The sequence below is a fragment of the Rosa rugosa genome, chromosome 2 (assembly GCF_958449725.1).
Source record: "Rosa rugosa chromosome 2, drRosRugo1.1, whole genome shotgun sequence".
In the NCBI taxonomy this organism is placed as follows: Eukaryota; Viridiplantae; Streptophyta; class Magnoliopsida; order Rosales; family Rosaceae; genus Rosa; species Rosa rugosa.
In genome coordinates, this window is record NC_084821.1 from 33566062 (window position 1) to 33638150 (window position 72089).

The 72089-nt window shown below is 39.0% G+C and overlaps 3 protein-coding genes across 3 annotated transcripts in view; all 3 read left to right on the forward strand.

Moving 5' to 3' along the window:
- Positions 1-29259: 29259 nt before the first annotated feature.
- On the forward strand, positions 29260-39802 carry LOC133732385 (kinesin-like protein KIN-12E). Its single transcript, XM_062159930.1, has 22 exons — positions 29260-29605; positions 29859-30014; positions 30112-30195; positions 30420-30539; positions 31125-31238; positions 31482-31574; positions 32119-32208; positions 32333-32403; positions 32755-32829; positions 32983-33070; positions 33546-33604; positions 33851-33914; positions 34158-34223; positions 35080-35235; positions 35343-35447; positions 35707-35942; positions 36263-36332; positions 36428-36484; positions 36575-36643; positions 36938-36997; positions 37084-37163; positions 37408-39802. The coding sequence occupies exons 1-22, from the start codon at positions 29345-29347 to the stop codon at positions 39596-39598; spliced, it is 4365 nt and encodes a 1454-aa protein (XP_062015914.1). The 5' UTR covers positions 29260-29344; the 3' UTR covers positions 39599-39802.
- A 2581-nt stretch (positions 39803-42383) lies between these two features.
- Positions 42384-50078, forward strand: LOC133732166 (outer envelope protein 61). Its single transcript, XM_062159655.1, has 11 exons — positions 42384-42785; positions 43009-43239; positions 43897-43953; positions 44055-44183; positions 44464-44541; positions 44825-44895; positions 45598-45647; positions 45753-45951; positions 46828-47521; positions 48222-48365; positions 49539-50078. Exons 1-11 carry the CDS (start codon positions 42684-42686, stop codon positions 49683-49685), a joined length of 1902 nt encoding a protein of 633 aa, XP_062015639.1. The 5' UTR covers positions 42384-42683; the 3' UTR covers positions 49686-50078.
- An 18169-nt stretch (positions 50079-68247) lies between these two features.
- The window catches only part of LOC133732170 (E3 ubiquitin-protein ligase RHF2A), a 6330-nt gene continuing 2488 nt past the window's right edge, over positions 68248-72089 (forward strand). Inside the window, exons 1-8 of the mRNA XM_062159656.1 lie at positions 68248-68416; positions 68977-69120; positions 69198-69244; positions 70746-70808; positions 70905-71013; positions 71122-71510; positions 71621-71728; positions 71866-72089. The exon at positions 71866-72089 is cut by the window's right edge and continues 133 nt beyond it. Coding sequence (XP_062015640.1) covers positions 68411-68416; positions 68977-69120; positions 69198-69244; positions 70746-70808; positions 70905-71013; positions 71122-71510; positions 71621-71728; positions 71866-72089 — 1090 coding nt within the window. The 5' untranslated portion in view covers positions 68248-68410. The remainder of the gene's footprint in view (positions 68417-68976; positions 69121-69197; positions 69245-70745; positions 70809-70904; positions 71014-71121; positions 71511-71620; positions 71729-71865) is intronic.

Genomic DNA, 72089 nt, shown 5'->3' on the forward strand with positions numbered 1-72089 from the left:
GGCCTTGCGGCCCAAGGGGATTACATGAGTGTAATGGAGTCATGTTGAAGTGGGAGGAGGGTTCCCTTTTATAGTTAAGGGAACCCCTCTCATTTACATTTTCTTAGATGGGATGACTAAAATCACTATTCTAGTCTAGAAAGGCATGCTGTGAAGGCAACTTGGCAAGGCCGGGAAGGTGGCTTCCCGGCGACGTATTTGCCACTTCCGGATACCGTAGCGTAGCTTGAACATAGGGCTACGGGATGCATGTCTCGGTTGGGCCTCACCATGGCTTGTGGGTATCCCAAAGAGGGTATTACTTATGCTTGGTGATGTAGCAAATAGCCTTGCTAGTAGAGGTATCAACAAGTCCCCGAAGTCTCTAAGTAAGAGGAGCTTCTTGGTTGGGGAGTTATAATCATGAAGTCATCAAGCATAAGTAACCGGGTGGCATGGTGCCCCTACAAGTCCCCGAACTCCGTAATCAAGAAGGAACTCGTTAACCTGCACAACAAAGACAAAAAACACGCATATGGAGAATGCTTGTTGTATTGAGCAACGTATGTGAGTTGCATTGATATGCATTGACATATATAAATGTATGAGGTGCATGATACATATTGATGTATACATGTGCAGGGCGCCGAGTTTGATCTATTATGACGTATAAACTCGAGTACGCATGTGGTTGTGTGAACATATGAATTGCATATGATAAATGTGTGATGCGCGCAAGAAAAACGAACGAGGTCAAGTTGACGGGGTTACGCTCGTGAGGTGTAAGTTGCATGAGTGCCACGAAGGCAAGCGTTTGTCAGTTCGTGAGCGATGAATACGCGAACGCTTGTGTTTGTTTGGTTTTCGCTCATATTAATGGAATGCGAAAAGAATTCGATTTGTTGCAAGCGACAAATGGTAGAAGAATTCCATATTCCATTAATGTGTAGTATGTCGAGGAGACATGAGTGTAAAGCTTGGGAATGCCGGAAGGCAAGAGCGTGAGAGCTCGGGGGTGCCAGGAAGGCATGAGCGGAAAATTCGGGGTTGCCAGGAAGGCATGAACGGGAAGCTCGTGGGTTGCCGGGAAGGCATGAGCGGGAAGCTCGTGGGTTGCCGGGAAGGCATGAGCGGGAAGCTCGAGGGTTGCCGGGAAGGCATGAGCGGGAAGCTCGTGGGTTGCCGGGAAGGCATGAGCGGGAAGCTCGAGTGTTGCCGGGAAGGCATGAGCGGGAAGCTCGAGGGTTGCCGGGAAGGCATGAGCGGGAAGCTCGAGGGTTGCCGGGAAGGCATGAGCGGGAAGCTCGAGGGTTGCCGGGAAGGCATGAGCGGGAAGCTCGAGGGTTGCCGGGAAGGCATGAGCGGGAAGCTCGAGGGTTGCCGGGAAGGCATGAGCGGGAAGCTCGAGGGTTGCCGGGAAGGCATGAGCGGGAGCTCGTGGGTTGTCGGGAAGGCATGAGCGGGAGCTCGTAGGTTGCCGGGAAGGCATGAGCGGAAAGCTCGTAGGTTGCCGGGAAGGCATGAGCGGAAAGCTCGATGGTTGCCGGGAAGGCATGAGCGGAAAGCTCGGGGTTGCCGGGAAGGCGTGAGCGGGAAGCTCGAGGGTTGCCGGGAAGGCATGAGCGGGAAGCTCGAGGGTGAGCGGAAGCTCGTGGTTGCCGCGAAGGCCTAAGCGGAAGCTCGGGGGTGCCGCGAAGGCGTGAGTGGAAAGCTCGTGGATGCCGCGAAGGCGTGAGTAGAAGCTCGTGAGCGGGAAGCTCGGGGGTGAGAGAAAGATAGTGGATGCCGCGAAGGCGTGAGCGGGAAGCTCGGGGATGAGCGAATGCTCGGGGGTGCCACGAAGGCGTGAGCGGTAAGCTCGGGGTTGCCGCGAAGGCGTGAGCGGTAAGCTCAGAGTTGCCGCGAAGGCGTGAGTGGAAGCTAGATGGGTTTCGCGAAGGCATGAGCGGGAAGCTCGGGGGTGAGCGGAAGCTCGTGGATGCCGCGAAGGCATGAGTGGGAAGCTCGGGGGTGAGCGGAAGCTCGTGGATGCCGCGAAGGCGTGAGCGGGAAGGTCGGGGGTGCCGCAAAGGCGTGAGCGGTAAGCTCGTGAGCGGAAGCTCAGGGGTGCCGCGAAGGCGTGAGCGGTAAGCTCGGGGTTGCCGCGAAGGCGTGAGCGGAAGCTCGTGAGCGGGAAGCTTGATGGTGCCACGAAGGCATGAGCGGAAGCTCGTGGGTGGCGGAAGCTCGTGGGTGCCGCGAAGACATGAGCGGGAAGCTCGAAGGTGCCACGAAGGCGTGAGCGGAAGCTTATGGGTGCCGCGAAGGCATGAGCGGGAAGCTCAGGGGGTGCCGCGAAGGTGTGAGTGTGAAACTCGAAGTTGCCGCTGAGGCGAGAGTGTGAAAACTCGAAGTTGCCGCTGAGGCGAGAGCGTGAAAACTCGAAGTTGCCGCTGAGGCGAGAGCGTGAAAGCTCGGCAGTGCCGCTGAGGCATTAATGGGTAGCTCGCAAGTAATGCCCTGAGGCATGAGCATAACCGTTGCTAATTATGCTGGGCTGTATGTACAAGTCCCCGAAATCCCCAGTGAAGGAGGGTTTTCTTGCGGGGTTTATACCAAAGCGTAGCTTTGTGCTGTATAACGAGCATAATTAGTGCAAGTGCGTCGTCCATCTAGAATTGGTCGGAGCGAACGTTGATGCCCTTTCAGGTGGGCCCCTGCTAGGCCCTCCAAGAAGTCTCTGACTCCTGGCTATAGACCTCTGTATGGTCGGAAATTTTTTTGATGAAGGGAGTTGCATATAAGCAGTGGGCGTTAGGTAGCGAACCTAATCTTTGATACCCAAGCGTCGGGGGTTAACTGCAGGATCAATGGCTGCCGTGGGCTGCGTTAACCGGTCCCTTTGTTCTTTCCCGAAGGAGAAAAGCTTGACTGCAATGCCGAGTAGCGGTCATGGTCATTATGAGGCGTTGCCTTACCGCTTGGCGGTTGGTCGTGGACCATAGACTCGTGGAGTCTTTAGACCGTTTAGGTCTTCTTCCCGTGGGGAGGGATTTACAAAATATGGTGGCCAAGAGGCTAGACAAAATATTTTTCATATAGTGTACATGTAAATCTTGCTAATTGTATGAACAACAAATAAGCATGGCATAGTTTTTCTAAACGTCACATGTTTATTTAATTTTGCAACTAAATAGAAGCATGGCATATGTGTATAGCATGTACTTGTAGTAAAGTCGCTAATAACATTTTGTAGGCATGCTTAAGGGTCATGGAGACATGTATAAACATGGCAATAGCTCTAATTGCAAGAGCGTAAGAGATAAGATATAGTGACTTATCTTATGCCAAGCATGACGGTCCATTGCTTTGGCGGATAAAGTGTTCGGATAATGCACGTCAACTCGTAGTTGAGGTTGAATGCTCCATAGAAATAATTGAATTTCCTTAGAACAAAATAGGTGATTAATATGTGGATTTGTAAAATCGACACCAATAGGTAATATATGTACTTTGATAAGATATTAAGCCAAGTATATAAGCGAAGTAGTGGATAACAAATGACATACTTGATTGTGTGCTCTAATATGAATTTCACAAAGTGACAATGAAATGTTGAAGAAATATTTTCAATAAATCATGTATATATTAGGCATCGGAGCCTATATAGAGAAGTATACACAAGTAATCACTTTACGTATATAGATGCACACATTAAACTAGATGGACTAGATTGGGTGTGAACTAAAGTTTGTTGCCGTTTTGAAGTCAAGATATGCAATTCTAATGCGGAGAAGCATGTTTGAGACAAGGTACTTGAGCATAGCATATGATCCCTTAGGCGTTTGATTACTATAAGCATGTGGTCAGTAGGCATATATATATATATATATTCATAAAGTGTACGTGATTGTCTAGCTGCTACCGATGCTTAGTTGCCATCATAATTGAATATTTGAAACAAGCAAATAAGTGCAGCAAGCTAGCTTGTATACGAGATTCCGTTGATAAGTATATGCATGCAATCAACTATTGTGGTGGTGATATCATGCATATAAGGCGCACTTAAATTAGTTACACGTGTGCCGTAGATATGCACAAGCAAAGAAGCATTTGGAGTCTAGCAGATCATGCATGTATTTGGAACATAAGTAATATTCTAGTGGTTATCTCCTTTGCATGTGCGCAGTATACTATAAGTCTATAATAGATGCCTGGCCATGCTAACCCATGTCATATATGTCGAGATGGGAGAACGCCACCGAGTGCCTAGAGCACTTTTGAAAATATCATTTATGTTTTTGATAAGTTGGGTGCAGACACAAGTATGAATGCACAGTTAGTCAACGAACACGTATATATTTGAATGGCGAAGACTTCAGAAGATAACCATGATTTCATAGAGAAGAAGACTTAGCTTTTCATAAATCAGGGATATAGCAGCGCTCGAAGGCAGCAGAAAATCCAAGGTGGATGTCTGATCGTGTATGAAAGCATAGTGAGGACCGAGGACTGTTGGGTGCAGAGAGTAAATCTGGGAAGCGTGCTGAGTACATCTCTGGATGTATTTGAAAACCGCTGATGAGGTGATCAAGTTTAGCGCCGCTGCAAGTTGAGCTTCGCTTTATAGAGCATTTGTGCACCAAAGACTTCGGCAGTGTGTTGAAGGGCATGAAGATAGCGGTAGGTGGAGCCGTGAACAGCAGATCAGCGGAGCTATGGTGACCATGGCGGTTGGCGGAGTTTGTGAACAGCGGGTCAGCTGAATCATGACCAGCGGTGGCGCTAGCGGTGCTGTGTTCAGCGGTTGGTAGAGCACCCAGGTTTGGTGGTGGCTCGAGCCGGAGAAGGCTCCTAGCGGGGGGATCTTAGGCGGATGGCCAGCGGATTAGTGGAGGTGGTGGCCATCGGAGGAAGGTTTTGCTAGCGGTAGCCTTGGCCAGCTGCGGTGGTTGGCTGAGAAAGCTTTGCCGGCGGTAGCTTTGGCTAGCGGAGGTGGTTGGCGGTGAGTTGGCCATAGTTGGAGGTGGAGCTTTGGCCAGCAGAGGATAGCCGGCGGTGATGATGGTCAGCGGAGGTGCTGGGTTACCGCTGGCCGGGCTAGCAGGCGGAGTTGTTGTTGGGCGGGTTGGCTAGCCGCTGGTGTTGGAGGAGCGCCATTGGTGGTGGTGTCCAGCGGAGATGGTGGCAGCGGAGCACTCGACAGAGCTGGGCGGAGCGGAGCCGCTGGCTGGGCCTCTGGTGATGGGCCTATGGAGCGGAGCACTCGACGGAGCTGGGCGGAGCGGAGGTCTGCTAGCGCTGGGCTGGGATGTGTGTTAGGCTGACCACGAGCGCGGAGGCTGTGCGTGGCTAGCCTTCGCTAGAGGGAGAGCTTTGTTCAGCGGAGGATGGAACGAAGAATGAGGGTGGCCAAAGGAGATCTCTGGGTGTCCAGAGAGAATTGGCACCAAATTTTTTTTTTTTAGTGGGCGTTGACCACTTTTGACCAGCGTTGACCAACATTGATCAGCGTTGACCAGCCTTGTTCGAGCATTGACCACTCCTAATCGGCGTTGACCAGTCCTGATGGGCGTTGACCAAGCCCTAATTTGATGTTTACCGAAGTTCATGGTACATGACGAAGCCTTTGTGTTGGCTTCCCACAGACGGCGTCAATGTTAATGTTTAGATCCGTGGGGATCTTATTAACGTAAAAGAGAGAGAGAGAGAGAGAGAGAACGACACAAGAAGTATAGTGGTTCGTCTCCCACCTTAGCGGGAGACTACGTCCACTTGAATGTTTAACTATGTGTGTTGGGCCTTGCGGCCCAAGGGGATTACATGAGTGTAATGGAGTCATGTTGAAGTGGGAGGAGGGTTCCCTTTTATAGGTAAGGGAACCCCTCTCATTTACATTTTCTTAGATGTGGGATGACTAAAATCACTATTCTAGTCTAGAAAGGCATGTTGTGAAGGCAACTTAGCAAGGCCAGGAAGGTGGCTTCCCGGCGACGTATTTGCCACTTCCGGATACCGTAGCGTAGTTTGAACATAGGGCTACGGGATGCATGTCTCGGTTGGGCCTCACCATAGCTTGTGGGTGTCCCAAAGAGGGTGTTACTTATGCTTGGTGTTGTAGCAAATAGTCTTGCTAGTAGAGGTATCAACAGTATACACTTTGTAATGTAATATGTGACTTTAAAGAACGAGTCGGTATTGACATTGGTGAGCTTAGTTTGTTTTGTTGCTTGGTTTAAATGAAAAATTTTGTAAGTGTCTTCTTGTGTTTGTTGGGTTTTCGCGTTTCGGATTTGAATTCTTTTATTCAAAATTCGGGGCGTGACACCCTATTCCACATCAAACCCCACAACAGTTACAATAAGTCTAAATCTACTTAAATTACAAATTTATACAAAAGGTTGGTTATCAGAGCAATTCTAATCCACAAGATATATAAGGAAATAAAAATAAAAATAAAGGTAAAAATATGCGGAATGTTATAAATATTATATATATGTGGCTGTCCACTGTAAATACTCATTAGTTATGTCCTTATGATGTAAACACTACTCTTATATAAAGGGGTCTAATGAGAATGAAACAAACACTTCTACCTCCTCCATATTCTGTTTCTCGCTTCTATCTCTATATTTTTCTCTAGTTTATAACACGTTATCAGCACGAATTTGCTCTTATTTTTCTTCTTCTTCTTCTTTGAACTCCATGATGATCCGCAAGCCTTATGGTGCAACATAGTTGCTTATGTCCAAGGCTAATGATCTATGAGTTTTTCTTCTTTCTCTCCTAGATGAATATCAATTTTCTTTATGCGATCATTTACATGTATTTTTATGTATCTTTTATATAATATAATTGTTGAAAATTTATATTTCATATTTGACAATGAGAACTACATGTTCCATTGCTCAAGACTCGAGTCCTCTGACCGAGTAGTCTTAGAACCTATGGTTCTATAGACATCACACGAATGTTTTTCTCGTGTGTTCCCTATGGGATTCATTGTTCATATTTATGAACATTTTGAAACTCTGTTTCGTACATGATTTTTATATCATTTTTCATAGAACATATTGTTCTAATAATTATGGATCCTGATATATCCTGATATAATTATAGAAAGATGACGCATCTCACAAAATTGGACTTTGATCCTCTTAAAATTTCTGGCAAGAACTATTTGATGCTGAAATTCACCTTATGGCTAAAAACCTTGGAAATGCCATCAAAGTTGACAATAAGTCATCTGTGCAAGATCCCGCCAAGCCTATGATTTTCTTGCGTTATCATCTTGATAAGATCCTAAAAGATGATTACCTTACAGTGAAAGATCCACTTGAGATTTGGCAAGCATTGGCTGATCGATTTGCTCACCAGAAAACCATTGTTCTATCTAGAGCACGATATGAATGGACGTATTTTTGCGCCTTCAGAACTTTAAATCTGTCACTGATTTTCAATTCCACTATACATATGATTACCTCCCAACTAAAGTTATGTGGAGAATCTGTTAGTGAAGATAACAATGGAAAACATATTGATTACATGATTAGCGGCGGTTTTTCTTGACACCGATAAATTTTAAGCCTATGTTTAGGCGCTTTTTTTGTCTCTATTTATTTTGTTTAGTCATTTTAAGCCTATGTTTTGGCACCGATTAAACGTAATTATGTTTCATTATCTTTATCTGTTTAATCATATTTATTATGTTTAAATTACCTTTATTACAATTCTTTCATAACTGAATTTGTCATGAGTATTTGTTGCAAGAGCTACAATTATCATGATAACGTTTTCAATTACCATTATCTGGTAGTTATTGTTATTAATAACTCATTTTATTACTATTCTCCGGTAATTATTGTTGTAAATAGCTCATTTTATTATCATTATTTGATTCTTATCATAGTTATTTATATTAATGTCTTATGATTATTTTTGTCATATCTACCTCATATGATTATGTCGTTTGTGAAAAAATAACAAAATTATTTTCTATCGCTGGGACTTGAACCCAGGTTTTTTTGGATGCGATCGAATCAAATATCCTAACCAACTAGACTACAACAAATTTATGATTATTTTGTTATAATGTTATATTAATGCATATTTCAATTACTGACTCTAAATGAATCTGCCTCTATTTTGACATATGGTACTCACATATTGGTATCAAAAATATTAATTATATTTCCTACAGAATCGAGGAATGTATTTTTCATGAGTTTGACGACTTCAATTTGATCTCCTCTTATTATCTTATCTAATAATTTGATATAAAATTGTCAATTTATAATGAGATCGAAACTACATGTTTCTTGATTCAATTTCATGAGGACTTAAAATTCCTCCGCTGATTGTTATACAATCAAATAGATCGAAACCTCTTGTTTCTTGATCTCCAATTATGTTAGGACCTTTGTCCCTTCTCTTTATGAGTACATGTGAACCTCTGTTCACTCCACTCTTAGAACATGCTTCTAATTGTGAAGACTCAAACCAAATGTTTTGAGTATGAGGGCTATGATCCCTAAATCTATTATTTATTGGAGGATATGCTTATACTCATATGGACTACTGTCCCAGACTCAAATTTGAGTATATAATTTTGACATTTGTTTTCAGTGTCAAACAATAATATGAACCACGTGTTCATTAATAAATTCAATTTGAACCATGAATGTTCATGATAAATATAATGACAAACATAGTTGTCTTGCACGCATATAATACAACTATGGGCATGATCCATTGCAATTGTTGATAATTTTTCACAATTGATGCTTCAAAAAGCTAAGGTAACAATCATCTCAAGAGCTGCAGATCTTGATTGATGACTCCAACTAAGCTCGTATTATGTTACCTATGTGGAATACCATTGCATATATTTGGTGATGAAATTTTCACCTAAATTAAGTTGTATTGATCAACTATAAGTATACTACTGTATACTGTATCATGAATTAAAATTTCATTGAGCCAAATAAAATTATTTTGGCGTGACTAATGTGTCATTACTATGTCATGTAGACTCATCTACATACATATTCTACATTATTGTATAATACAACAATAATTGCAAACTTTCCTAACGAGGATATTATAATTTATCGCATATCTGCGAGTTGTCACTTTAATAAGACAATTCTCCCGTCATTAGGGGGATCAATATTATGAAAAACGATACAAATTGGTGTGTGATATTTGTCCACCATATCTTATCATTATCTTAAGAAAAATTCTCAATCAATTATGAGAAATTGAGAAAGTGACACTTATTAACGACAAGTTTTTGACCTAAAAATTGGTTTGGGCTCGCCACCCACCAATGGATTTACAATCCAAATTTTTTGCACACATATTTTGCGAATGGTCAAACTAGATGGTCTTCCCGCCGTTAGGGGGAGGAAACACTATTGTAACGGCGTGCATTATGTGGGATATATCCACCAAGTCCAATGTTTTAATCGCCCTGTAAAGGAAGATTATACAAGCCCTATAACGCTCTTCATGAGGTTATACAAAGATCCACATTCTTTAATTAATTTTTCCTTGAGAGACAACAAATGCCCTAAAAGAGGCATGGGTACCTGATATGAATAAGCTTTTATAGCTAATGCATGCATATATTTTGAATGTGTGATAGATCTCTAATCGATTATCATTGATGATATCTCATCTGTAGTAGCTACTAAATATCATCAAGGGCTGTTTACTACCACGTTTCATTGTATCGACAAATTATACTATTGGCCAAATTGGAAAGAGACAATTCCAATGAATTTAAATATTGTAAACGTGATGATATACTTGGACTTTATCTACCCTAAAAATTACAAAGGGTGTACTAAAGTGAATTGAAATCACTATTGGGCTTATCATTCTTCTCCAAGCGATAACTTTTCTATAAGTACAGTGTTACATATAGCTATTATATTGACGAGAGGCTTATAGCAGGTTGTCATGATTATTATGAAGATCTTAAAGGCAAATTGCTAAAAGCAAATCCCCAAATCCTATGTGTCATTATAAGCATATTGCTTAACCAAATCCTTAATGGATTCATATTGCCAAAGGCAAGTCCATGAATGAGTGAAAGAGCTTAAAGCTCACTCATGGAATCAAAAGTCTAAAGCTCATACATACTCATTCAATTATGGTCAAAGTGACTTATTGCCTCAATGAGTACTATGACAAGACTAAGAAATCGAATTCGAATCATGCTCACAATGTTGCAACATATTCTAACTTCCACAAAGTTATGAATAGGGGGAGCATTCAAAATTATGTTACCTAGGACATATGCGCGTTGCACTCTTTTTCTCCTTCGACCAGGGTTGTTTTTATCTCACTGGGTTTTTGTTACCTGGCAAAGTTTTTGACGAGACAACATTAAGCGCGTCCAACACCATATCATTTAGTGGTGGACATCCAAGGGGGAGTGTTATAAATATTATATATATGTGGCTGTCCACTGTAAATACTCATTAGTTATGTCCTTATGATGTAAACACTACTCTTATATAAAGGGGGCTAATGAGAATGAAACAAACACTTCTACCTCCTCCATATTCTGTTTCTCGCTTCTATCTCTATATTTTTCTCTAGTTTATAACACGGAAGATATAGATGATGACTATGCCTCGACTCCAAGTACGCCTGACCTTAACTAACCTAGTCTGCAAACTGGGCATTTGAAACCGAATTACTCATGAAAAAGTATTTGAGAAAACGTTGGTGTGAGTGGACAAAAATAAATTCTCAAATTAACTGAAACAAGATAAACCTTAAATATTTTCCCGTTTATTTCTTTTAAAATGTCAATGCAGGCAAACCAGAACCGGCCCTGAGGGTTGCTGCCTGAGGCAGCAGTCTCAGGCCACTGGTTTCCGGGGGCCTCGGAGAAATTTAATTATGTATATATGTTATATATAGTATATATATTTTCTTTGCTATCATGGACACAAACTGATGTGTTGCTCGAGCGGCAAGCTGTGTGTCTCTTTCTGAACCAACCAATGTTCAAACCTCGTAGACGTATTCTCTTTTCACTTTTCTTTTTTTAACCTTTTCTATATAAAAACAGACAATTAATAATTGTCTTTTCCTTTTTCATATCAATAATTCATTTCTTTCTCCATATAAAAATCTTTTCCTTATGAAAACTGATTTTTTTTTCTTATCCTTTTTCATATGAAAACAGACAATTAATTCATTTCCTTTTCCTTTTTCATATAAATAACTCATTCATTTGACCAAAAATCCTAGCCTATATATTAATTATTTTAACTACTTTTTATATTTCAGAAATTTATATACGAATCAACATTCATATATTTTTGTTTTGTTATTAATTCTACACAAAATTTTGTACTGCGTTTTGGCGATACACACACACACATGACTACATGAGGGGCCACATTTTATTTCTTCGCCTCAGGCTGTTAGAGTCTCAGGACCAGCCCTGATGCAAACGTTTATAAAACTTTCTTGAAATTGAATTTCGTAAAACACGGACCAATCCCGCTGGTCAAACAAAAAATTTAAAACAAGGGAAAAGAGAAACCACCTTACAATGAGCCTCCTAGGCTATGTACTCCCTTTACTCCTATAGTATCATCAAGCCACTAAGACGGAGCAGATACAAGGCTGCGATGAGCCTAGCACTATGGCAAGCTGTTCACCGCACCACGAAGGCGGACAATCATCAAGCTAGCAAGCAATGTGTGTGTGTGTGTGTGTGTGTGTGTGTGTGTGTGTGAGCATAGTAATCGTATAGTGAAGAAATCCGAAAACTTAAGATAATCATTCTTTATAAATCATAAATGCAAATAAGTTCTAGAATGGGAGAAAATGAATGAAATAGCATTATGTAATATAAGATAATTGAATACTCAAAAACATAAATCTCGCATTATGTAATAGCAATGGGAGAAAAGGGAATACGAGTACGGTTCCCAACTGCACTCGGGAAATTAATGAAAACAACAAGATCAATATCATACTCAACCAATGCGATTAAGTAACTCACTCGTTATTATTACATGCAAGATAAACAAAAGGAAATCATAAATAACATCGAAAATCCTATTTTCGGAAATTCTTTTGGAAAACTCATAAAATGACGAACATTATAATTCTTAAATCTAGAAATCGCCTCGGAAAACAACTCATCGAAATCGTCGTAAAACCAATCCGAAAAACATAAGCAAGCTCATAAATAGCAATATGATTCAAAGCAAAGTAATGCATGCATTAATTGAAAACAAAGTTCACTCAAAATATATGGCTAAGTCTGCTGTCAAACCGAACTCTCCTCATGTGGGGGATGCTCAGTCCGGTACAAAACGACGCTCATCAATAATAATTCAAAGTTGAGAACTAAAATTACATAAATAAAACCGAACTTAAAGTCGTCTTCCCGAAAACCTAAAATTTTGAATTCCCCTCATATTCAGTCCAAACTTCACCAACATCATTATTTCATCATTTCTAGCGTTCCAAAATGGAAATGAAGGAAATCCAATGGTCAAACTTTCATAAATCAACACTCAAAACTCAGAATTTCAGAAATCTCTGATCGATATCAAACCTTTACCAAAATCTACTAAATTTCACAAAGACCTACAAGACATCAAGCTTAGATAACAAGTGGCTGCGTGTGGCCCCACGTGCTGCTAACAATCAAACACTGGTGCCAAACGAATCATAATGTTGCACCCCACGAGGTAGGATACCACGACACCGTGACTCTAAGCCAACGAGAAGTCGTCACGCCATGAAGACATTTGTTGGTGGGCCCACTTGCTAAGCGTGCGGGTTTGCGCTCATGCGGAGGCTCTGAGTCGTCCCCATATAAGATGGATAATGATCCCGGAAGGAATAGCGTGCGATTGTACACATGGACGAGTGCGATGTGTCCAAGTCAAGTCGATTTGACAGGTGGCCTAGACCCCAGCCATCCTCGACACTTATAAAAGGGGATTTCACCCCTATTCTCGGGGTATTGATAATTTTCTCATTCTCATCACTATCAAAGATGACTTCCTCTTTTCTTTCAACTAACTAAAGTTTTGGAGGAGCGAAGTCCAATTAACTCTGGACTTTCACTTTACAATTTCTCTCTTTGTTTATAGAACTCAACGAACGCGAAGCTCAGCAAATGAGATCACCGAGGTACTCATTAGCTCAGCCATCCTCAGCAAAATCACTCTCTAACATTTAGCGTCGTCTGTGGGAATCTGAGCGAAAAGCTTAAGCTCTCCATGGCTGACGGGAAAATCATCTCCCACATTCTCCTTCTCGAGCCAGACAATTAGACGCCAAACATTCAACGGGGACTCTTCTTAACTCTTGAAGACTAGACGATTCATCCAAATCCACTAGTGTCTAAAGGGAGCAAGTCACTGGAAGCCTTATCTACTGATCTGGCTCACAGGGTGGTGCGAATGAAAGAGGATATATAGTGACTGCTTGCGAAAAAGGAGGAGGCTAATGACTGCTATAACGACCTTTTGGACAAGTAGAAGGGGTGCTCAATCCGCTCACAGAACCCAATCACAAAATTCGCCGTCCTAGCAACTAGTACACCTTGACTACTCACTCAACTCAAAAAGAGCTCAAGGATAAGGGGGATGTTCCACCATTGAAGCGAGCAGAGAATGTCGAGCAAGTCGATAACTCAGAACACATCACTCGATCACAGCGACAATGACCGTCACGCGACATTGCAGTCAAGTTTTCTCATTTGGGAGGAGTAAGGGACATGTCAACAACGCCCATGGTATCCATTGATCAGGATGTTGACCCCTGACACTTGGGTACCAAATATTAGGTTCGCCACCTAACACCCGTTGTGCTAGCGCAGATCTCCTCATCAAACAATTGTCCGACCACTCAGAGGCCTTTCTTAGTCGAGGAGTGGGAGACTCCTTGAGGGGCCTAACATGGGCCCACCCAAAAGGGCATGACTCATTTGCTCAAAACAAATCCATGGTTGACAACGCACTAACCCTAATTATTCTCGATAGACTAGTAGAAGTCATGATTCAATGCTAAGAAACTCCCCAACCAAGAAAGCCCTCCTTGACTGTGAACTTAGGGGACTTGTACATACATGAGCATTACCAAGCATAATTGGCTAGGCCTTGAGGCCGACTTCAAGCCACCTCTACACATTGTAATGCCGGCAGAGGTGTAACCTTCTGAAACACCAACATGTAGGCCGTCACCTGAGCTCAGGCTCAAGCCGAGATCACCCTTGACACACCGCGTCAAGAGAGCCTTATTGAGGCATCAGAAGGCACAGACTGATCCCTATCAGTCCCACATCGGAAACTCAATGGAGTTCACTCTCCCTTCCACCTATAAAAGGTCCACTACTCTCTCCTCATTGATTATGCATTAATTACTTACCTAACGTCATTCTGTCAACATAAATACATTAACTAAATTAGGCATCCGAGGAGCGAAGTCTGCCAACCACGATCTCCCTCTTGACAGGTGACGCTGACAACCTATGCTATATCATCAGAAACTCTGAACCCACGTCTGCGTTACAAGGTCGGACTACCGTTAAGATCTTGAGCATTAACAGACACTGCGTTCCTCTTTCTCATAGAAAGTGATTGGTTCCCAAGTAGTTTTGCTTATCTTCAGGGATCTGTCATAGCGGATGTTGAAAATTTGATCATATCGCTTTCTTGCTCGATCTGACATGTTGCTGATTAGAGTACCTCCGTCAATTGTGTTGATACAACACATGGGCTCGATGTTAGACACCACAAGTTTTACATGACTTCCCTTGTATTGCTCCAACTTGCCTTCTTATAGAGGGATTCTATTACGGTTTTTAAGGCGTTACAATCATTTGTGTTATGGTCGCTATCTTCATGGTACTTACACCATTTACCTGTATGTCGCGGCTTGCCAACTCTTGGATACTTTCTTAGTGGTGAAGGAGGAATTTTATCCTTGCACTGATCATAGATCTCTTCGTATGAGGCCGTCAGAACTGCGAAAACCTTATACCATGCTAGAGCTGTCATTGGCTTGTTGTTGCAGTTGTCGCACGATCATTATGGAAAGAGCGCTTATCCTTGTTATGGTGGTAATGTTGGTCCCTTTAAAGCTTGTCTTGGTAATTCCTTTGTTGTCAATCTCGCTTCTTGTCATTTGGTTGTGTGGTGGTAGTGTTTGGCTAATTATTGGAGGTGGGTTGGTGAGAGGAGGAAGGCTGGATGTTCTTGTCTGGGGTTTATGGTGGTGGTGGAGTGGCACCATAAGTTCTGTACTCTGCCTGTGCATGCAGAACTGCCTCACTCATGACATGGTCATGAGTTGCATTTGGACACAATTATAATTCAGATGATACAGGAAGTGGTTCCTTAGGAGTCCTTACTTGAAGGCGGAAAGCGCCATTGGCTTGTGAAAATCCCTCATCTTAATGTTGCCATTCGCCACCTTGTAACGAACATGCGTAAGGATTCATCAGGACCACGTTGAATTATGAACGGCTAGCTGGAGTTGTGGTGTCCCTCCATCATGAGGATGAATGTGACAAGAAAGCATTTGGCAGAGCTACGAATTAGTAAATATGTTACGACCCATATCTCAATCTACCGGTTTACTAGTCATTTGGACGGTAAACGACAATTACTTTCACCTTTTACTTTGTTTCAATACTTTTAGTGGCCCTAAAAGTTGACTTTTTGTTCGGATTAGTTTTTGAGAAAATTTTCTTCACGAAAGTCATAGAGGACGTTAAACCAAGTCCGTGCTTATGTGATACGCAAAAATCGGAGTTCGTATGCGAAAGTTATAGCCGAAAAACTAAAGTTACTGTTTATGGTAATTTGATTTTAAAAGGAAAGTTACTGTGGAAGGTTTTCATTTCTGGAAACCTACCCACTCAGTAACTCTCTCTCTCTCTCTCCCCTCTCCCCCGAGCTCTCTCTCTCCCTCCCTTCGGCCTCTCTAGTTTTTCAGCTGTTTCTTCGCCGTCCGGCCATCAATCGACGCGACACCTGAGTTCATAGGACCACCTCCTCCTCCCGCACATGCTCATAGTTGTGGTTCACGGCGATTGGCTAGAAAACTACAGATTGAAGCCAAATATGATCACTGTAGCAGGTTGACATTTCCGATGATTTCTTCCGATTCCGGCCACCATCTTCGACGAAATTGACCATTCTGGAAAGCCCATCCTCCACTGGTGAATCCCTACAAGTTTCATCATCCAATTTGAGTTGTGGAAGGAGAATCGAAGGATTGAAGATTTCACTATTCAAAATCGTGTTCTTACAATTTTGCTCCAATTCCGGCCAACCAAGGTATTTTCAGACTTTGTGATAGTTGAGAAAAGTGTTGGGCTTGTTGAGATGCACTTGCAGGTGAAATTTGGTGGCCCAGTTTAATGTTGGCCGACGGCGCGTGGAGGTGCGTAGGGCAGAGTTATATCTCCTGTTTTTAGCTAGTTAAACCATATAATTGTTGTAGAACTTGTAAATGTGATTTTGGTGGAAATCGGAGAGGTTTGTTATGGATTAGGAATTTCCAAAGTTTGGAGTTTCAGATGTCAATTTATGGGAATCTGACTTTCGGATTTCTCTTGTTTCCACTATGGAATACTGAATTGACAGATTTATATTAGTGGTGAAGTTTGGGATGAATCTGAGAAGAAGTGGAGATGTTGGGTTACGAGGGGTTTTCGGGTTTCGTTTTAGATTCATACTTAAGTGTCGAATTGTTGTTTACGGAGTACAATTTTGTATAGGATGAGGTAGCGACCCATCGCTCGAGGAGGATTCCTACGCTTGGTCACGTTAGTTGTATACTGTGAGTGGACTTTTGTTTTAAATAATGATGCATGCATTTATTCTAGAATCATTGACTCTTTTATTTATCGTTTTGTTTATCGAGCATATTGAATGTTTTTAGACATTATTTTGTTTTGGAATATAATTTGGCTTTGTTTGGTTTTTCACCATAATTTGTGGATATGAGTTTGCCATGCTCGATTTTGGATTTATGATTTACGTTGATTTTTCGACGAATTATTTTCCGAGGTGATTTCCTGGGAGGCTCCGACCCGAGTCTGGGAGACTCCATGTTGTATGTTGATGTTACCTTCCCCATATCCTTCTGTTACTTGACTAGTGAGACTAGTCCGATCTTGTTAACCAGCGGGGCTGGTCTTATATATTTTGAGTATCGGATTTTCTTTTTCTCATTATTTGATTTTGTGACTAGCTTTGGGCTCAGTGTTCTAAAACTCAGCCGCCTAAGCGCGGGGTGGTGGGTGACCGCTGCGAGTAACAGCAACTCAGTGAGGTAGGCGGCCGATTAGTTGGCCGGGGTGGGTGATTAGTCGGCCTAGGCGGACGATCTTCATCTTCACTTCTCTTTGCGTTGCACATGAGAGACATGGAAATTAGATAATAAGAACACAGAGATATACACGTTTATAACCAGACATGAGAGAGAGTGCATCATTTCTGGTGCTACTATTGAGAAAGAAGCCATATATGCAGAGAATTGAGAAACATAAGAAATCGAAATTCAAGAATCAAGATTTTTGATCCAAGATCCAAACTTGGATAAAACTTAAAAGAAGAGGGGATTTTTTACTTTCATAAATAAAAGATGCTGAGATGCCACCCTTTTGCATTGAAGAAATTAGAAAGCAGATCTGGATTTTAAGATGAAGAAGATCGGAGGCTTGGTGCGAGAGAGAGAGAGAGAGAGTAAAGCGACTCGGTTTTCTCTTTTAGAAAATTAAGGCACGATTTGCAAAAATGGTGGAAAAACAAAAGTTTTTTAATTCTATAGATGTAAGATGCAATAGCTACAAGATCATATTTCTTGCCACCAAGACGTTTTGCAACATTGGTGAAAATAATTGACTAAGTCAAAGGTGGGGTGATGAATATACTTAGATATTATTACGGTTTTTGTCAATCATGCCAAGCAATCCTCGCTTTACCAATGTTTTTAGAGTATCTCAACTATTTTGAGTATCAATCAATTTTATTATTTATTCTTTTCATTTTTATATATCCTTATTTATATAATTATGATACAAAATAAATTAAAAATTAAAAAAATTAAAACTGCCTAGGCGTTTGGGCACTAGTCTCCTGGCCACCGCCAGACTAGCGCCTAACGATTTTTCGAACCTCGGCGGGGCTAGTCGGTTTTTTTGAGTTGAGCTTCAATCGGATTATGTTTGTCAAAATGTTGCATGCATCGGGTTTTTGAAGGAAATAAATGTGGGAAAGTATAAAATCCTTTTTTATTCAATTACTTATTTTTGTCCACTCACGCTAACGTATTTATGTTTTTCCCCCTGGGCCCTTCGACTTCAAATGCCCAATCTGCAGAATAATTGATTCTATTCGGCATAGTAGGATTCGGGGCATAGCATATGCTACTGTTGTTTTCATATTGTAGGTTAATTATTGAACCTACTTGTATTTTGAATTCTTTTTCTTTTAGACTGCTCTGATAACTTGTGACACAATTGTTTTAAAGTTTGGAAGTTACATTTGTGTATTTGGAATATACTGTATTTTGGTTTTCAGTTATTTATTATGGAGTGGTTGTGATTTAGGGAGTAGGGTGACTCCAGGAGATTAAGGATGGTTTACTAGAAGTGTGAATGTGTTTCTATAGGTTAGGTAGTCCATTTTTAGGGGTGACTCTACTGATTTTTCGATAGAGTTATTCCTTAGGTGGGCCTCACAGGGCCACCTTGGGTTTCAGGGTGAAATCTAGGGCGGGTCCTGTCATAATAGAACTTGGTGGACATTAAAAGAATCAGCTCATTGCCTCACCATCTAGCATTTCGTTGAACAGGTGGAACAGAGTTGTATCATCAAAACCTTTGTTGTTGGTTACCTTCTTGAAGGTATTCATGTGGTCGAAGGGGTCCTTCAGACCGATATATTGGGCGATCTTTAGAGTTTTGTCATAGGCTGGCCTGACAGTTTGCAAGATTCTAACAGTGAATAGGCCAGGATGTGTAGCGAACAGTGGGCTGGTGAGTGGCGCTAGGGCGCTTGTTTCTGCGCGGAGCAGCCTTTCTTCTAACTCCCGTAACTTGTAGGGGATCAAGGTGGTGGCGTCAATGGTGGGTTTGGGATATGCCTGATTGGTAATGGGGGTTGGTTGTTGACGCGACAGTGCTTGGTAAACCATCGCCCTCGGTTGGCTCACGCTGAAGGAGATGTCGAGTGGGTGTGAACGTGTAACGTCCCGTATCTCAATTTACCAGTTTACTAGTCATTTGGACGGTAAATGACAACTACTTTCACTTTGTACCTTGTTTCAATACTTTTAGTGGACCAAAAAGTTGACTTTTTGTTCCAGTCAGTTTTTCAGAAAATTTTCTTCACGAAAGTCGTAGAGGACATTAAACCGAGTCCGTGGATATGTGATACGCTTAAATCAGAGTTCGTATGTGAAAGTTATAGCCAAAAAACTAAAGTTACTATTTGGGATAAATTTGTATATAAAGGGAAAGTTACTATGGTAGGTTTCCATTTCCAGAAACCCACCATGGCAACTCTATCTCTCTCTCTCTCTCCTCCCCCGCGCGCGCTCTCTCTCTCCAGCTCTCTTTCGTTTTTATGTCGATTCACCTCTATCCGGCCACCAATCAGCATGCCACCGGTCTTGTTTGAACTGCCTCCTCCTCCTCCACAAGCCTATAGCAGTGGGTCATGGTATTTTGGCTGGAGAAGAGAGAATTGAAGCCTAGAAGATTATTGTAGCATATTGAGGTTTTCCAGTGATTTCTCCAGATTCCGGCAACCATCGACGACAAAACCGGTCCCAATCAAAAACCCATCCATCAATGATGAATCCCTCCAAGTTTCTTGAAGCAAATCGGAATGTGGAGAACGAATCAAGGATTTGAAGATTTCACTATGCAACCGGCCCTATTTCCGGTCAAACTCGATTTCCAGCAATTCAAGGTATTTTTGGGCTTTGTTGCAGTTGAGAAAGTTGTTTGGATTGTTGAGATGATCTTGCTGCTGGAATTTGGTGGCCCAATTCGGAGTTGGCCGGCAGCACGTGGGCGGTGCATGGAGGTGCGTAAGGTCGGTTCTGGTTTTCTATTTTGGGCTAGTTAAATTAGTTGTGAGTTGTAGAACTTGTAGGTATGAATTTGGTGAAAATTGGAGAAGTTTGTTATCGATTATGAATTTTCGAAGTTTGGAGTTTCGAATGTCGATTTATGGGAATCCGACCTACGCATTTCCCTTGTTTCCGCTATGGAATACTTAAATCAATGGATTGATATTAATGGTGAAGTTTGGGTTGAATCTGGAGAGAAATGGAGATATTGGTTTGTGAGGGGTTTTCGGGTTTCGTTTTAGATTCGTATTTAATTGTCGAATTGTTGTTTACGAAATACAATTTTGTACAGGACGAGGTACCGACACATCGCTCAACGAGGATCCTTACGCTTGGCCACGTTAGCTGTATACTGTGAGTGGACCTTTGATTTAAATGATGCAAGCAAATATTTTCTGAATTATTGATTTATTCATTTATCGTTTCAATTATTGAGCATATATTTTAGTTTCAGATTATAACTTGATTTCAAAAATGAATTGGTTTCGGATTATAATTTGGTTTATTGATTGGATTTCCATCATGATTTTCGGATTTGGATTTATGATTTATGATGATTTTCGACGAGTTATTTTCCGATATGATTTCCAGAATTAAGTATGTTTTTATTCGTCGATTTTGAGATTTCTGGAAGATTTTCGAAAATGAGATTTTCGATGGAATTATATCTATCTATTATTTCTCGCTTATTAGTTTATGGATTCGAGAATATCTTGGCTTGTGGGACACGTTGTTGATTCATGTGATTTCTCATGAGATTTTTCGAGTACGGTTCCTAACCGTACTCGTGCCTTATTGCAAGATTTTGGGGAAGCTTTACTTGTTTTCGGTTTTCTATTGTTCTTCACCATATCTGGGTCAATTTATTTAGTTCTCCTCCTCACGTGGGTGTAGTCAAGCTTATTAGTACTCCTCCCTGCTTACTATGTGTTTGTGGGTGAGTTGAGCATAGAGATTGGGAGGCTCCCTTCATTGCATGGTGATATTATATTCCCCCTATACCCTACTGTTACTTGACTAGCAGGGCTAGTCCGATTTTAGTTTAACCAGCGGGGCTAGACATATGTTCTTGAGTATCAGAGTTTCAATCTTTTATCTGGTTTTGCATGAGCTAAACATCATTAGGATTGTTTTCCTTAATTGTTGCATGCATCAGATTTTTAAAGGAATAAACGTGGGAATGTCTAAATGTGATGCCCCGGAAATTCGTTATTATTTCCGAGGATTTTCCAGAATCTAATTTGTGGTTATTGGACGGTTTCGTGGCTCGTAGATGGAGCGGAAGTGTTTCGGATGAATTTTTATTCGGAAAATAAGAATTTAGGGGTGGCGCAAAGGTTGACTTTTGATACGTTGAGATTCTCCGAAAACTTCCTTCACGAAAGTTGTAGAGCGCGTCGATACGAGTTCGTGGACATGTGGTACGCGTCAATCGGAGTTCGTATGAGAAAGTTATGGCTATTGGAAGAAGTTTCCATTTTAGTATAAATAGGGAATTTCCGGAAATATTTTCATAATTTCATATTTCCATTTCCAGAAGGTTTCCTTTCTCTCTCTTCTCTCTCGGCTGCTACCCTCAGAATCGAAGAAACCCGTTTGACCCGACCCGACCCGGCTTTTCTGGCGAACTGTGGCGGTCTCCGGCGACGAAACTTTCCAGATAGGATCGTCTCCTCCATCTGGTCGTCCCTGTGGTGTCCTCTAGCACCGATTCTCGGTGGTGGCGGCGGTAGAAGACGGCGCAGTTGAGTGTTTTCAGACCCGATCGGTTCTCCGATCTCCGACGTTGGCGGGGCTTCAAGCTGGGCTTGGGGAGCTCAGAGCAGCCTCCTTGTGCGATCTGTGGTGGTTGTTTGGAAGAATTCACGTGAAAACTCAGTTTGGATTACTGTTCATGGCTTGTGAGGTAGTTTTCGATCCCTTACGGTTGTTTTCTGACTTCGAGCTAGTTATGAGATTTTACAAGCATGCTTAGATGAAGAACTTTGATGTTGGGAGTTTTGTGAAATATTGAGTTTTGGCCGGCTGTGGTGGCGTTCCGGCGGTGTTCCGGCCATGTATGGGATTGTTTCTGGTATTATATGTCTTCTACTCGTCGATACGAGCGTTTTGATATATAATACGCATATTTTGGAGTTCGTATGAAATTGTTATGATTTTTACGATTTCATACCGGTTGATTTATTCGATCCGTGAGGATCCGAGCGTCCGATCGACTTGTGGTTGGGACGTATCGATCGTGGATGTATTCCGGAGACTTTGGGAGGTCTCGGATGTGGTTTTGCCTCGATTGGCGCCACTTTGGGGATTTTAGTTCAAAACAGGGGTTTTGAACTTAAATCGTTTGTGAATCGTTGCTAAGTTGAAACCGTATGTGATTAGGTACTTGGGAAGTATTCTTGGACGGTTGTTTTGTGGTTTGGCTGCTTTGTTCTGTATTGAAGACGTTGCGGGAGTTTTAAGGTGAGTAATCTCACAAGGTTCAATTATGAACGGATTTAATTTGTTGATTTTGATTTGCTTTCGAAATGAACTATAGATGATATTAGTGACATTTCTGAGTGGATGACTATGTGTGTACATATATATATATATATATATATATATATATATATATATATATATATATATATATATATATACATATGTATTCATGTTTTGGTGGGTTGCGGATTTATGAAAACAATATGCATGAATTGGTGCGTTTTATTGTTTTGGGTTGTGGCTTTTCGGAAAACAAATGGTGGGAAATGGTATTTCTATTGTTTTGAAAAGTGTTTGAGGAATTGAGAGTCACGGGTTGTGATTTCTCCTTTTGGGTTGATTTAATATTTTGATCCGACGACCGGTGGTCTGAGGATGTGAGAGTCACAGGTTGTGATTTCTCCTTTTGATTTGATTTGACATTTGGGGTCCGGTGCGACTCGTTTAATATTTTGATCTGAGGGTCAGGTTGGCCTAAAGATCCGGGGTTGCAGGTTGCTTCCTCAGGCAATGTATATCGTAAGTTTGAACCTTGGCCGAGGTGACAAGTTACGATATATTCAGTTAGAGCTCTAGTCTGTCTGCCATGGTACCTCATGGATCTAAGTAGGTTACTTACAATTACTGGGTACGTATGTGTTTTGTCCAGGTTGGACTGATTTGGTGTGTTTTGTCCAGGTTGGACTGACTTAACGTGTTTTGTCCAGGTTGGACTGATTTGATGTGTTTTGTCCAGGTTGGACTGATTTGGCGTGTTTTGTCCAGGTTGGACTGATTTAATGTGTTTTGTCCAGGTTGGACTAAAGGAATCATATGCTATTTGTTAGGTTAACAATAGGTATGATTGATGTGCGTATGTGTTTGTCCAGGTTGGACCGTTTTGATGTGTTTTATCCAGGTTGGATCGATTTATCATAATTGAATTGTTAGGTTAACGATTTATATGATTTTGCCACTGTGTGACTTTTGTGATTTCCTTTTGGGAAAAGAGTATTGTTTTGGGAAGCATGGTATGTTTTCCTTATTCTCGAGTCGAAAGGTTTTCCTCATGTTTGGTGTGAGTTGTGCGGGCTTTTATCCCGTGATTTGGTGTGAGTTGTTTTTGAGTTACTCATACGGGCTTGCAAAAGCTTACCGGGTTTGTTGTGTGACAACCCGGTGCACTATTCAAACGGTGTAGGGGTTAATCCTGCAGGTCAGGGAAATCGTGGCTGAAGCTGAGGTAGCTTGTTGGTAGCAGAACTGGTAGGAAGCAATTTTGATTTGGCTTTGCCATTTTTATGACTTCCGCTTTGTAGTAAACTTTGAGGAGCTTTTACATTTTATCTTGTTGTTGACAATTTAATTCGTAAGCTTATGTAATATATGACTCTGTGGGCGGGTCAATATTGACATAGTGGGTTCAGAGCATCAATATGTTTATTGTGTAAAGGGAAAAAGTTTTCCAGGTATTTGGTATTGATGGCTGAACGTTCACGCATGTATAATTATGGGATTATATATCGATTTTTACTTATGTTAAAAATCAGGGGCGTGACACTAAAATCCCTTTTCTTTACAATTACTTATTTTTTTCTCCGCTCACGCTAACGTTTTTATGTGCTTTCCTCCTGGGCTCTTCAGTTTCAAATGCCCAGTTGCAGAGTAGCTAGTTCGGCATGGTAGGATTCGGGGCATAGCATCTGCTGCTGTTGTATTCCTTATTGTAAGTTACTTGTTAAACCTACTTGTATCTTAAATTATTTTCCTCTTTTAGATTGCTCTGATAACCTGTGGGACAATTGTTGTAAAGTTTGGGAATTTTATTTGTGTATTTGGAATATGTTGTATTTCAGATTTCAGTTGCTTACTGTGGAGTTGTTGTGATTTGGGGAGCAGGGTGGCTCCAGGAGAATAAGGATGGTTTATTATAAGTGTGAATGTGTTTTCTACAGGTTTTGGGTAGTCCACTTTTAGGGGTGACTTTGCAGAATTTTAGGTAGAGTTATTCCTAAGGTGGGCCCCACAAGGCCACCTCGGATTTCAGGGTGAAATTTGGGGTAGGTCCTGTCAGAACAGTTGTGTAGACCCCAGTCCCCCTAACTAAGGAGGGTTGAGCGACACGCCCATGTGCAGCACTTGAGTTGTTGGTGTCGGTCTTACCCTAGTTCTGATGTTTGCATTAGGCCTCGCACTTTGCTACTGTGCGCTTAGTGCTATGTTGATGCTGCCTCCCAACGTCTTCTTCAACTCATCGAATTTTGACAACAACTCCGTCACGTGGTTAAGAGCTGCTGCCTTTTCTTTTCACTCCTCTACCATGGCCAGCTCAAGCTTGGTGGCTACTGCCCAGGTTGTCCTCCACCACAGAGTGGAGTAAGGGATTATCTGGAGTGACAACTTGGAGTTGACCATCAATGTTAGCTGGGGTATCAAACGCCAGTGCACTCGCTATGAGCGCTGAAGGATTGATGGGTTGAGGGTTGGCGGGCTTTTTCGAATGATTGACTACTCTTTCCTCATTGCCATTTATCATGGTAGTCTTTAGCTCAAGGTTCCCACAGACTGGGCCAATGTTAATGCTCAAGATTCAGGGGTTAGCCTGATCTTGTGAACGCGGACGGGGGTTCGGAGGTCTCGGTTGATTTGGTGAAGGTAAGCGTCCGAATTACCTGTCAAGTAATATAAACTGATGTCGAGAGGAAGACAGCGGTTGGAGGTCTTCACTCCTCCGATGCCTAAGCTAGTCAATGTATTTATGTTGACAGAATGACGTTAGGTAAGTTATTAATGCGTAGTGAATGAGGAGAGAGGAGTGAACCTTTTATAGGTGGAAGGGAGAGTGAACTTCATTTGGTCTCTGACGTAGAATTGATAGGGATCAGTATGTGTCTTCTAATGACTCTGTGAGGCTGTCTTGAAATGGCGTGTGGCGGTGCGTCGAGGATGATCTCGGCCCCTGAGCCTGAACTCAGGAAATAGTCGCCTGCTGGTGTTCCCAGTGGTTACACCTATGGAGAGGTTCGAACATGTAGAGGTGACCTCGAATCCTAGCTAATTATGCTTGACAATGTTGTGCATGTACATGATATATTTAATTTAGGACTAATTTCAGTTTACCCCCCTGAGGTTAGGGGTCGTCATCATGTTAGTCCCTCTAATTTCAATTTAATCATGTTAGTCCCTGTACTCTCAAATTTCATCATCCGTGTCCAATTTGGACCGTTAAGTCTGACTTTTGAGGGCTAAAATGGTCATTTCAAGACCAAAAAAAAAAACTAAAAAAAAAAAAAGATTTTTTTTCTTTTTTTCGTTTTTTTTTTTGCATTTTTTTTCTGTTTTTTTTTTTTTGCATTTTTTTTTCTTGTTTTTTTTTTCTTCGCTTATTATTATTATTATTTTTTTATAATTTTGTCTTCAACCTATACACCACAAGTTATAATAGGTTTATAAAAACAAAAAAAAAATACTCTAGGTGGTTAAAAAGCTGCTCGCTGGTCTACGATATTTGTGATATATCTCCGATAAAGCGAAAAATTTTAGGATATATCTGTAAAATATATTTATAAAATATAATAGGTTTATAAAGTGAAGAATAATAGGATATATCCCCAACAAAGTGAAGAAATATCTGTAAAATATGATTAAAAAAATAAATACAGATATTTCTTCACTTTATTGGGGATATATCCTAAAATTCTTCGCTTTATCGGAGATATACCACAAGTTATAATAGGTTTATAAAAACAAAAACAAAAAATACTCTAGGTGTTTCTTTTTTATTTTTTTATTTTTTATTTTTATAAATTTTTTCTTCAACCTATACACCACAAGTTATAATAGGTTTATAAAAAAAAAAAAAAAAAAAACTCTAGGTGGTTAAAAAGTCGCTCGCTGGTCTACGATATTTGTGATATATCTCCGATAAAGTGAAAAATTTTAGGATATATTTGTAAAATATATCTATAAAATATAATAGGTTTATAAAGTGAAGAATAATAGGATATATCCCCAATAAAGTGAAGAAATATTTGTAAAATATGATTAAAAAAATAAATACAGATATTTCTTCACTTTATTGGGGATATATCCTAAAATTCTTCGCTCGCTGGTCTACGATATTTGTGGAACATCTCCGATAAAGCGAAGAATTTTAGGATATATCCCCAATAAAGTGAAGAAATATCTGTATTTATTTTTTTAATCATATTTTATAGATATTTCTTCACTTTATTGAGGATATCTTAAAATTCTTCACTTTATAAACCTATTATATTTTACAGATATATCCTAAAATTTTTCGCTTTATCGGAGATATATCACAAATATCGTAGACCAGCGAGCGGCTTTTTAACTACCTATAGTATTTTTTTTTTGTTTTTATAAACCTATTATAACTTGTGGTGTATAGGTTGAAGACAAAATTATAAAAAAATAATAATAATAATAAGCGAAGAAAAAGAAAATAAAAACAAGAAAATAAAAAAAATGCAAAAAAAAAAAACGAAAAAAAAATAAAATTTAGTTTTTTTTTTGTCTTGAAATGACCATTGTAGCCCTCAAAAGTCAGACTTAACGGTCCAAATTGGACGGAATAGTAGAAATTGGACACGGATGATGAAATTTGAGAGTATAGGGACTAACATGATTAAATTGAAACTAGAGGGACTAACATGATGACGACCCCTAACCTCAGGGGGGTAAACTGAAATTAGTCCTTTAATTTAAGTGTCTATTTGTGGGTTGGTATTTTTGTGCAATCAGTGTGTAAATGGTCATTGTCTATTGTAGCCTATTGTAGGTCATTGTCTATCGATATACTTCTGAACTTCTAAAGTAGGCCAAAAAAATTTCCTTTAAATCGACACCAGTTGGACAAGGAATGTGTAGTAAATCACTAAACTCTTAATGATCAGTTTCATCTTAAAACTTCGTAACTGAGCATAAAGTTGTAAGCACATCTATGTATGTATGCATGAGAATATTACCAATGATTATGAGAATTTTGCAAATAAAAGGTAAACACATCTATGGAAACAAAACGATCAAGTTTAATAGTGATAGGTTTTTTTTTACTTTCTTTTTTATTGCAATTGCCTGATAGTTCCTAGTGGAAAAGAACTTGGGTTTTTGTCCATTTACCCCATTTCTAAGGATTTTTTTCCCACTAACCCCATTAAGTTTTTTAATTCCCTCTTACCCAATACACTCTAAGGGAGTCTTCCCTAATACCCCATTAAGATTTTTTTTTTGTGTTTTAAAATTTTTTTAATACCATTTTACCCCTCACCTCTTTGTTACTTAGAGAGAGAGAGAGAGAGAAAATGGAAGAGAGAGAAACCATAGGAGACTTCGCCGGAGCCGGTCACCGGTCGCCGGATTCTGGCCAACTTTCGCCGGATTCCGGTCACCGGCTGCCGCCCACCGGATTTTTCTGAAAACCTCTATTCCCCTCCAATAGAGGGGCAATAGACGTCTATTGCCCCCTAATAGAACTTTCGGTAGCCGGAATGGGAACTAATCTTTCTAATATTAGACAAATAAAACTTTGATTAAAGAAAAAAAAGAGGTAACTACATCAATTCAAAACATATATTGCCCCCCAATAGACATTCAAAATTTCTTTTCTTTCCTTCTGTCCCGTTACTTAAAAAAAAAAAAAAAAAATCTGATTTGGGCACCTAGGTTCAAGAGCTGCGTTTCTCGCCGGTGGTCCGACCGGAGCTTCGACCAGAGAGGTAGCTTCGAGCGGAGCTAACAGGGACGGACCCAATCTTCTTCTTCTCCCTTCTTCCACGGTTGCAGACCGACTTCTTCCACTGTTGCAGACCGGAACCTAACTTCTTCGTCGTCGTAAAATTAAACCCATTCAACAAAACCTTCAAATCACAGTGGCAACTCCAATCAAATACTGAACCCATTCAATGAGTTATTGGACAGATCGGTGAAGTCAACACACTCGAGCACATTGCTGGAGCAATTTACCGGAGCTGCTTTATCTCGAGGCGCCGCTTGTTCAGATCGAAGTGACCCAACGCTCACTGCAACATCGAATCGAGCGAGGAGAAGCCTTCGTCGGTAGTGACAGCGGAATCGAGCGAAGAAGAGGAATCGAAGACAAGCCTCCGATGGCCGCGGCGACGCGTTTGTCGTCGAAGTGGAAACTGGACAAGTATGCCGAGGAGTCCAGATATGGCTTCATTCGGGTTTGAGACCCGAGTCTGAGAAGAAAGCAGCTCGATCTCAGAAACTACAGTCCATAAACGTCGCCGGAGCTAACAGGGACGACGAGAGAGAGAGAGAAGAAGAGGTCGTGATTCTGCAGAGGGAGAGAGAGAGAGAGAGATGTTGAGTGGCATGATAGTAGTTGTTTAATAAGGTTAAGGGCAGAATAGTCATTTTAGTTTAAATTGGGTTAGTGAGAACAAAAATCTGTTGCTGGGGTAAGTGGGATCATTTTGGATCATTTTGGTGCTTTGAATCAAGGACCCAAGGAACTTTGATACGGACCATTACCTCGCATAGCCATCCCACTACGAATTCATCATTAAAAAAAAAAAAAAGGCGGGCCCTTCAAAAAAATAAAAATTTTTAAATCCAAATTCAAACGGTCCAGTACTTTAAACAGACGTCATCACAACCGTTGATTCAAATCACCATCCACCGTACGATTTCCATATTTCCCTTCCCCCTCCTCTCTGTACCCAAATTCAAAATACACTTGCACTCCCACCTCTCTCTCCCTTCCATCTCCACATTTCGCCCTGATCTCCTTCCATTCGAAATGCCTTTCATTTCAGACACGGCGAGCGCCCTCAAGAGCCGGTTCGGGTTCCACGACCACTCTTCCGACCCGGTCCGGAGCACTCCGGATCTTCACAAATCCGCCGCCAAAGGGAGTTTCTCGGCGCTGAGGAGCATCGGCGACTGGGACGACGACCACGACGACGACGATGACGGGAAAGTCAGCACCGCTACGACGTCGTCCAGCCAGAGCTTCGAGTTCCGCGAAGACCCCTCGTTCTGGAAAGATCACAACGTCCAGGTAGTTAGAGAAATTGCTTTTGTGCCTTTTCAGATGCGGATTGAATTGGTGTCGGGATTTTTGGAAGGCTTCTGTTGTTGAAGTTTTCAAGTCAGATTTGTATGGGATTTGATGTTGTTTTTGAGCTTTCTAGTGGTTTTTTGTTTCTTTAGGGTTTTGAATTAGGGTGGAAGAAGTGGTACTGTTGGATTTTGATTTTGGATATGAGCTGTTGGGGTTAATGTATCGTGTGCTTTGGTGAAAATTTGCTCAGGTTATTATTCGGGTTCGTCCGCTTAGTAGCACTGAAATATCTGTGCAAGGCTATGGCAAATGCGTTCGTCAAGATAGCTGTCAGACGGTTACTTGGACCGGGCATCCAGAGTCCCGGTTTACATTTGACATTGTTGCAGATGAGAATGTTACGCAGGTATATTTTCTTATTAAGGCTGTGTGGTTTCTTTTGTTGATTTTCTTTGTATTGGCAGCGTGGGACTTACTTCAGCATTGTCATGTAATATATACAGGAGCAGTTATTCAAAGTGGCAGGATTGCCGATGGTGGACAACTGCATGATAGGCTACAATAGTTGCATGTTTGCTTATGGCCAAGTGAGTTTCCCCGTAACATTCTGCTATTTTTCTCTATGTGCTTTTTTTTTTTTTTTTGCGTGATTAAAGTCTGTGAAGGGATATGGAGGATGGTAGGTATGTGTAGGCACAATGAATTGACAATTGTGCTGGTTGCAAACTTGCAAGGGATTGGGCAAGCAAATGTCTCTGTTACTGTATCTTGCTTGTGGTTGTTTTCCCTTGACTTGATTGTTTCTGTGCAGACCGGAAGTGGGAAGACCCACACAATGCTTGGAGATATTGAGGGAGGTACACGAAGACACAGTGTCAACTGTGGGATGACGCCTAGAGTCTTTGAGTACTTATTCTCAAGAATTCAAAAGGTGAGTGATATCTTAGGGTATGACGAAAATACATAGAAGAATTTGTTGTATGATCACTTAACTACAAAATCTCAAGAGGTAAAGAAGATGGTCTTGAAGGTTCATAATTATATTAGAACCAATGTTATAATTAGCTCGAGGTAGTGATGCACAACATTCTGTGTACTTGAGAGGCGATTTTTGAGGGGTTGATACCTAACGTTTCTTCAAAACTTCCTTCAACTGAATTGTTTAAATTTCTACGGAAAACCATTTTGCATTTCAATATATGGGTATGTGGAATGGGACAATCGTGTCAGATTTATTTTTTTAGTTCCTTTGTTACCACTGATATTGATACGAGCTTCAAACTCAACATTCAAATCAAAATTAGTCTTAGTTCCGAGTAATCAAATCATCGGATCCACATAACACAAAAAAACCGTCATCCTTGAATGAGACATAGTTCCAAGTGTTGGTTTGGCTACATGAATCCTTGTGCAACATTTAGTTCTGCTCAAGTTGAATGTGAATCACATAGATTATTATCATTGCTTACTATTTTTAACAAGCTACTAATGCAAGTTTTATTGGTTAATTTTACAGGAAAAAGAGGCAGGCAGAGATGAAAAGCTAAAGTTCATATGTAAATGCTCATTTTTAGAAATATACAACGAACATATTCTGGATCTTTTGGACCCGTCATCTAACAACTTGCAGGTATGGGTCGCTTACTCTTGAGTTTTGAAAGTTTTATGTAAAAACTTTTCTGATTGTCTAAGTACACTTACAGGACTAATGCAAATCTTTTTCTATTTTCATACGACAGATCCTTATATTTTTTTCTTTCTGTTTCTACATTAATATTAAAAGTAAATTACAAATTTTAAACATATCCTTTTATACAGTTTCGTTTTTGTTGCATTTTTATGCCTTGTTGTGAATATCTTGAGTATATTGCAGATAAGAGAAGACATAAAGAAAGGGGTTTACGTGGAAAATCTCAAGGAGGTTGAAGTTACAAGTGCTCGAGATGTTATCCAACAACTTATTCAAGTACATAAGATCTCCACTCATGCTCTTTATCATTTCAACTTCAAATTTCTTTATTAGCCAGAGCTCATTAGTTATGCTTAATCCAAGCCTTGTATGTATTCTGTTGCCTAAGTGCTGGTTGTAATTACTACAGAAGTAAGGTCAAACATAAGTAACAGAATATATACAAGGTTTTTAATGCTCACTGTTAACTCAGAATTTGTTAGACAGCTCCCTTAGTTGTGATCATAGCGTTGTATGCACTCTGTTAACCTTCATTGGACTAATTAGAGGCTAAATGTAAGCACTAAATTGTATACAATGCTTTGTCTAAGGCACAAGTAAGGAGGCTGTCTAACAGTTTGTACTAGCAATCAATAGTTTAATGTTTTGAAATCATCCCGTGAATCTTAAAAGTTTGGTTTTGGAATGTGATAAAAGCTTTTTTTTTTTTTTTAGCTCCTGCTTACTTTGAGTAGTTCTTTTGCTGCAATAGAAAACATTTTAGAATTTCCTATAGTAATTAAGAATTTCGCATTTCCCACCAAACTTTATTATGTTTCAGGGTGCAGCTAACAGAAAGGTAGCTGCTACTAATATGAATCGTGCCAGTAGTCGGTCCCATAGTGTATTCACGTGCATCATCGAAAGTAAAGTAAGTTCGTTCTGTTCTTTGTTTTCATTTCTGTAAAATTTGTAACAGATCTTGTATTGTTGTTCTTCTTACCGTTTACGTGTGGTAGTTCATATTGAAATTTTACCTGATGGTTTGTCAACAGAGAGAATGCCAAGGAGTAACTCACCATCGGTTTGCTCGGCTTAATCTTGTTGACTTAGCAGGATCTGAAAGGTAAAGTGTTGTAAAGAAGATCATGTGAATTTTCAATTCTATTTAAGTATTTATGAGGAAAGGGGTAGGTTGAAAACTGAAGGAAGATACATAGGGCGTTCCATATCCTCTGCGTCTTTAGGAATAGATGGTAAAATGCAAGGTAAAGGAAATGAAATGATGGTAAAATTTGGCCGGCATCCCAAAACTTGTGCAGTAATAAGCTAGTTTCCATTTATTTCATTGCACTTTTTGAAATAAATGAAGATTTATTCTCGTGGCAGTTTGCCTCTCGATTTCTATGCTGTGCTATGAGTATCCAAAACTAGGAAAATATTCATTGTTGTTTAGTTATCTATCTCTTTACGGCAGGCAGAAGAGTTCTGGTGCTGAAGGTGAACGGTTGAAGGAAGCTACTAATATCAACAAGTCTCTTTCAACGTTGGGGTATATTTCCTGTACTATTTCTCTTTTGCTTTTTTTGGTTAGGAAAATTTCGCGAACTATTTTTTTTTCTTTTTTATATTTTCTATCTTCCTTGATCTATAAGTGATAGATTAATCATCCATTCACTCATTGAAATGATTTATATATTTGCAGACTTGTGATTATGAATCTAGTAAATATGTCCAATGGGAAGTCACTCCATGTTCCGTACCGGGATTCAAAGCTAACATTTTTGCTTCAGGTAGTTTGTTCTACTATTTCGAATGCTATCAAATTCAGTTAGTCTTTTCTTTATAGAGGATGAATATTTTGTATTACATGATACATAAAGTAAGTTCATGTACATGGATATGAAATGACTGTCTATTGCAAGAAATTATTGTTTGATAAGTTCAGGTAAGCAAACACTATGGATGTGGACCTTGTAAGCCTTGTTGTTTAAGCTATAGGAATTATTATTTCTTTTTCCAAAAATTAGTTTTTTATCAGTATCGTCATAGTAAAAAAGTAGTTGCACGTCTATTTGAAAGTGTTTGCACTTGAGCTTTTGCTATAAGAATTTTATTCCATTTCAAGGATTAAGTGAAGTTGTTTACTTTAATGAGAATTAATTAAATAAAATATCAAGTCCAACAGTTTCTTGCTAGCTGTGCTTTCATGATTTGGAAACTGAATTTTTTGTGTAATCCCAAAATTCCATTTTGTTTTCTTTTCAGGATTCTCTCGGTGGGAATTCCAAGACAATTATAATAGCAAATATCAGTCCTTCTAGCTGGTTAGTAATTCTCCTTTTCCTTACACTTCATACCTCTATGATCTGTTTTAGCATGTGTTTACGCATCATAAACTTTTTTATATTTTGGACTGCAGTTCCTAAAGGCCATTGGGTTTTAGTCTATCTTGTTATATGTTATTTTCTCCTTAAGAGTGATTATTGTTGTCTCTGGATTTAGAGCAAATGGATTTTAGTTTCATATATCGTCTTCTATGATTATTTAACATTTTTTGTGGGTATTTGCAGTTGTTCATTGGAGACATTGAGCACTTTGAAGTTTGCACAACGTGCTAAATTCATTAAGAACAATGTATGCTATTTTTCTTTGTTTGTGTTCTGCATGCAGATTTCTGTTGCATATATTTTGTTGTTTTGTCATACAAAACAGTTGGCTTCAACTTATGGTATATATTGTATGGACAAAGCATATTCAAATTGGCTCCATTTAATATTATCTTTCCATTCCTTTTAGTGTATGTTATATAAGTTTTCTCTTGACTGAGCTGTTACGGGACAGCAGTATGACTGATATTAATAATTGTGTGATCTTCAGGCAATTGTGAACGAGGATGCATCTGGAGATGTTATTGCGATGAGAGTGCAAATTCATCAGCTTAAGGTTGCATGCTTAATCTTATCTCTCTGTGTGTGTGAGGAGTACCTCACTGCCAGTATATTGTGTGCTATAGATTTCTGACTATTAGCCCTTATGCTTGGATATTTTTCTGGAAGATTATGCACTGATTCACTCCTTAGAGCATCTCCAATGATACTCATTATTTTTCTGTTAAACTTTAACAAAAGTGGATACAAAGTTAACTTCTGTCGCTCCAACCATGCTCATAGTTTAGGGAGCTATAAACTTTTTTATTCTTTTTAAAATTTAATATTTGGCCAAGAAAAAAAAAAAAAAAAAACTGTATCCTTTACACATATTCTAGGAGTTTCTGGGAGCCACTGGCTCTCTAATTACATGTAGGAACTCCTTGTGGTTTGCTATTTTAGGAGCATGATTGGAGTAGATTATCTTAACATCTCCATAAATTCTAATTTCTAGTTTGTTTTCGGGCCCCATTGGGAGATGCTCTTATGTATTGTAATGGTAACTTTGATATATTTGACTTGACAAACATCGTATTAGAAATTGTCAACTACTGATCAACTTATCAACTATGAAGTTATATGGAGTACTCCTGTCAGTTTTATAGTTTACTACCAAGATTTTTTTATTTGGTGATTTTTCATTATTGCTGATCTGGATAAGGAAAAGAATTAGTTGCCGAGAACTCCAGAGTATATTGCAGCATCAGTGTTTAGTGAAATGAATTTTATTGTCAGACTACTGTAATTATGACTTTATTAGTTCTTTTCTAATGAAGTTCAATCACCACTTTCTGAGTCAGACCAGTGTGCATAGTGTTAATTTTCTTGTGATTTACATTCTATCTTATGCATATCCTCGTATTCATTTCCAGAAAGAAGTATCCCACTTACGAGGCCTTGTGGGTGGAGGCATTGAAAATCAGGACAATGAAACTTTGGCTGTAAGCTTTCCAGGATCTCCTGGATCTTTTAAGTGGGATGGACATGGATCCTTTAGTCCACTTGCTTCTGGTAAAAGAATATCTCAGGTATGATCCATTCTTATCTCTGGCATGGTCCATTTTACCACAGGAGTTGAAAGTATATCTCTGTGAAAGTTGGTTACTAACCAAGTTTATTACATTTTGTTTTCCAGAAAAAGGACTATGAAGTTGCTCTTGTTGGGGCTTTCAGGAGGGAAAAGGATAAAGACACTGCACTGCAGGCGTTGGCTTCTGAATGCCAGGCAGCTATGAAGCTAGTATGTATCAAAAGATTATCATTTACCATCATTGTATAGTGACTTAGATATGTCCTATTTTCAAGTTATGCATATGCTGCAGATTTCCTTGGTCATCACGACATGATTTCTCTATCAACCAAGATCCCTAATTCCATGCCCAAACTTAGTTTTGATATTACCCTTAGACATGATATTATTTTCTTGAGTGTTTGTTTGATCTAATTATTGAAAAATTTGGAAATTACTCATCAATAATTCCTTGTGTTTGGTGAATTAGGCCAAACAAAGAGAAGATGAAATACAGGGCCTGAAGATGAGGCTTCGATTTCGAGAGGCTGGCATAAAAAGGTTGGAAGTGGTAGCCAGTGGAAAGATCTCTGCTGAGACACACTTATTAACGGAAAAGGAGGAACATTTGAAGGAAATAGAGGTATTGCGTTCTCAGGTTGATCGAAGCCAAGAAGTGACTAGATTTGCTATGGAAAATTTGCGGCTAAAGGAAGAAATCAGAAGGTATGTATTTGTACTTATGCCACTTGAGTCCTTTTTTCTTTTTTGTTATTTATTATTATTTATAATTCTGTTCCTTCTCAAACTGAAGATACTAGTAGTGAATGTCATAAGGTTTGAGGCCCTAATCATGATTTTTAATGGTTTCTGATTTTGACATAAAAATTATCAAGGATAAATACGTGCTTCTTGATTCCATCTGCAAGGACCTAAAACGGTTTTCAGAAACACTCATTGTTTCCATGAAGTTTCATTTCTTCATTGAAACTTTCCCCAAAGTTTAAGAAGTTCTGAGATTTTTTTATTTAAATTTCAAACCACAGGTTAAAGTCATTTTATGAAGAAGGTGAGCGGGAGATAATGAATGAACAAATAATGGTGCTACAGAACAAGGTAAAGCACTTACATAATATAAAAGCCTCGACTCAAAATGAATGCTTCTTTCACTTTTCTGTGGATCTCAGTATGCTTTCCGTTATAACATGCAGTTGCTAGAAGCTCTCGATTGGAAACTTATGCATGAATCAGAGCCCTCCATGATTCAGGTATTTTATGCATGGTTTTAAATTCTGAAGGTGAATTATTTGAGAGAAATTTATATTAATTCAATTCTTTATGAATTGTCTATACAATAGAATACAAATCCAGATGTGCCCATGGAAGCTCAGCATGATGATGATGATGATTTTCTGAACTCCAAACAGGTGATTTCCAGGTTCACTATTTCTCTATAAACATTTTCCAATCATGCTAGCCTCTTATTCCTTATTGCATTGCCCCCTTTTTGCTTTTCTACATTCACATGTTTCATTAAGTAATGTTAGTCGTAGTAGTCATTGTAAGAATAACTGTTTCAACCAGAAAGTATAGCTAGTGTCCATGTTTTTTTTTTTTTTTTTTCCTGAGTTTTATTTATTTATTTCTTTATTCGTTTACTGATTTATATATATATATATATATTTTTTTTTTATATTTTAACTATAACATTGTTTACACAGGAGAAAGCATTCCATTGGCAATCTTCAATCAATGAGGAGAATGAATTTCTCCGTATGCAGGTAAATATGTAAATCCCCTCCTCAGTTGAACTTCATTTTTCCTTGATAGAAGAGGCTTTCTTATGTAATCTAACTTGTTAATACAGGCCATTCAAAACCAATCAGAAATTGATACGCTTCATAGACAGCTTGAAGTCTGCCTTGAAGAGAAAGGGAATTTGGAAAGGTAAATCATTTGGTTTTCACTCTATCCCAAAAAAATCTTAACATTCTGAAGTTATGGTGGCTCAATACATAAAGTAAAATTCATTAGCCAGTCCTACTGAGGGTGGTTGTTTTGTATCTATTAGACGTCTCGTACTTTACATATATTTGTGCTTCACTTCTTTTTCTATATGTTTTTTCCTATGATGTAATGAGTTCGGGTTTTTGATCTATTACCAGTGACCTAATATTACTTATCTCTGTAGGAATGTCAATGATTTGATGACAAAACTTGAAGAAGAGACATCTAGAGCCCTGAAAGAAAACACAAATCAAGTTGAGCTTCCTTCCTTGTTATCGGATGTGCCCATCATTAATTTCAGTGATCAAATGGAGCTAAAAACAATGGTTGACGCAATTGCTGCTGCAAGTCAGAGAGAGGCTGAGGCTCATGAGACAGCGATAACCCTGTCTAAAGAGAATGATGAACTGCGAAAGAAGCTTAAGGTTTTGATTGAAGATAATAATAAGCTCATTGAATTATATGAAGGGGCCACTTCAGAGAGTAGCTACAGAAATTTAAATAAGTCTGAAAGTACTCATGATGGCACTGAAACTCACAGTAATGGTGGTTTTGTTGAACTTGCTAAAGCAACGGAGCTTAAGAACTTGAAGCATCAGCTTGTGGAAATGCATGAAGAAAATGAAAAACTTTTGGGTTTATATGAAAGAGCCATGCAGGAGAGGGATGAATTCAAAAGAGTGCTTTCTTCCTGTGGACAGAAAAGAGTAGATGATAAAGTACTTGAATCCCCAGAGAAGCTTGTTGAAGTTGATGGAGGGAAACACATAAGTGCATCTCCTACGGCTGTTGAGGGGAGGAATTTTATTATTGAAGATGGTATTCCTGGTTCTGATGGAGGAGAAAGTCCTCAGTTTGGGAAACCTACATGTCAAGGAGCACTCTCAATTCAGGAATCTGGTCTGTCCGGATTCACTGCACAAGATGGACATCATACATCTGATGAAGTGAAAATGTGTACTGAAGAAAGTAGTGGCTCAAGATTCGTTGTGCATGATACTGAAATAAATTTAGGAAATGAGGTTGATGTGGGAATTAAGTCTGGCATGGTGATGGAGACACCATATCTCACTACTGTCAAGAATACTGAAGCAACAACCTATACTGAAAGATTCATGATGCATGATGCTGGAACTCAGTCTGACATGGAAATGGAGACACCAAATTTCACTACTGTCAATAATACTGAAGCGGAAGTTGATATTGGAACTCAGTCTGATATGAAGCTGGAGACACCATCTCTTACTACGGCAAAGCTTTCAGAGGATCTAAATTTGGTCAGAAAGAAACTGGAAAGAGCAGATGAACAACTTGTAGATTCTGCCCAAACTGTTGCTGCATTTTCTTCCGTTGAGAAAGTAATACTAGAGGTTGGCACACTCTCAAGAGAAATTGATGTAATGGAAGATGAAATTCAGGTCAAGCAGCAGCAATTGGAATCCTATAAGCTTCTCGCTTCAAAAAAAGAAGAAGAAAGGACTCTAATTGACAAAAAGTTGTCAGCTCTCAAATACTCCTTGTCCAACTTCTCTTCATCAGTACTTTACTTTGAGCAACGAGAAGCTCGGGCAAGAGCAAAGGCAACTGCTTCATCATCTTATCTGGGCCAAAAGAAAGGGGAATTCATCTGTCTACAAGCGGAGAAGGATGAAATATCTGCTGCACAGAGAAAAATGCAAGAATCTGAAGTTGAATTAAAGAACATCCTTTCATGCTTGAAGTCAAAACTGGAGGAAGAAATTCAAAAACAACAGACTGATCAGGTTCTCTTTGCAATAGATAATGTCGAAAGGATAGATACCTCTCAGAAAAATTGGCAGTTGGGAGGTAAAGCTACTGAGTTACTGAAGTCCGAGGAAGAGAAAACCAAGCTGCAGACCGAGATGAAGCTATCTCAAGAAAAACTTGGTGCTTTAAGAAAGGAACTTGAGGAGTTGAACAGGAAATCTGAAAAGGTAGAAAGTAAGATGTTGGCTGTTCAGGTGGAGATACAGAAAGGTTTGAGGTCTGTGGAAGAGACAGAACTTCACCTTCAGGGTGTAATTAAGGAGAAGGAGATGCTGTTGGAAGTAAGAGATAATGGAAAGAGTGAAATCGAAAGTCTGATACTTGAGTACCAGCAGCATTGGTTTGAATCAGATTTGAAGGAGGGAGAGATGGAGATTTTGGAGGAGGAGTTGCAGATTGAGTTAAAGAAGATGGATGACCTTCGTATATCAAGGGCTCTAGCAGCTGAGAAGACAAACCAGTTCTTGGACGCGAGATCTAATACATGTTTCTTATCAGAAAAGATGGAAGTAGAGCTTCAAAGTGTTAGGGAATATGTTCTAGAGGCCAAGTCATTGCTAGGGGAGGAAAATTCAACCGTCAGTTGAATCCTTTATCAACTGTCACCACAATTTACTGTATTTCCACAAGAGAGGAAGCTTCGATTAGACTCCCCAACTGTGTAATTAGCAATTCACTTCTCTCTCCTGCTTTCTATGAACCAACATTGCAACTGTTCCATTGGTTTTAATCACTTTTTCCCCTGTTGAGTAGAAAGTAGCATCATATTCAACTGGACTTGATGTTTGTGATATGTTAATCTGATTTGTCAACAATGGGTATATGACATTATCACCCATTGTTGACATCAGAATAGTACTCTCATTTCTTATTCACTGTCTTTACTAAAACAAAAACCAAATGATGGTTGGCTCACGAGTCTCCAGCAAGCCAAGACGCAAAACTAGAGGTTGTACCGTTGTACACTGTACTGTAGTATTCTCCTGGCCAAACTAGGAAAAACCATTGATGATTACACTCGCTCCTATACTCGGTAGTATAATTGTTAGGAACTTTATGCTTGATGGCAGTGGCGAGATACCCTCACTCTCATTTTCTTTTATTTATCGGACAAAATTGGATAAAATGTTAATAATAATAAAATAATAAATCAACATTTCTATCTCTTTTGAAGCTGGACTGCTTGACCTTGGCTTTGAATTGTTGGAAGTGACTAGCAAAGAAGCAAAAAGATGAAATTACTTCAAGATGATGGGTTTGTGGTAGCGGTACATAAAATTTGGATGACGTTTATGAATTGAGTTTTTGGTTATACATTTTCTTAGTTATACCTCCCGTTTACATTTTTAGCTTCTAAATTACATGCTCTGTCATTCCAAAAAAACGAGAAAAAAAAAAGAAAGAGAAAAAAAAAACGGACCAACCCATAAAAGTAAATGTAACTGATAAACTAATGAGTTTGATACTCTGCGGTCACTTGTCAAAGGCAACATAAAAATTTTCATCAACGTTTTTTTATTTTTTAAATTCATCCTTAAAATAATTGCACAATAATAATAAAAAATAAATCAAACAAGTTCACTACAATATAGATGTTGTGGATGGAGATGGATTTCTTTGATCTATTTGGAGTCTGGCCAGCGACAATGATTTGGAATGGTTTGGAGTGGTGGCTTGGCAACTTTGGCATGCGAAAAACAATAGGGTACATGGTAATATGGCTGTCGGGGCAGAGAAGTTGGTTGAGAAAGCTTACTGTTGGTGGGAAGGCTATTTAAAGATTGGAATGGTAGATGATGTTGCATTGGCAGGAGATCATTGTAGGGTGGGGTTGGCTACTTTGAGATCGAAAAGGTGGCATAAGCCTAGACAAGGAGTAGTTAAGATGAGTAAAAAGAAGATGCATTGAACAAACTAATTCAAAAGACTACTATGAATGAATTCATTGTCAAAAGACTATACTTCTTGATGTAGTCTTTTGACAATGAATGAATTCTTCTTTTGATAAAATAATAATAATAATAATAATAAATAAATAAAAAAGTTCACTACAATAAGCTCCTCAAAAATTCAAAATACAAGAAAATCATTTGAAAGCACCTCATCAATTCAAGTAAAACCAAAGCTAGAACATGTATTACAGAAAACAATGCATTAAGAGCAAAGTGACTCCTCCGGTCATCGACCATCTCTGAGGAGTCACTTCATGAGTTTGCCTCGGATGTTACTGTATAGAACATCTCTTGATAGTTGCCCCGGTGTATAGGGACACTTCTTTAGATCTGGTTGGGCCTTCATCAAGTGGAACATTTCAAGCCCTAACAGTGCATAGGGTTCCGTTTCCAAAATAAGACAAAGGCTTTTCGTGTTATTCATTGCACTTATAATTGATAGTTTGGGCTTTGAAGTTCCTCTCCCTTGATTTTTCAAGCTCAAGTTCCAACACCTTCGGAAGCCCCTCTCGAGAACCTAAAATGATTGGCTCTAAAGGTTACTAGCCACTTTTTCAGCTCTTTAAGGTGGTGGAAACGCCATCTATTGTTGTGTGAGAAGGAAAGTATAAACGGGTAAGACTTTTGACAATAGGTTACAAGCCACAAAGTCTAATTCGATTCTCCTATAAATTCCTATGAGAATGCAGCTGCATCAGATCTCATGTCTCATTTCGAGCTGAAAACAACTAATGGACCCTCCAACTTTACCTACTAATGATTAGCATCATGGCCGGCCCTTGGGTGTTAGAAACAAACCAAAAGCACCTACGATTGTTGGAACCGAAGGAGAGTCATTGAGTAGGCAACTAGATTTAATTTTTCTAGTCACTTTCTCTGATTTTTAGCTAAGGAACCAAAATCCTACATTCAGGTGGAGATGAGAGTTAGGACAAGGAGTTGGTCAGCTACCAACTTGGTTTGGCTGCAATTGTGGTCACCCAAGTTTGATTTTTCACTAACACCAAGCGCTTTTAGTGCTTATGGAGTTTGGTTAGTAGGACTCAAGTAATCCTAAACCCTAAAAATTAGACTCAACTTATTGAATCCCTATCGTTTCTACAAGCATAGATTAATGTGTTGCACAAGTTGCAGCCTTGGAAGATAGGTTCATCAGTTCATGTGAGTGATGTGACCAAGGTTTGTGTTCTTTCTTCTCTAACTTTGAAATAACTCGACAGCGCAGAGAATAAAAACAGATCGAAAATTGGATTTATTTTTTATTTTTTTCGGCTAATAATAATAAAAACAAAAAAAAAAAAAATCCCGAAAACTTTTAACCACGTCCAAATGTGCGTGATGACGCGGCAGAGACCGCTTCAAAGTGATGCGTTTTTCATGAAATAAAGCTTTAAAACCCGGGGGAATATAGTAATTACGCAGGCGAGCCCGAATATTCGGCAGTTCTACGACACTTCGTTTTCCAATTCATTCATTCCGAACCAGAAACAAAGAAAGAGAAGAAGAAGAAGAAGAAGAAGAAGAAAGTCTTTCTTACTTTTATTTATTTCAGATTTGGTGGGCGACCGGAGCTCCGACTTTCCTTGGTATCGAGACCCTTATTTTGTTGTCTTCCTCTCTCCCTATTTAACTCCCGGAACCCTTTTTCCCTCTACCCAAAATTCTCGAATCCGTCTCGGTTGTTAGCGATCAAAGACCGCCAGTTGCTTGGCAAGTCAAAATGTTCAACGGGATGAATATGATGGATCCAGAATTGATGAAACTCGCTCAGGAGCAGATGAGTCGGATGTCGCCGGCCGATTTCGCCAGGATGCAACAACAGGTCTCTTCTTTATTGTTTTCCTGATCGCGTTTCGGTTTTATTTTTCTCAATTGATCATGACCTGTGAATTCCGTTCAAAATCGTCTAAACTTTTTTTGTACGGGTTGGTTATTTGAGTATTCTCTGGTCAATTGGTGTGTGAAAGTGTGAGAATTGCAGTACTTGAGCTTTGGGCATTGCTCAGTTTTAAGTGTTTGTAATGTGTTTTTGAATGGCATTGCAGATGATGGCTAATCCAGAGTTGATGAAGATGGCATCAGAGAGCATGAAGAACATGAGGCCTGAAGATTTGAAAATGGCTGCCGAGCAATTGAAGCACACGCGCCCGGAAGAGATTGCTGAGATTGGGGATAAGATGGCTAGTGCGTCGCCTGAAGAGATAGCAGCTATGCATGCACGTGTTGATGCCCAATTCAGTTACAAATTGAATGCAGCTCAGATGCTCAAGAATCAGGTAAATGCTTCTTCTTCTTCTTCTTCTTCGATTCTCCCTTTTTAATTTCTTCAGGAATGAGTGAATTCCTTGTCTGAGTGCTACATTATGGTTGGGAAGGAGTGGGCTGTATGTTTGCTTATGTTAGGGTCAAGGTTTAAAAAGTTGCTGTTATTTAAATGTACAGTTTCCATAAAAACAGCACAAGGCATAATGTAAGATAAACAAAGGAGGTTTTATTGTACGCTTTTTATTTTAAATACGTCGCTAGGCATATCAAATTCTCCTGGTTTAAATCCAAGTGGACCACCGGAACAGGAATTAACCCACTTTAAAGACCTCGGTTAGGGAACCACTGCAAGTGGCCTAGTGGTTCTTGCCTAGTTGGGTGTGCTCCATAACCTAGGTTCGAACCCCGAAGCTGTCAAAGTGGCCAGGCACTGTGCTGCAATGCACAGTTGGAGCATTTCACATGCGCCGAAGGGGTTTATCTTGGGCCTAGGAAGCCTTTGGGTTCCCCTTGACAAAGTCAAAAAAAAAAGACCTCTGTTAGGGTTGGTCTGGAAAGTCTAGATGGATAAACATTTTGTTCCGTCTTTTAGGTTGCTCATGTTTTTTACTTGTGTGTTAATATGTTATGTCTTCTCATCTTTATCCTTTTGTGTATCAAATCTTCAGGGAAATGCACTTCACAGCCAGGGAAAGTTCAACGATGCCTTGCAGAAATACGTACTTGTAAGTGTAATTATAATAATCTTTTGTTCTTTTTTTTCTTTTTCCTTTTTATAGCTAAAGTATCATCTCTCTAACTAGTTATATTCTGTCTAAAATCTCAGGCAAAGACAAACTTGAACGGCCTTCCATCCTCTAAAGGAAGATCACTTCTGATGGCATGCTCACTCAACTTAATGTCATGTTACTTGAAAACAAGGCAGTATGATGAATGTATAAAAGAAGGTTCTGAGGTATATGAGGAAACCATTAGTGTCTTTCGACTTGAATATTGCTATTTGATAATTAGGTGTCATTTATGATATTTATGTATAAAACTATAAATATATTAAGGGAATCATATCTTGTAGGAAGTTAACTTAATGCTTCTCCATGTTATCCTATGCTAATGTAGTAACCTGCGCGTGCTCACACACATATTAACTGACATTGATCTTCATTATTAGTTCATTCTCTCCTTGCTTGCAAGCTCCTAAGTTTGTCTACCTTAACCATTATATTTTATTACTTCAGGTACTGGCATATGATGCACAGAATGTGAAAGCTCTCTATCGGAGAGGTCAAGCATATAAAGAATTGGGTCAATTGGAAGTGAGTGTGTTTATATATATGTGTTGTTTCTTAGCAGATGTTGCTGAATTATCTTTTGATACTTTTTTGGTCTTGGAATTCTATTAACACTTCCAAAATGCGGTGGACCGTCCCTTTAATGAAAATGATTAAATATTCACTTTGGAGTGTAGATTAGATAGACTTTTCGGAGTGTTAATAACAAGTTATTTCGGATTTCATATTATCTCTGTCCTTTCAAAAAAAAAAAAAAAAATCTCTGTATCTCTTGCAATTATATAATGCTAATTTTTGCATCTCTTAGGATGCTGTCTCTGACCTGAGCACCGCACATGAAGTTTCCCCTGATGATGAAACTATTGCAGATGTTCTAAGGTAAAGTACCACTGTTTTCTTTTTCTTTAGATAGAGGAGTCATCGTGTATCTTCTAAATGTACTTAACTATTGTTCATATATATTTGCTATATGAGGCATAGTTACAACAAGCTGACTTAAGTATAGGATTGTTTGAGCGGTGACCCATTTCAATTTATTGTTCAATACTTGGATGGAGGTTTGTGACTGCAACCATGAATTCCCAAACTGGATGAAGGTGGGATTCAGCAGTAGGCTCACTTATCATTTCGATACACTTTACCTCTAGCACCTCTCTGTATATTGCCAAAAAGTGCCTACTGACGTATTTGTCCATATGGTTTAGAGCCTGGTAGATATAATTATTTTTCTTATTGATTATTTATTCATGCTCTATTCTTAACTTATTTCTACCTATCGTTTGCTATATTTTAGATATTAAGATCAAATTTTACAAATGAGGGCTTAGTACGACTGGTCGGACCTTTGGTTAATTCCCTTGTGGTCCGGGGTTTGAACACCCTCATGGTTCCTACCTAGAGGGGGCCCTAGTTTTGAGCCCATCACAGTGTCTGAGGGATGGGTAAAAAAAAAAAAATGAATTAAGATTACTGATCGATGTTGACTCCCTTCTTTTCAGCCTTTGTTAGAATCTGGTTGTAAGTTGTCGCACAAATGACAGGTGATTATTTTGATATTCTAAATGATCATTGTTGTCACAGGGATGCTAAGGAGAAATTGGGTACGGAGGGCAGTGTGTCTGCACCAAGAAGTATGTTGTTTTTCATCCTTTTATGTTATCTCCGAATTTTCAGAAAAAAAAAATGCATTAGATTTGAAATCTTTGGTAGAATATTGAATGTGGTTTATATTATAGGACTGGTAATTGAAGAAATAACTGAAGAAGTCGAGACTGTCTCTGCTGCCAACCATAAAAGCTCATCTACAGAGTATTCTATGGCAAAACCACAGGAAACGAGAGACATTCCCAAGACTCAAATTGCAGCCGACTCTGAGGTTCTGTCAAACAACTCAGAGCATTTGCAGGCTTTAAAAAATGACCCAGCAACTCTCAGGTTTGTGTTGGTTATTAAGGATTGATTTTAATTGATTTGCTCACGTCCTTTTTTTTTTTTTTCATTTGCTACAAATTTAGAAATCTTAAAACTTGGACTTTTAAGTTTTAAATGCGAAAAAGAAAAAAGGAATTATACGGAGTCTAGTGGTAGTCAAATGTGACAAACTTTCTTCGTAGATTTGTTTACACCACAGATGTGTTTTGCATCCTGTATTCTGTGCACATGCTTATGCATGTACGTGTTCATGCGCATCTGAGAGAGGAGGTGGGATGTGAAGTTGAGATAAGTTTGGTTTGATTTGCTTTAGGGTTTAGGAATGATGTTGTACAGAAATTAAATTATGTACTTGGACTTTTTATGGATAAATCCATTAAAGAAGATGCTTTTACTTGATGTCTGACAAGATAAGAATTAAGCCTATGCAACAATATGAAGTGCATTCAAGTTTATTTGGTACAGTACCCAGCCGGGACTATCTGTGTCAGCAATTTTGCTTACTGAACTAAATTCCACTTAAGATGTTTGACATATGGAAACATAATATTGATGAATTTATTAATGTACTTTTTAATTTTGTTTTCATGAAAGCTCTTATGCTCTAGTCATGCATCTTTTGAATTCTCTACCCCTCTGTTAATATAATACTGGCGACTGAACCTGCATTTTCCGCGGTGAAGTTAGTGGGTAGTGGCCTTCTGCTTTCTGTTTATATCATACACATTTATCACTTTGTATATTTGTTGACTAGTTTTGGTATATTTTGTTGTAAAGGGTATTTGGGAATCATATTTTGGTGAAGCCAGTGACCCCAAAAGAGGACCTGGCTATATAGATGAATTCATATAACATTATGCCTTTCTGCGTGGTTTACAGATCATTCCAGAATTTTATCTCAAATGCTGATCCGGATACTCTTGCTGCTTTAAGTTCTGGAAAATCCGAGGAGGTTCCTGCTGACATGGTTAAGACTGCCTCAAGCATGATCAGCAAAATGTCTTCGGAAGAACTGAAAAGAATGATTGAATTGACATCCTCATTTGAGGGAGATAATCCATTACTCAAGAAAGGTTCACCAAATCTGTCACCAGATATGTTTAAAACTGCATCTGATATGATGAATAAAATGCCACCGGAGGAACTTCAGAAAATGTTTGAAATGGCTTCAAAAGGGAAGGGCTTATCTTCAACACCAGCATCTAACTTGGACAATTTTAAACCTGGATCAGTTCCACCAAATTTGTCTCCGGATATGCTTAAAACTGCATCTGATATGATGAGCAAAATGCCCCCCGAAGAGCTTCAGAAAATGTTTGAAATGGCATCTTCTATGACAGGGAGAGACTTATCTCCAACACCAGCATCATTCAATGCTAACAGGCAAAGTTCATCGAGGTATTCAGAAAGCCGTGAAAACTCTGCTGTGAATGTGGCTCGTGATGAAGGTGAAAGTAGCTCTCATGGAATATTGCCAAATGTGAGAAGTACTCCTCAATCGAGCTTCCCTGCCTCTGCTGTTGATTTTCAAGAACAAATGAGAAACCAAATGAAAGATCCTGCAATGCGGCAGGTTTGTTCAATTTTTGCACCAAAATATGAGTCATTTTTATTGTTGATTTATATGTCAAATCATTATACTTTATTTTGCATGTCCTTTCCTTTCAAAGTTTTCATGCATGATCTTTTGATTTTCTTCCCGTTATTAACGTCTTCTTGTTAGAAATAGGGCATATACTATAGTTATCTCTGTAAAAATTACAACCTGAACTATAGAAGATCATAAACATCAGTAAACAATCAAGAAGGATACTCTTTGTAGGCAGTTCAATTAAATTTAAAATAAATATCACTAAATATGCTTTAGCCATGTCACTGGAGCTTGAAATTACTATAATTCTCTGTGTGCAATTTTTATATGGACCTTTTGTGCCCACACCACTTTTTCCAGCAGCAGCTATAAAATTTATGTGGTCCGAAATTGGACAAAGTGGATAATAAATTGTCAAAAGTGAAAGCACTAATTGTGCATATCCAGAAACAGTTCATAAGAGTTTGAATTAATATTCTTCAGAATATTGTGGGCACTGATTTTTAATTTCAAATTGTATATACATAACATCCTGATGCTATTGTTTTAGATCTCCTCCATTACTCCATATTCGTGTTTTTACTAGAAGAGAATTTGTACCTCAACTTTTGATCAATAATGGATTGATGCATGCTCATACATACCACCTCTTTTGCTTTAACTTTGTTGTATTTTCTGGCAGATGATGTCGTCAATGATGAAGAATTTGAGTCCAGACATGATGGCAAACATGAGTGAGCAATTTGGTTTGAATCTTTCTCGGGAAGATGCGGAAAAAGCTCATCAAGCAATGTCTTCTTTGTCACCAGAGTCCTTGGACAAAATGGTAACTTTCTACCCAATTGATTGACTCTAGGCTTCAATATGTTTGTTTCCTGTATACTTGTGAAGTTTGATAAAAGTCTCAATGTTCAACTATTCTTATTAGATCTTTATTATAGGATGTCACTTAATTCATAATTTGCAAGACTAGTTATGTTATTTTGGTAGATTGTAGTAATATACATAGACCTTTATTGCTATAGTTCTGAATCAGATTATTATCGTCGCCTCTCCCTCTTGGAGAAAAAAAAAAAAGGAAAAAGAATAGAGAACAGAAATCTTACGAAATGATCAGGAAAGTGACTGTATGCTGTTTTTTGGCCTTTTTTGTGGTCTCTGAATAAGATTGCATATTCTTAGTGACTCAGTTTTGTGATGTCGATTTGATTGGTCTGTGCCTTTTTTTAATTTTTTTTTTGGGAGAAGGAAGGCCTATGCTCTTTTTAGAACAAGATCTTTCTCTAAGGGGGTTTTGTATCGTTGTATTGGCCTGTGCGGCTGTTATAACAAGATCTTCCTTTTATGGGTCAAATAATTTCTGGTCTGTTTCTTGGTTGAGTATCAGTTATATTCCTTTGTTATTAAATTGGATTTTGGTCACTATGTTTCAAGTATTTTCGGTTTTGGTAACTGCTGCCAAATTACATTATTGCCATTAAAAATGGCACTGTAACCTCACGTGTAGGACCCTTTTCACTTTGCACTTGACCAATAATTGCTAGAATTGAGTAGAGCTTCTTCATGTGCGACTCATGTTGTGATTTCAACGGTAACTGAGATTTGGCATTATCTTTCAAGATTAAGAACACAGTGACTAAAAAGGCCATACTGGTAACACAGGAACTAAAATAGAAATAAAACCATTACGTAAGAACCAAAGTAGATGCTACCTGTTCCTCAAATGTCTAGACTCGGTACCGGTAAGTGGTTGACACAAAGCACCTAGGATGGTGGCCGGTGTGGGAATAAGTCCTAGTGCTTTATAAATATGAGCATGCACAAGCTTAGACTAGTTTATTCAATCTGTAAGAGAAATTCTATTTGAAAGCTTTCTGAGCTCTTGCCCCAGATTGTAGGGAAGACATTTTCATTTTATCTTTATCTCGGCATTTTTCTGATATTACTCCATCCTTTCTTGCAAATATGAATTTTTCTCTTGTATGACTTCTTGTTGCAGATGCAATGGATGGATAGGATTCAAAGAGGAGTGGAAGGTGCAAGGAAGACAAAGAATTGGCTGCTAGGGAAATCCGGTCTGGTGTTGGCAATAGTAATACTCATTCTAGCAGTAATCCTTCATCGCTTGGGCTACATTGGTGGTTAGATTGTGATTATGCTTATGGTCATGAAAGATCCAGTTAAAGTCCAAACCTCTAGCTAAGTCTTGTCAAAAGCAAATATGTCCCTGGAAATGGCGCAGAGGAAAGGAAGAAAAAGAATTTGGACAGAGGGGGAGGGTGAAGATGATACCCTCGATCTCTTTTTGTACCTAGGTCGCTAGTTCTAGCAATTTTTTTATTTTTTTTCAAGACTTTTTGTAGTTGGGATACTGTAAAAAGAACATGCATTTGCAAGATAATTTTCATTACCGTGGTTGTGGGATTCAATTCCATATAGCTTGTGATAATGAACAATAATTTGTATCCTACTGGTTGATAAGTTGGGTCAAAACAGCCGTGTGGGAAACATAAGCAATATAGCATTATTATAGCTGATCTGAACTGGTGATGGAATTTTTTTACTATTGTTTCTAGTGTTACCCGGTACTTTCCTTTGATGTTACCATTCGAAGCTTTCCCTCAAATGGTAAACATTGTCTAGTCTAACCGGACTAAGTCTGGTCTACCCAATATTCTAGAAATTTGGTGGCGGTCAATTATCTGATTCATTCGGTGGAGGGACAACCTAGGTTGTGGAAGTGTTCGGTCACTCCTTTCCCTTTCAAAAAAAAAAAAAAGTGTTCGGTCACTAATGACAATCTCAAAGAAAATGATAAAAATAAAAAAACTAGTAAAGTGAGCTAATTTATGTGTGGCTTTACGGTAGATCTCAAATAATCGCTACAATCATCCACAACGTGACCAATCCTAATATGCACATCCATGTTCGTACATATAGCTGGGACAATTGAAGCACAATTGCAATTGCTTTCAACTATTCTACATCCATCTTAGCATAATCTTTGCCAGAGTTGTAGCCTGTTGGTTTAATGCTGTGGAGATCTCTAGTTCAATCCTCACTACCATCATAAGATGGCTGGACAGGGAAAAAAAAAAGACTGCAGCCCGAATGGCAAGGACTAAATTATAGACCAGGCTGACCAGCCATGCATGCTTCAGCTTCAGCTTCAGCTTCATCTTCAGTGTGGCTTGCGTAGCCAAGCATAGGATATATGGCGTGCCAAATTAAGGTGCGACACAACTCCCTAGCTCATGTAAGTACAAGGTTTTGGCATTCCTAGTACAAAACCAAGAGTCATAGGTCTGCTAGGGTTATCAAGTGTAAACGGGAAGTGATATATGTTCATGCAATGCTTCAGCGGACTCTTCAAAGTACTTCGGGTAAGAGCATGTGCATTTGCATTTCATAAAGGTCATGTAAGCATATGCATACTGGGATTGCAATCTGTTCTGCAATTCCTGTCTGGTCAGGTCATCGGATTTTGTTCCGTCTATGTCATCTTTTGTGCGCATTCATTAGTTGAGTCTTAAAAGGATATTTCTTATGACTGATTGTCTAGTTAAGTGTATCATCTCAAATTGAGATAAAATCAGTATCAAAAAAAAAATATATTTGAGATAAAATCTCCTCATGGTTATTGCATATCTTTTTAAGGAAATCACTTTCCTATTAGGAGTCAATTATGTTTTGGAGTCTTTATTGTCCAAGGTTTTAGGGGGAGTCTGGACAATATATACAGCGAGAAAATGCATTCATTTTGTGACCTTCTGAGCGAATAGAATTGCTGCATCCATTGAGTCAAGTGTTTTTCATTTGTTTGTGAGAAACCTTGTGCTTCAAATTCGAGTCTATGAACTACTTGTTCCATGCTCAAGTAGATCATTGAGTCAAACACATTCATCATTCATTACATTCTTCACATCAAAGTACTCTCGAGGTCAGTTGGAGTCGTTGATGTGCATGCAAGGTTAAAGGTTGAGGCCAGTACCTATCAATCAGTGAAGATAGTTCAAAGGTGGTGAAGATCTACGAGGACATGATCAGACAATCTACTAGGTGTGTCTAGTAAGTTAGCCGAGGTCAGAGCTATTCATTATTTGTAAAGAACTCGTATCTTTCCGTTTAGTGAATTGATTTTTCACCAGGGTCTTAGAAAGTTAAGGCCCCGCAACTGTTTCCTCATTTGGAGGTTTTTACCGCGCAAACAATTTTGGTCTCTTGGTTGCTGTGTGTTTGTGTTTATCGTTCGTTTTCATTTATTATCTCACTGATGTATTGAGATTCATATATTGTTTCAATCTTTAGCATTTTGAATTAAAGAAAAGTTGTGGTTTCGGTGGAAACAGCCTATTTTAGGCGTATTTGTTTCATCATAGTATTTTCAGCTCATCTCTCATAATTACAATAATTAATAACTTCCCTTTCCGACGTTAGCCCGGAAGGCCCCTTCCTCATTAGTTTCCAGTCGGCATTTACTTTTTCTCAATGGCCTTCTCTTCCCTGTTTCTGCCCGAAACTGTAACCGCCGGTAATCTTTAACCCAGTCAGCCATGTTTTAGAGGATGAACACTTCCGCCCTGCCAAAACACGGTAACAAGTTGAGATGGGGTCCCTTATATACGCAGGTACGTGAATGGCCAGGAAAAACTGATCTTTACCAATCATACGAGTTTCTGGAAACCTTTTGGTCCTATCGCGTTGCGAGAGGAGTCAAACACCTAATAAATCAATTTTATTATTGCATAATTAATTTGTTCGTGGAATTCACAACCATAGTTTGGTGCCTAAAAGGGTGCACCTAAATAGACCACCATTTATATATATTATATATATATACTTGTCATATTGCCTTGACAATTATGATGATCGAAGACATGAAAGGTACATCTCAACTACTAGTGTCTTGCCGTGTTGCTGGTAAAAGTATAATTACTTGGACTATTGCCTTAAAAAAAAAAAAAAAAACAAATTCATTATTATTTTTGTTCTCTCTGTATAAAATTTTCATGGTTTCGTCCCTTCGTGTTTGTTTGTTTTGTATTTTTGTGCCTAAATTAGCCTCTCTATCTCTATGGCAAAAACATGAATTGAATATGTGTTGCAATAATTTAGAGGGAGAAAGGAAGAGAGTCCTTGATGACCAAAATCGAACTGCTCAATAATTTTACATCACTGTACTTGTCTCGCCTAATTAAACCCTAAACTCTCCACAAAGTACGAATTTTCCGACCCCTACGATGAATTTTACTAAACTGCCCCAAATTAAAATTCTCTAGCGTGTCCACGTGTATGAATTCTATTGCCCGACACGTATTCCACTCCTTTTCAGTGTCGTCTTCTCCCTCCTTCCCCCCTCCTCCTCTCTCTGGACTCTTCATGCCGCAGCAGACCATATATATTTGTATGTATCTCTCGACCCATATTCCAACTCAATCCTATATATATTAAATTTGAATCCTATATATATATATATATATATATATATATATATTCTCAGAGCCCAGCAGAGAGAGAGAGAGATAGAGAGAGCCCCATTGATTCGTTCTTTCCTAACCGTCAACCCCGTCCGTTTCGGTTCTATACACCTGTAATCTCTATCTCTATCTCTCTCTCTCTCTCATACAAAACCCATTCCTTCCTTTCGGTTTTCGGTTTTGGGTTTGGGTTCACCTTCTTTCTTTCTTTCTGGGAAAAAGTTTTCCCCATGAAACAGGATGACGATGAATCCAATCAATTCCAATCATCTCCATCCTCCTCCTCCTCCTCCCCCACTCTCTCCATTCTACACCTCTGATTTCCATTCCCATTTCCAATCTCAATCGAGCTAATAATCTCTCTGTGTGTGTGTTTGTCTGTCTCGTCCATATTTGACTCGGGCCGTGATGACCGGGAAAGCTCTGCTGGAATCGCCACCCACAATGAAGCGGCGCGTGGGGGAGGTGGCGGGAGGGGCGGCGGCGGAGTGCGCTGCGGTGTGCTGCTGCTGCCCCTGCAGCATGATGAACCTGCTCATCTTGGCCTTCTACAAGCTCCCTCGGGGCCTCTGTAGGAAGGCTTCGGCCAAGATCAAGAAGAAGCGCCGCTGCAAGAAGGGCCTGTTGCCCCGGCCCAGGCCCACTGGCGACGGCGACTTTAAGAAGACGACGACGACGACGACGATGGCGGTCAGCGGCGGCGTGCACGATGATGATTGTGACAAGAAGAAGAACGACGACGCGGAATCGGATGGGGCCGCCTTCGAGAAGGAGATGTGGGACCGCTTTTACGGCAACGGTTTTTGGAGGAGCGCCTCGTCTAACAACAAAGAAACGTGATGTCGTCGTTTCAGTCTCCCTTTGGCTCCACACTACACATGATAGACATACCCATCATCCGACATGTCGTTTCCTGGATTTCCTGTCCTTTTGGTTTTTTGGCACGTTTTGTTCTGTGCATGCGTGAGATGTGTGTTTGGGTTTTGACCAAAGAAACGAAGAAGATATGATTGGGTTGTAACCACGTTGGTTCGGCTAAATCATCCGCCGGTAATTGGGATAGTGTAACCAAAACAATGTACTGAATGTAATGCAAAATCGGCATCACAGTTTTCTTGTGTGGATTTGAGATTATTGACATCTTTTCGGATTCTCACTCACATATGATTGGTGTTATGGGTTGCGATTATGAACCAATAAACAAAGTGAAAATATTTGTAACATCAAAATGTATTCCTCTCCCTCCTACTCATTATCATCCTGATTGAGGTAACTATAATACTTCTGCTCTTCCTCTTCTGCAATTCTTTTGAAAGCTTTCCTCACCTCAATTGCAGTTTCTAACATGATCGAGAAAGGTGGAGTTCATCGAGTGGGAACATCAAGCACTCTTCCAAGATTTTCTTTTCAACACACTGCTTGAGATCATCTAATCTCAATGGCGAAGATCATACTTTACTGTATTTCTAATGTTTGTCACTAACCTATCTAAGATATTCAAACATGATCTCACAGTTAGGTTTAGAATATGTGCTATGACAGGACTCGCTCTAGATTTCACCATGTAATCCTAAGTGGCACTGCGAGGCTCACCTTAGAAGAAATTCCACTGAAAATTTAGCAAAATTTCTTCTAAAAATGGACTACCCAAACTGGTAAAACCAATTCAACACTACTAATATATAAATCCAAGCTACAACTGCTGGAGCCTGCTCCTATAATAACAACTAACTCCAACCAAAATACATATGACTCATTGCCCTTAAATCTGTTGAAGAATGTTGACATTTAGTGTGCCTTGTCAAACTAGGATTAGTTCTATGATTGTAATAGGAGAGAAGGTTCTAGAATTCCTAGTCCTATTCGGAATAGTTTTCCTTGTATCATTAGAATATGTACTTTGTAATCCCTATATATAGGGCTCCTATTATCAATAGTGGAACACATAACTCTCTCATCAATCTCTCTCAATTCTCATATCCTAAAACATGTTATCAGCACGAGCCCTAACCAAAAAAACTAAAAACCCAAAACCGAAAAACTTTTTCACCGTTAGCTTAGCTACCGCTACCGCTACCCCTTGCACCTGCTGCCCCTGCAGCCCCATGCACCAAGAAGCCGACCTCAACTTCTAACCTTCAGCAGCAACCGCAAACTATCTTCTACGCAGTTGTTGCACGACACCATGCCTCCTAGACCTCCTATTCGATGTCAACTCGACCTACATTGCCTCCAAGGTTCAAGCTTCTAAGATTTCAAGTTTTCAAGCTCCGACTTTAAACAAGTAAGTGTCTAAGATTAAAGTTCCTGCTTTTTGCAATTTACTTTCTTTTTCTTTTTCTCGGGGACTTGCAACCTCCCTTCTTCTACATCCCACCTTTCTTATAACGTGGGTTCGATTATTTGAAAAGCGGAATCGTGGGGATTCATGCTAAACGAACTAAGAGCGTCCGTAAGCATCGATTTATGACCATATAAACATCATTGTTTCGATCTAATCCAAAAATCTTGGAAATCGATTTCTTGGTAGCATAGCTCGGAGATCTTATTATTTATTAGTTGTCATGGAAGTTTTAACTCCGAAACTAATCTATTTCTCATTCTTATTTTCAGGATGTCGAAACCAAAGCTCGACTTTCCCATGCTTGATTCAACTGCCTCGGAATACCACAGTTGGGTCACAGATGTTGAGAACCATCTCACTTGGAAAGGAATCCTACCCATAATTCGTGCACCAAATCCTGAGCTCATATTCGAGCGTACGGCTACAAACAATGCCACTGCTCTCATCTTGATGAGACGCCACATGGACAAATCGCTCCGATTTGAGTACATGGAAATCAAGGATGCTAGAGAACTATGGGTTGCGCTAGAAGAGCGTTTTGGTAATGTCCAAGATTCCCTCCTCCTTGACTTGAATGTTCAATGGAGCAATCTATGATTCGCCAACTTCAAGTCCGTCTCTGAATATCATTCAGAATCTTTACGCCTCAAAACCATGTTGGGGTTCTATGGACAACCAGTTACAAAGAAAGAGTTAATTGAGAAAACTCTCTCCACCTTCCCCATCTCAGCACTTTTGGTATCCAAGCAATACAGAGGTGAGTACAATGTTGGACGAGTCACGAGGTTTCATCAGCTAATTAATGTCATGTCCGTAGCTGAGAAACATGATAACATCCTCGTGAAGAATTATAATTCAAGACCCGTTGGAACTAAGAGCGTTCACGAGGCAAATTATAATAATGCACCCAAAGGAGGGCGCAAGGAGCAGAACCCTAAAGTTAAGGGACAAAACGGACGTGTAGGTCCATACAACTGCCCTACAAAGGAAGGTAACCGTCAGAATAAAGGACGGACACGTGGCAACACATATCAACGTGTGAGAGGGGGTCGTGGAGCTCTAGGATGTGGAGGAGCCGCCCAAGGCCGTGGTAATGGCGCCAATTCCTCTAAGGGACGCCAACCAAGTGCAAACAATGCACCTCAATTGAAGGGAGACAACCACAATGACATGTGTCATCGATGTGGATCAAGTGAACATTGGTTCAAACAATGCAAAGCAAGCAATCAATTAGCTGCACGATACAAGGCATATAGGGACTTGAGAGAGCAAGAAATCTATCTTGCCTAAGAAGGAGATGATGGTGATGACAATGATGTCAACCTTACTATAGCGGACTTCAAATCTGACAAAGAAGTGCACAAGGATGCCGCAGATTTTGATTAATATAGTCCTTTTATTTTTCAAGAATTATGTAATGGCAATTCTGCCTTAAATCAATAAAATGACATTTTGTATTAACTCTTTTTCACTAGGCTCATCCAAAATTAATTGTGATGTCTGGGAAAAGTTTGAACTGAGAGAATGGTTTTAAAAGTGATCACAGTTTCACCAAAATCTCTCCTTACCTTACCTGGTCACAACCAAATTGGAGTTACCGAACGGATTGAGTGACTACAATTTGTCTAAGTTTGATTTTATTTTGGCTTAGATTTTTGGTCAAGAAACATTGATGTAATCATTGGCTATTATTAATAAAGTATCGATTTATTTTTGCATGTCTTGGAAATATTTTAATTTCGAACTTTATTATTTTTCAGTATGTTTCCCGGAGAGCTAGAATGCCTCATGGATAGTGCAACTACACATACTATACTGCGAAATAGGCAACTCTTCTTGTGGATGACGCCTACTTGTCCTTCTGTGACTACAATAGCTGGGTCATCAAAATTGATTCATGGTAGAGGACCAGCCCAATTTATGTTGCCAAATGACACAACTATTAATGTCACAGAAGCTCTTTATGCTCCTAGGGCTGGAAGAACCCTATTGAGTTTCAAAGATATAAGAGCCAATGGTTTTTATGTGGAAATACATTGTGAGAATGGACAGGAGTTCCTTTGCATCACATTTAATGACTACGGACATAAACGAGTATTAGATAAACTTATGTGTCGTTCTAGTGGGTTGTATGCAACCACTATTCGAATTATTGAATCCAACCATGTCATGAGAGATGACTTATGAGATTCTGACACATATAGACTTTGGCATGACCGTTTGGGACACCCAGGTCGTGATATGATGATCCGTATATTAAAGACTTCACACAGACATCCATTCTTCAGAACGAAAAGAAGTAAAACTCGAATTTTGGACTAAGGAGTAGCACCTGCGCCTCTCGGCGCTGTCCCCTTGCAAGTCTGGCCATCTAAGGCCAGCGCCGCCTACCCCCTGCGGCCCAAAAGTGGCTTTGACGCTACTAGTGCTTCCTTGAATCCTATTTCTACTTCTAAAGTCAATTATGACTTCATGGCTCAACCAAAATCCTCATTGGTTGCTTCTAAAGAATTAGGATCGAGACCATCCTATGCAAAGGACATTAAAGAAAATATTCCATTCTTCCAAAGAATCCAAGGTGATATTTGTAGACATATTCAACCACCTTGCGGACCATTTAGATACTAATTTATGATGTTGGTTGATGCATCGACACGCTAGTCACATGTCATGCTATTGCCCACAAGGAACGCTGCATTTGCTAAACTCCTAGCTCAAATTATTAAGTTATGGGCTCACCACCCTGATCATCCTATTAAGTCCATAAGACTTGACAATGCTGTGGAGTTTACATAAGAAACTTTTGATGATTATTGCATGTCTATTGGGATTGAAGTTGAACATCCAATTCCTCATGTTCACACCCAAAATGGTCTTGCAAAAGCTGCCATTAAACGACTACAAATGGTTACTAGAGCATTGGTTATGCGCACCAATCTCCCTATTTCTGCTTGGGGCTATGCAATATTGCATGCAGCTGTACTTATTCGTCTGAGGCCCACTGCCACTCAACCCTTTTCTACATCCTAGATGGTGACTGGTTATGAGCCTGATGTCTCACACTTATGCATATTTGGGTGTGCAGTTTATGTGTCAATTGCGCCGCCATAGCACACCAAAATGGGTCCTCAAAGACGATTAGGCATTTATGTTGGATATGACTCTCCAACTATTATCCGCTACTTAGAAATCTTGACAGGCGATGTCTTTACCGCTAGATTTGTGGATTGTCACTTCGATGAGACAGTCTTCTTGTCGTTAGAGGGAGATAAGAACATAAATGTTCAACAGGAATGACAAGAATTGTCGTGGTCTGTCTCCACTTTGTCTCATCTTGATCCCCGAACCGCACAGTCCGAAATTGAAGTTCGGGGAATTCTTGATCTTTAGTACGTAGCAGATTCGATGTCTGATGCGTTTTCTGATATCGAAAAAGTGACGAGATCACACATACCTGCTGCAAACGTGCCTGCAAGGATTGATGTCCCTAAAAATACAGGACATGGAGCCATCCCTAGGGTTATTGGGCACAGCGTCGTTGCCCACAGTGATGGTGACTTTGTGGCTCAGGCCAGGCTGCCTGCAAGGAAGCGTGGGAGGCCCAAAGGTTCAATGGATTCTCGCCCAAGAAAGAAAGTGAGTTTGGCACAAAATAATCCATTAATCATCGATGTAAATAATCCATCTCATAAGAATATTCCGGATTATGGTTATGTCCAAGAGACATCATTGGGGGACGCTCCAATGTCAGAACCAATTCCAGAGAATAGAGAGATCTCCATGAATTACCCTAGTGTACATGAGATGATGAATAGAAACTCTATTTCTATTAATGATACCTTTGCATATTCTGTTGCAAAAGAAATTATAGAGTATGATGATATCGAACCTCGATCTGTTGAAGAATGTCAACGAAGTGCGGATTGGTTTAAATGGAAAGATGCGATCTAGGCTGAATTAGATTCACTAGCAAAGAGACAGGTATTTGGGCCTATAACGCAGACACCCCCAAATGTAAAGCATGTAGGCCATAAATGGGTCTTTGTTAGAAAGCGTAATGAGAAAAATGAGGTTGTTAGATATAAAGCCCGCCTTGTGGCGCAAGGTTTCTTATAATGCCCTAGAATCGACTACGAGGAGACATATTCTCTCGTAATGGACGTCATAACGTTCCGCTACCTTATGAGTTTGTAGTTTCTGAAAAACTTGACATGCAGCTTATGGATGTGGTTACAACATATCTCTGTGGGGATCTAGATATATATATATATATATATATAGACAGGCTTGCTCACCTAAGGGACAGTTTTAAGAGACTGTGAGAGACATATGCATCTCAACCACATGTATTAAATATAAAAGCAGAAATTATAACAATTTAAAACTGTGCATTTATTTTCAATCGTCAGATTCACTTGTCCCACACAGTCTCTTAAAAACTGTCCCTTAGGTAAGCAAGCCTATATATATATATATGAAGGTTCTAGATGAAGTTCAATTACCCAAATCAAATGGCTCTAAACCACGGAGAGCGTTTTCAATAAGATTAAAACGTTCACTGTATGGATTGAAACAATCCGAACGGATGTGGTATAACCGTCTAAGTGACTACTAGATTAGGAAGGGAATAAGGGATATATTAACAATGAAATATGGCCATGCGTGTTCATTAAAAGAACAAGTTCTGAATTTGCAATTGTTGCAGTTTATGTTTATGACATGAACCTAATTGGAACTCTAGATGAGTTAAAGGAAACTGCTAAGTATTTAAAATCCTAATTTGAGATGAAAGATCTTGGAAAAATACGGTTTTGTCTCGGTTTAGAACTCGAACACCTTAGTGATGGGATTTTGATCCATCACTCTGTCTCTACGTATACTCAGAAAATCTTAAGGCGCTTTAATGAAGATAAAGCAAAGCTTGTGAGTACCATGATTGGTCGTAGTCTTGATCCCAGAAAAGATCCATTTCGTCCAAAGGATGAGGACGAAGAGTTATTAGAGGCTGAAGTGCCCTATTTAAGTGTAATAGGTGCATTATTATACTAAACTCAATGCACAAGACCGGACATCTCATTCGCAGTGAATTTGTTAGCTCGACATAGCTCTGCGCCAACATGCCGCCATTGGATTGGTGTAAAGACAATCTTTCGATACTTAAAAGGTACGATTGATATGGGCATGTTTTATCCCTACAGAGAGAAAAGGAATGACGGAAGAATGAGATCAGACCTCATTAGACAAAGTGGCGCCGTCCATGAAATGGCTGTTGGCCATGTTGCCGCTGCCGCCGCCACCGTCCATAGCCGCCGGTGTTCTCCTCCTTTCCTCTATCAAAATGACAATGATGTTTTGATGAGTTTTGCTTATGTAGGGTATCTCTCTGACCCTCACAAAGGTCGCTCCCAAACTGGTTATGTCTTTACCATGGGAAGCATTGCGATATCTTGAAGGTCTACAAAACAGACTCTTGTTGCTACTTTCTCGAATCATGCAGAGATTATTGCTCTGCATGAATGCATATGGCTAAGGTCTGTAATTAGACATATTCAAGGAACTTGTGGTTTGAAGTCTACCACGGATGAACCTACATGCATTTATGAGGATAATGCAGCTTGTATTGAACAAATGAAGTTAGGTTTCATCAAGGGCGACAACACCAAGTATATATCGCCTAAGTTCTTTTATAATCAGCAACAACAATCACTTCTAAATATTGAAGTGAATCAAATCCAATCAGAGGATAATGTAGCGGACTTATTCACTAAGTCGTTAGCTAAATCCACATTCGAGAAACATGTGAAGAGCATTGGATTGAGAAAGCTATCTGAACTCCCATGATTGTAGCTATCAGGGGGAGATGTCGACATCAAGGGGAGTTATGATATCTACATGTTCGATCTTGAAGAGTGAAGGACGTGTTGTACTCTTTTTCTCCTCCTAGAGGTAGTTTTTTTGTCCCACAGGGTTTTTCACTCGAGCAAGGTTTTTAACGAGGCAACAGATGAAGCGTCACCACTAAGTTTGAGCGGCACAAGGGGGAGTGTTGAAGAATGTTGACATTTAGTGTGCCTTGTCAAACAAGGATTAGTTCTATGATTGTAATAGGCGAGAAGGTTCTAGAATTCCTAGTCCTATTCAGAATAGTTTTCCTTGTATCATTAGAATATGTACTTTGTAATCCCTATATATTGGGCTCCTATTATCAATAGTGGAACACACAATTCTCTCATCAATCTCTCTCAATTCTCATATCCTACAACAAAATCTTGATTATCAAATTTTGATACGAAACAAGTAATTGTTAGTCAAATAGCCACCCTCAAGTATAAGGGGTACAAGTAATAGTATAGGGACTTAAGAAATGTTGTCGAACCCACGAGGATTGGATTCCTTTCACTAGCTAGAGTATTAACCAAGGGAGAGTTAGAATATGCAAACGTACAATCACAAACCTAAACCTAAATTCACAAGGAAATCAAGGCTCATGGTGATTATGTGCATTTGTGGTGGTAGTGAAATTGTTTGTTGGATAGAGTGATGAACCAAATTAAAATAAATGCTCAAATGTAAACTAAACTAGTAATATAATGGATGAAGTTAGGGGTTGGATTGTCTACCATTAACCTCCTTTACAAGTATTGAAGTTCAAATACAAGTGATCCTATTCTAATTTTCTAATTACCCTCTTTGCATCCAGATAAGACTACAAAGGCATAAACTCCTTTCATGTTATCAATTTTAACCGGATAAGTCTAGAATTAACTATCTAAGAACAAATCCTATTATCGATTAAGTCTCAATTCGTTGTTCCTAGATGCATAAAGCTTTGAGTTTAGATAATCATGCAAGCAAACCAATCCTAGATCTAAGTGATTTTAATTCCCAACCTTCATATGCACATAGAGGATGTTATCATGCTATCAATGCTCAAGGTTAACTACTCTCTAAACATTTTTTCATTAGATGACAAACACAACACATTCAAAGTAGTTAAGTTTTAATGAATGCATTCACTTCTTGAATTAGCATATGAAGATGTGATAGGAGCATTTTTATGCGATGTTTTAATAGTTAACTCCTCATATTTTACTTAGTTATTTCCTTAAATAAATCAGTTTTAATGTAATTTCTATTTTTAGGTGCACTGGAGAAAATGGAGAAGAAATGAGCTGAAATGAAGAAATGGAGTTTTCCTGGTCCGACTAGGAATCCTGATGAGGCTGGGAAACCTAAAGACATTAGGAGACCACATGACTTGAAGATATTATGGGAGATTAAATCTGATTTTTGCATGGGAAATGATGGAGATAATGTGAAAATCAAGGAGATTACATTGAGAAAATCTTGGGAGAGTTTCAAGGGATTGTGCAACAAGATAAGGCTCAAAACAAGTCCAGATTCGTTCCTTAATTCCCTCAAGATATGTTGGCTGAAATTAGAGAATAAAATCTGCAGTTTTAATGTGAAAATCAAGAGAAAATCAAGGGGAGGATGTTAAGGATAAAGTCATGGAGAGATTTAAGGGAGAAAAGGTCCAAAACAAGTCCAGATTCATTCCTACTTTCACTCAAGATTATTTTGGCCGAAAATTAAGAGAAAAATCAGATAAAATCTTGGGAAAATCAGCAATAATATATTTGGAAAGATTATGGACTTATTTTGGAGCTTCTTGATTGGTTGAGTGACTGGCAGAGCCGACGTGGCATTAATTCATTGGTTAATACTGTGTGGATCAATCTTGAAGACTTGGAGACTAAGTTGCCATCCTCCTATAAATAGGAGCATTCTCTACACAATTCAACACCAACACACAACAACAACACCAAAACACCACCACCACAACACAAACACCACTTCTCCCATTCTTTTCTAAACACAAAAAATTCTCTCCATTCTCTAGTCTTCAGAAGCTCTGCGTCTCAACCAAGGAGGAGAAGAAGTCATGCAATACATTAAGATCCTATCCGCCATCCACCCTTGTGTCGTCCCTAGAAGATTGCTTGCTTTCAAGGATCTTCAAGTTCTTCGTCTCAAGGCTTCGTCATCCATCTTTCACGGTGTATTTCATACTTTCTTTTCTTTTCCTTTGTTTGATTCGTAGAGTTATGAATTCTAGTTAACATGACGTTAAGGGCAAACTTTAAAGCCCATTTTTATGTTTTGAAATAAAGTTGTGATTTTTATATGTTGATTTATATGTTGCTTATGTGAGATTGCTTAATTGATTTTGTTTTACAGAAAACTTTTATATGTATGTGTTCTTTGGTGGCCAACTTAGGATATATGCATGTAATTGGAGCTAGATTTAAGTAGTGAAGGCTTTGGACAAAAGTCGAAATCAATTAAGGAGGATTGCAAATAGATGAACTTTTTCATACTAGGTTGTGCACTTTGGTTGACATCCTTTCTTTGTTCTTCATGCATTGAATGTACGTGTTCTTGAGTAGCTAGCTTTCTAGACTATGATTGCTTGTTCAATAGGTTTAATTTAGGTGCTTTCACTTAGATTAAATATTGAAGGAAAGTAAAATATGGGAAATCGTTTGCTTATTAACATTTCACATGGTCAATTTATTTCTCATGACATAGAAAATCAACTATAGGAATTGTAATTGGATTTCATTCATATGGATATGGTTTTGATCTTTGTTCCTTACGTTCCACCCTTGTATATATGTTTTTACATTTTCTTTATTTTATTTATTAATTTTATATTCCTAAGACCCCCTTATTTGTGTTTACTTGTATATATTTCTTTTCTTTGTTTTATTTTTGTAAATAATATTTATTTAATTTTTAATTTTATAATTCTAAATCCCCCATTTTCGATTACTTGTTTCTTTTGTATATAATTTTGTAAATATAATACTTTGTAAATTACTTTTTACTTTTACTAATTAATTAATTGTTTTTGCAATTACAGGTGTACCCTCAATCCCCGGTTAGAACGATCCCTACTTATTCTATACTAACAACTACATGCAGGGTTAAATTGCACGCTTACTTTTAGCATATCAAGATGAAAATCACAAATAACTTCAAATGTAAATTAAAACATCAATTCATACAAGATTGGCTAGGGTTTTCAACCCTAGCGCTAACAAAGTACTACTCACTCATAATTACATATACTAACTTCATAATCAAATTAAACACCAAAATATACTCTAGAGTAAAAGGGATATAGTTGGCTTAGTGGTGTGTCAGATGGTCCCTAAGCTCACGTCTTGGTAGTGATGGTGGTGGTGGTGGTGATTCCCACTCCTTGCCCTTAAAGATTTGATGATAAAAGATAGTGAAGCTTGTATTATGTAATGTATGAATAGGTGGAGTAGATGGAGAAAATAATGATAGAAAAGAGAGTGGAGAAATGATGTAGTAGTGGTGGTGTTAATAGAGGTAGAGGATAATAAATAGTGGTGGTGATGGAGGAGATAGAGTAGTATGAATAGTATGAGTTTGGATTTTGAGAGGTGGAGATGGAGGTTTTGTGGTGGAGATGGAGAGAAAGAAGATGTAGTAGGGTGGTATGGGTGATGCCTCTTCCTTGTGAGAAGAGATGCTTAAATAGATGAAGATAGAGGTGTGAAAATGATGATGAGAAGCCAATATAGCAGCTCAAGCATTGTAAGAAACATGGAGGTGGAGTATGAGAGTGGTAATAGATCCCAAAACAAGGGGAAAAGGTATGAAAAAGATGGAGTAAAAAGAGTGAAGTAATGATGAGCTATTAAAGAGAGTAAAGTAGAAAAATATGGCTAAGGGAGAAGAGAGGAGCAGCTAGCTCTCTTTATTGTGCATGAGAAACATGATAATGATCGAAGAGTGTTGGAGTGGTTTTGGGTCACCAAATTCAAGGTGACAAGCATGGGAGAGAAAGTGCATATGGATGCCTATTATCCAAAAGATAATTTGATGAATTAATCTTGCCATAATCTTGTAAGATTCTTCTAGGACTCTCCTTGATAATTGTAGCATCATATATATATTTATCTGAAAATGTACAAGAAATCCGCCCAAAAAAGATTCTCGGCCAAACTGCCATATTCTGGCTAAGATACGTTTTATTTCTCTGAAGCTTCTTTCTTGAACAATGATTGACTTGATATTGCCATGATTCTGGATGGTTATTGACTTATCCATGATATATGACATCATATCTTCAAGAATGATCAATAACCTTCTAGAAAAACTCCAAGTGATCTCCCAAAAAGCTTTGTGAAAGCTGACAGTTCTGCCTTATCGGGAAGCCTATTTTGGACTTGATTTCCTACTGTCTCGATGATGATATAACCAGTTCTTTGGCTCATGTTGAAGTAAAACATCATATCTTTAAGGAATGATGACCCTTTCTGTAAAGTTGCAGCTGGAAGAATGCAACAAACGCTCTCCAAAACTGTTCCCAAAAAGATGATTCTAAAACTGCAGTTTTCTGCTTTGCAGCAACTGTTTTGCATAACGATTTCCATGGATTTCCCTTGTAATTTCCAGCTAAATGAGTGATCAAAATTAGTCCTTTCATCAGTACTTCATGGTCCATGGCTTCATTGCTCCATTTAAACTCCTATTTTTCTGGGATTGCTTTACGAAGTACTTGTGCCGCCAAAAGTGGTAGTGCATGAAAAATTCGCTGGAATTTCAATTTTTCTCCTCTTGTCAAGATTTTCTACAAAACATGGAATTAGATTAGTCAACACTAAATTGCACTTTTAGAACAAGTAATTTCCATGTTTTAGGGTACAAATATATATATATATATATATATATATATATATATATATATATATATATATATATATATATATAAATTATGATCCAATAGTAATACTGATTAAAATAATATATTTTAAACTGAAAATCGATAAGATGAAATAAATATTTAGCACTTCATTTGTAGCTCTCCCCAAGTGGACGATTACCAGCTGAGTTACCTCACTCGTAGCACTCACTAGACAGCCACTAGGATCATGTTACCAGTTGTACTCATCAAACAGCCACTAGGATCATGTCGCTAGTTGTACTCATCAGACGGCCAATAGGATTATGTCGCCAGTAGCACTCATCAGACGACCACTAGGATTATGTCCCTAGTAGCACTCATCAGATGGTCATTAGGATCATGTCACCAGTAACACTCACCAGGCGGCTCCTAAGATCAATTTGCTGGAAGTACTCACTAGGCGGCCACTAAATGGAAAATGCCGGCAGGACGTCTTACACTTTACAACTATTCACTTTATCTAGAATATCTATAGTTTACTGCTGATTGACATATTGTGTCATTTGGAGGGTACTGCAGAGCAGATGACTCATCGGAGGGTACTACCGACCAGAATACTCCTTACTCTATCAAAAGTATCTGAATAGCACATACGAAATGGGCGATGACTAAAGGGTACTGCTGACTAGTCATCTCATGGCATTTGGAGGGTACTGCCAATCATATTATTACCTGAAGAGTACTGCTGATCAGGTAAGACATGCATAAACTTACTCATATAATTAACCTCCTTAATGATAATCATCCATACGCCTGAATTATCGACTCCCCACGGCTAATCTCTTACGTCTCAAGGGAAGAATTTGATCATAATTTACTTCACATGCTTAGTATCTCCTAAACGTTACTCAAACTCAATCCATAGTGTTTATCGAAACTTATAAATTATAATAGAAATCAAATCTGCATCTTATGTTGGAATCAAAATTAAATACTTACTAAAAGCATACTTATTTCTCAAATCATAAACTTTTACTCAAATCCAACATTCCCGTCGGAAATAAACTGTAAACCTCAAATTTAAATTCAAGATAGAACTTTAACACCCCTTTAAATAAATTCTTTCTAAAGCTCGACAATCCGAACTCGCATAGGAATTGGCTCGAACTTCAGTAATTTTGTGAATGTAGTAATTTGAATAACCTAAGGAAAAATTACGATGATCCAACTGTCGAATCGTCACGAATCGAAATCCAAAATTTTGAAATTTCAGAAACTTTGATCGCTCACCAAAAGTTCTCCCAAGGCAACAAATATCGTATCGACACATTTGTAACATAAAGCTCTACCTAACGAGCTAACATAAGAGACTAGAGGAGACCCCATGAGCTCTCACACGTTGCCATTCCAACCCTAAATTGGGTTGCAAAATCTATGCAATCGAATCATCACAACAAGCCCAACCATTCATTTGACTATGAGAGAGTCTAATTTCGAGTAAAAAGGACGGAGATTCCCTAAGAAGCTTTGGAGTTCTGAAATCTTCAAATCTTCGAATCGGTCTCCTCTGATAGAATTGAGTGACAAATCGCTTTGAATCTCCTAACTGCTTTAATAAACAGAGATTAGATCGAATTGAAGAGACTAACTGAAAAAATGGGACCGAATGGCTGAATCTGGGTCGAGTCTTTAGGCTTTCGGATGAAAACGCCGAGCCCTAGTTTCTCATAGCTTTTGCCCTAGCGCCATAAATAGGTCGCAAATGCAACAAGAAGAGACATTCATCCTGTACTCGAATCATAGCACCCTTAGGGCCCCAAACGCACTCCATGATTGCAATAAAAGCCGACCGAAGACGTATTTGAACCTCTGACGGAAAGAAACAGACGACAAATCATATAGGAGCCATCATGAGTAGAAAAATCCATACACATTTACCAGAGATTCCATATTTCTACTTTAAGAGGAATTGAATTAGATTCGTAAAGATTTACCGAGAAAAGAAAAAGACAGGAAGTGTGGGACCGTGGCGGGTAAAATAAGTTGGAAGTAGAAGTTTAGAATCGTCAAAGGAATTGGGTGCGAAGGACACGTGTCAGCTTAGACCATTTAGACGACCGTAGAGTCATTCATTCCCTTAGACCGAGCTAATCCTCGCCTCAAAAGTCTTCGCTCCCTCCCATCTCAAAGTAAAACAAAAGCGCACACACCACCGATACCACCACCACCACCAAACTCTCTCTCTCTCTCTCTCTCTCTCTCTCTAGGGTTTTCCCCAATCAAAATTCCATCTCTCTGCAAATCAATCCGAGATCGACTTTATCTTCATGGAGGTAACACCTTTTACACCTTCTTTTTTTTTTTGGTTGCGATTCTACTGTTTAATTGCTCGCGCAATTCCTTTTCATATACTATGATATCTTCAAGGCTAGCCTACTTTTTGGATTCGGCTTAGTTTTGTCTCACTTCCAGTATGAGTTATTGGATTTTATTTTCAATTTTATTATTATTTTATTTTGGTGATTTCATATGTTGGATACACTGTTCAGTTCAGTCTTGGTGTTCTGATTGTTGACGTTAGCGCGCAGGAGTTTCATTGTTCTTTCTTTTTTTCAATTCTTAATTTTCTATTCTCGGGCAGCAGTTTTCTTGTTGTTAATTTGACTTTTATGAATGTCGATCTGTTTGTCTTGGTTGATTATCTATGATTCCTTCGGCCTTGTGTTTCCAAGTCAAAATTATATCAGATTAATGGTACATTGATTTTGCCCTTGGTTCGTGTATAACCTGAAACTCGGTCGGTTTGATCACATCTATGCTTCACCTTGTTTATATATTCTGCGTTTTACTAAGAAAACAAGAGTCATTCTAACCGTAGATGATCGCTTTACAGGTTCCTCCTGGAATGGAAGAGAGCGGCAAGTCTGAGGCCCACTTGACCTCCCCAGCGGCTTTTGTGGAGGGTGGAATCCAGGAAGCGTGTGATGATGCTTGCAGTATATGCCTTGAGGCTTTCTGTGATAGCGATCCTTCTACGGTATGTACATATGTGGGAAGGTTTCGCCTTTTCTTATATGGTTTCTGTTTTAACCAATTCCGTTTTTCTACCTGCAGTTGACCGGTTGCAAGCATGAATTTCATCTTCAGTGCATTCTTGAATGGTATTTTGTTATATTCGTTTTTCTGTAGTAAATTTGGCTTTGTGCCTTTCTGTCGGTTCTTGATCTGAGATAGAAGTGAGAGTGTATTATCATATCTTTGAAACAACCAAAAGCAGTATGCTAGATTATGCTGTAGACATTTGTGTTTTAATCTGTTAGGCAAACCTTACTCTTGTTCCATATTTCAAAGAAAATGCGGTGCTCCCATAGGAAAAGTAATTAGGCCAATCTTATTTATTATAAAGAAAGGGGGAAGAAACTTAATTGGTTCGATTTTGGTGAAATTTACAAACTGGTATGGCATAACCACTCACTGCTGGCCAGCTAGGTACCTGCAAATATTAAGCTAATTTATTTGCAAGGTTTTATGTATTTTCAATTGCAGAAAGTCCTTGATTGTCAATTCTGGTTGTTGAAGGCTTCAAAGATACTTTAAATAGAGTCTCTTTAGGCCATTTTGTATCTTGGGAATCGCTGTTAGATTGTGCTGGACTTGATAGGTTTCTACTAATTCACGACTTAGCTAGCTATCATTACTGAAATTGGCAGATCCTTATTTTACTTTTGTAAGACCATTTCCTTATAATGTTCTAAACCCAAGTATGAGTTCTAAAGCTTTCATCATTAAGATAATCAACATGTTGCCTTAAAAGTACCATAGGAACAGATTGCAACGGTAATAATTTCTTACTGGTCATTGCAATTTCTCCAGTATGTGTGCTGCATTGATGACTTAGATTTCTATAGGTTTAGTTTTGTACATTTTCTTGTCTCTAATGTCTTCCCCTCGCTGCATAATATATTAAAACTATATGTGTGTCTCTGTGTGTGTAGATATATATTTCTTTCTTTGATCATTTTCTTATTAGGATCTCTTACAACATCTTTGTTCTAATATGAATCTCCAGGCAACAACTTTTAGTTGTGCCGATTTTTAGTTTAATTTAAACTGTCTCTTCTTCCTCAATTTAGTGAAAATAGGGATGAAAACATATGAAGGAAAATTGTTTGTCCAAGATTACAGACATGTTGCTATATAGTGATGACTATTAGTATAAGTACTCATAATTTGACCACTCTAGTTTGAGTGCAACCAGAGCTGTGGTTAAAATGAAAAGATGAGCTCTCTCTGTGTCTCTCATAAGTTAACCACTTTTTCAATTATTTTAAATATGAAATTACTTATACCCAACTAACATTGCTTTCATGGATTGGATTAATACTGTTTTCATGTCGGGGTATTCTGGTTTTAAGTTAGAGTAATGCCAGATAATTAGTCACGTGCACTGATTATCTTTCCTTGTCCAAAGCTTCTTTTAAGTATAGGTCCCTATTGCTTGAGAACTTTGTAGTCCTATTTCTAGCAACTGAAATAGAATATGTTTCAGTTTTCACTGCAGGTTTAGAGTTTATACTCAAAACTCATGAAAAACTTGGAAGAGTTTCAATTAGAGGATATTGAAATATTTCTCTCACTTTGATATTTGTTTCATTCTGCTAGGTGTCAGAGAAGCTCCCAATGCCCTATGTGCTGGCAGCCCATCAGCTTAAAAGACCCCACCAGGTTTTTTTTTTCCTGGTCTATTGATTCATACTATTAATGTATAATTATGTTAGTCATTGCTGGAAAGAGTGTCATTAATTTTCTTTTTGTTTACAGCCAAGAACTGTTTGAGGGTGTAGAACGGGAGAGAAGTTATAGGTCAAACCCACCTCGAAGTACTGCAATATTTCATCATCCAACTCTTGGCGATTTTGAACTACAACATGTTTGTACTCTGCCTTTCTATTATCTCTTGTGAACAAGTCAGATCTAATATGGACCTAATAGAACAGGATCATATTCAAAGGATTACATATTTTTGTATCTGTTGCAGTTACCTGTGGGTGTGAATGATGCTGAACTTGAAGAGCGTATAATTCAGCACTTAGCTGCTGCTGCTGCAATGGGTCGGGCACGCCATATTGCCAGAAGGGAGGGCCAGAGAAATAGGTCATCAGGTCAAGGTCGGCCACAATTCCTGGTCTTCTCTACTCATCCTAATGCACCTCCTACCACAGCTTCTTCCTCCCCAGATCAGATGGGAGAGGGTGAACAAGCTCCTTCCGTTGCAGTAACTTTTCCGTCACCTCCTATGAATGCTGGAGTAGAAACTTCTCGAGTGACTACTTCAGGACCTTCTTCTCAATCTGGTCCTGTTTCTGCCTCAGCATCTGGATCTAGTGTCCCTCCATCCAATCAACATGGGTCTTCCATAAGTACTAGGTGCCATGTTCTTCACCTATTATTAATTAGTCGCTGCATAATATCACAACTTCACAACTTTACAAATTTTCTGGTTAACTTACTACTATGTAATGGTGATTTTCCTATAGGAGGTCTCCTAATCAGTCGTCCCCAAGTAGCCAAGATAGAGCTGGGCCATCAGATTTACAGTCATTTTCAGAAAATCTGAAGGCTCGATTCAGTGCAGTGTCAATGAAGTATGAATGCACTCAAGTTTTTATTTATTTTTTATTTTTTAAAATATTTAGTTATTTTTTTTTTCTGAATGGGAGTAAATGTAATTTTAAAATCCTGATTTTGAAACTTGGCGTATTTGTTTGCCATTTTCTGTTAGATACAAAGAGTCGATTTCAAAGAGCACAAGAGGTTGGAAGGAGAGATTGTTCTCTCGCAACAGTTCTGTTTCCGATCTTGGTCCCGAAGTTAAAAGAGAGGTTGATGAAGGGATTGCAACAGTATCACGCATGATGGAGCGTCTGGAAACAAGAGAAAATAATAGAATCAATGGTGCTTCTGGATCAGATAGTATAGACAGTTCAGTTCCCGAATCAGAAAATA

Coding starts and splice junctions, on each gene's coding strand:
- LOC133732166 (XM_062159655.1), top strand. CDS start 42,684: ATGTTCAACGGGATGAATATGATGGATCCAGAATTGATGAAACTCGCT. Junction 42,786..43,008: donor TCGCCAGGATGCAACAACAG/GTCTCTTCTTTA, acceptor ATGGCATTGCAG/ATGATGGCTAATCCAGAGTT. Junction 43,240..43,896: donor CTCAGATGCTCAAGAATCAG/GTAAATGCTTCT, acceptor TCAAATCTTCAG/GGAAATGCACTTCACAGCCA.
- LOC133732385 (XM_062159930.1), top strand. CDS start 29,345: ATGCCTTTCATTTCAGACACGGCGAGCGCCCTCAAGAGCCGGTTCGGG. Junction 30,540..31,124: donor TATTCTCAAGAATTCAAAAG/GTGAGTGATATC, acceptor TTAATTTTACAG/GAAAAAGAGGCAGGCAGAGA. Junction 31,575..32,118: donor TTATCCAACAACTTATTCAA/GTACATAAGATC, acceptor ATTATGTTTCAG/GGTGCAGCTAACAGAAAGGT.